The sequence below is a fragment of the Salmo trutta genome, chromosome 23 (assembly GCF_901001165.1).
Source record: "Salmo trutta chromosome 23, fSalTru1.1, whole genome shotgun sequence".
NCBI lineage: Eukaryota > Metazoa > Chordata > Actinopteri > Salmoniformes > Salmonidae > Salmo > Salmo trutta.
In genome coordinates this window covers 11,515,361-11,567,385 of record NC_042979.1, presented here as the reverse complement: position 1 = coordinate 11,567,385, position 52,025 = coordinate 11,515,361, and the positions used below count along the sequence as shown (strand labels likewise).

The 52,025-nt window shown below is 43.8% G+C and overlaps 3 protein-coding genes across 6 annotated transcripts; 1 reads left to right on the top strand and 2 right to left on the bottom strand.

Moving 5' to 3' along the window:
* The first annotated feature begins 463 nt into the window (after positions 1-463).
* Positions 464-14,313, top strand: LOC115159342 (interleukin-7 receptor subunit alpha-like). Of its 2 annotated transcripts, none has more exons than XM_029708938.1 (8): positions 464-670; positions 885-1,002; positions 1,193-1,344; positions 6,064-6,215; positions 6,399-6,558; positions 6,695-6,794; positions 10,216-10,297; positions 12,951-14,313. In XM_029708938.1, exons 1-8 carry the CDS (start codon positions 589-591, stop codon positions 13,368-13,370), a joined length of 1,266 nt encoding a protein of 421 aa, XP_029564798.1. In that variant the 5' UTR covers positions 464-588; the 3' UTR covers positions 13,371-14,313. The 2 variants fall into 2 exon arrangements, with proteins under 2 accessions (XP_029564798.1, XP_029564797.1); XM_029708937.1 differs by having other exon boundaries at positions 12,948-14,313.
* Positions 14,248-19,728, bottom strand: capslb (calcyphosine-like b). Of its 2 annotated transcripts, none has more exons than XM_029708939.1 (5): positions 19,644-19,728; positions 19,145-19,286; positions 18,586-18,763; positions 18,267-18,476; positions 14,248-14,998 (listed from the first exon to the last, which is right to left on the bottom strand). In XM_029708939.1, exons 2-5 carry the CDS (start codon positions 19,279-19,281, stop codon positions 14,897-14,899), a joined length of 627 nt encoding a protein of 208 aa, XP_029564799.1. In that variant the 5' UTR covers positions 19,282-19,286; positions 19,644-19,728; the 3' UTR covers positions 14,248-14,896. The 2 variants fall into 2 exon arrangements, with proteins under 2 accessions (XP_029564799.1, XP_029564800.1); XM_029708940.1 differs by having other exon boundaries at positions 19,145-19,289; positions 19,644-19,719.
* Positions 19,729-22,258: 2,530 nt separating this feature from the next.
* On the bottom strand, positions 22,259-44,307 carry lmbrd2b (LMBR1 domain containing 2b). 2 transcript variants are annotated; one of them, XM_029708936.1, is made up of 18 exons: positions 44,249-44,307; positions 32,375-32,581; positions 32,103-32,218; positions 31,325-31,423; positions 30,935-31,102; positions 30,525-30,735; positions 27,538-27,612; positions 27,238-27,351; positions 26,917-27,100; positions 24,984-25,165; positions 24,709-24,842; positions 24,306-24,411; positions 24,118-24,215; positions 23,815-23,918; positions 23,632-23,678; positions 23,411-23,525; positions 23,034-23,160; positions 22,259-22,881 (listed from the first exon to the last, which is right to left on the bottom strand). In XM_029708936.1, exons 2-18 carry the CDS (start codon positions 32,546-32,548, stop codon positions 22,818-22,820), a joined length of 2,118 nt encoding a protein of 705 aa, XP_029564796.1. In that variant the 5' UTR covers positions 32,549-32,581; positions 44,249-44,307; the 3' UTR covers positions 22,259-22,817. The 2 variants fall into 2 exon arrangements, with proteins under 2 accessions (XP_029564796.1, XP_029564795.1); XM_029708935.1 differs by having other exon boundaries at positions 44,168-44,292.
* Between the last annotated feature and the right edge of the window lie 7,718 nt (positions 44,308-52,025).

Below are 52,025 nucleotides of genomic sequence, written 5' to 3'. Positions count from 1 at the left end.
AAAACGTTCTCATATTGTAATGCTTGGAGCACTGAACAAATAGGCACCCAACACCTCCCCTTTTCTTAGAAAACGTTCTCACACAAACAACCATCTGGAATTCTAATACAGGAATGTGACCAGGCTAGATAAACCTACAAATATTAACCCCGGGATATCACTAAGAGTGATGTGCTTAGAATAAACAATGGTAATACAAATCTTGAAGTTAGGGTTAGCCCGTCAATAGCAGAAGAATATAACCCGGCAATTGGATGAGTATCCATACTACTCTCAGGGATATTACAGAATGTAGAATATAACCTGACAATTGCATAAACGTATCCGGCAAGGTATATGGACCCAAAAACCTTTTCTCTGCCCCCGCCCTCTCTCTCTCTCTCTCCCTCTTGCTCTCTCTCTCTGCCACTCCCTCTTCCTACCACTCTCTCTCTCGCTCTTTTCTGCTCTCTGTGATATTTATACTGACAGTTCATTGAGACAGCTGAGACATCACTTTTGAGTTCCTTGTGCGTGTGTGCCCTAGAGTCTAACACTGCTGTGTGAGGGGCCACTACATCTTACGTTGGTGTGACACCTTTGTGAAAAATGGAATACAGCCTGTGGATTGCCCTACTCCTTCTCCCGGATCTGGTGCACTCTCAAAGTGGAAGAGAATGGGCTGACAATGGTGAGCTACCTTTTCTCTTGAAGAGTTATTTTAATTCTCTTGAAGAATTTATTTACATTCACTGCAACATTTGTGTCCAAAAAAACAGTGCTGGTGCATCACTGACTGTTATTTCTCACTCCATACCAAAATGTATTTGACAAAATGTATCTGGATTCGCTGCTTGTGACCTCATCTAAATTGCTGAAATGATTTCCTTTCCTTTCCCTCCCAGAACCCAGAATACTCTGCACTTCTCATCTAAGTGTGTCGTCACCAAACACCCTAACCTGCCACCTTGATGATGACAACGGTGATGATGAAATAGAGGACGTAAAAGCCATGACTCTTTGGTAATGATCCTTCTAGAAGACCACTGAACATCAGCTATGTTAGTTAGGAGCTTGTACAATACATAGGACATCAATCATGGGTAGAAGAACTCCACACTTACTGCATATACAGATATCCAAATGTGTAAAATCCTCAGATGGACTAGGAAATGATTCCCTGAATCTGATTTTATGAATATTATGTTTACAGCTACACCAACAGCATTGGTAAGAAATGCTGTCTGACAGAGAAGGGGAATAATGTCACATTTACGAACCTGGCCGCTCTACCACCGTGTAATCTCACCATTCAATTAAAAGGAGGCAGCACATTTAGGAAAACAATCCTCTTGGCAAAAATAGGTAAGTTATCATAATTTCATACCTTCTCACCTTAAATTACACCTATTTGTCACATGCTTCGTTAAACAACAGGTGTAGAACAACAGTGAAATACTTACTTATGTGTAGTTTTCCAAAAATGCAGAGTAAAAAAAAAAATATTTTATAGAAAAATAATGACAAGAGGAATAAATACACAATGAGTAATGATAACTTGGCTATATACATGGGTACTAGTACCGAGTCCATGTGCAGGGGTACGAGGTAATTGAGGCAGATACTGTATGTTCATATACAGTACCCGTCAAAAGTTTGGACACACCTACTCATCAAGGGTTTATCTTTAGTTTTACTATTTTCTACACTGTAGAATAATAGTGAAGACATCAAAATCATTCTTGGCATTCTCTCAACCAGCTTCATGAGGTAGTCACCTGGAATGCATTTAAATTAACAGGTGCGCTGTGGCGGATGAATCAGAATTAGTTGGGTAACATAGATAGTTAAGCTGTTTTATTAGCATAATATGTTTATGTGAGATACTTGTCATTAGAAAGTATCCCTTTGGACTCTGCTGTCTTTTAGTTGCACTTTTCCCTTAGCTGGGGCTCAGTCACTTGGGGCCCAGAGAGGGGAGAGGTCAGGCTTGTCTTTTACATGTCCCTGAAGAGGACAGAATGGAACATTGTCTTCATATGTGAATGTGTCTTTACCTATTCTTAAACCATGTGAAGGGATGGCGTGATTAATGGGGAACCAATTATTTGTCTCCACAATGTCTGTGTGCAAGTCACTCCCCTCAGTGAGCTTGTCCAGGAGTGGGATCAAGAGGGGGTTTACTTGAGATGGGAGTATCTAGAGTTGACAATTGATATATGCCATTGGATGAGATGGTGTTTTTGTACTATGAAGTACCAGGAATGAGATTAGAACCTCGTCATTAGGGACCTAACTGAACGATAATTTATAGCGAATGTTATCTGGCTAAGGGATACTCCTTTCTAAAGTATAAGGTCCCTTTGTGAACAGTTCCTAAGATCTGTTGTTCATCATGTACGTTGAGAGGGGTGGATCTTGGGTATAAAAGATCTTTGTACTTTTGTGTAATCACTTTTTCAATGGTTCATTAGAGATAGCGCATCATTGAAAGTCAAAGGGCTTTTGCAAAAGCATCTTAATTATTAAAGATGTAGTTTACGTATAACTCTGACTGGTGTGTGAAGTTTGTAACTCTCCTCATTTGGTAATGCAGAAATTAGCCACCACAGCACCTTGTTAAAAGTTCATTTGTGGAATTTCTTCCCTTCTTATTAATGCTTTTGTGCCAATCAGTTGTGTTGTGACAAGGTAGGGGTGGAATACAGAAGATGGCCCTATTTGGTAAAAGACTAAGTCCATATTATGGTAAGAATAGCTCAAATAAGCATAGAGAAATGACAGTCCATCATTACTTTAAGACATGAAGGTCAGTCAATCAGGAAAATTTCAACAACTTTGAAGGTTTCTTCAAGTTCAGTCGCAAAAACCATCAAGCGCTATGATGAAACTGGCTCTCTTGAGGACCACCACAGAAAAGGAAGACCCAGAATTACCTCTGCTGCAGAGGATAAGTTCATTAGAGTTACCAGCCTCAGAAATTGCAGCACAAATAAATGCTTCACAGAGTTACAAAGTAACAGACATCTCAACATCAACTATTCAGAGGAGACTGCGTGAATCAAGCCTTCATGGTCAAATTGCTGCAAAGAAACCACTACTAAAGGACACCAATAAGAAGAAGAGACTTGCTTGGGCCAGGAAACACGAGCAATGGACATTAGACCGGTGGAAATCTGTCCTTTGGTCTGATGAGTTCAAATTTGAGATTTTTGGTTCCAACCACTGTGTCCTTGTGAGATGCAGAGTAGGTGAACGGATAATCTCTGCATGTGTAGTTCCCACCGTGAAGCATGGAGGAGGAGATGTGGTGTGGGGGTGCTTTGCTGGTGACACTGTCAGTGATATATTTAGAATTCAAGGCACACTTAACCAGCAAGGCTACCACAGCATTCTGCAGCGATACGCCATGCCATCTGTTTTGCGCTGAGTGGGACTATCATTTGTTTTTCAACAGGACAATGACCCAAAACACACAACCAGGGTGTGTGAGGGCTATTTGACCAAGAAGGAGAGTGATGGTGCTGTATCAGATGACCTAGCCTCCACAATCACCCGACCTCAACCCAATTGAGATGGTTTGGGATGAGTTTGACCGCAGAGTGAAGGAAAAGCAGCCAACAAGTGCTCAGCATATGTGGGAACTCCTTCAAGACTATTAGAAAAGCATTCCTCATGAAGCTGGTTGAGCAAATGCCAAGAGTGTACAAAGCTGTCATCAAGGCAAAGGGTGGCTACTTTGAAGAATCTGAAATATATTTTGATTTGTTTAACACTTTTTTGGTTACTACATGATTCCTTATTTGTTATTTCATAGTTTTGATATGTTCACTATTATTCTACAAAATAGAAAATATGTATAAATAAAGAAAAACCCTTGAATGAGCAGGTGTCCAAACTTTTGACTGGTATTGTAGGTAGGGATAAAGTGACTAGGCAACATAGATAATAAACAGATAATAAAACCAGCAGCGTATGTGATGAGTCAAAAGAGTTTGTGAAAAAAGGGTCAATGCAAGTAGTCCGGGTAGCTATTGGTTATCTTAATTTTTCTTTTTTTTTACCCCAATTTCAGGATATCCAATTGGTATTTACAGTCTTGTCCTATAGCTGCAACTCCCGTACGGACTCGGGAGAGGCGAAGGTCGAGAGCCATGCGTCCTCCAAAACACAACCCCACCAAGCTTCTTGACACACTGCTCGTTTAACCTGGAAGCCAGCCGCACCAATGTGTCGGAGGAAACACCGTACACCCGGCGACTGAAGTCAGTATGCATGTGCCCAGCCCGGTACAGAGCGATGGGACAAGGACATCCCGGCCAGCCAAACCCTCCCCTAACCCGGACGACGTGGGCCAATTGTGCACCACCTCATGGGTCTACCGATTGCAGCCGACTGCGACACAGCCTGGGATCGAACCCGGGTCTGTAGTGACGCTTCAAGCGCTGCAATACAGTGCCTTAGACCGCTGCGCCACTCAGGAGTCCTAGTGGTTATCTTTTTAACTAATTACTTAGCAGTCTTATGGCTTGGGGGTAGAAGCTATTCAGGGTCCTGTTGGTTCCAGACTTGGTGCATCGGTACCGTTTGCCATGCGGTAGTAGAGAGAACAGTCTATGACTTGGATGGCTGGAATATTTGACCATTTTTAAGGCCTACCTCTGACACCACCTGCTATAGAGGTCCTGGATGGCAGAGAGCTCGGCCTCAGGGATATACTGGGCCGTACGCACTACCCTCTGTAGCGCCTTGCGGTCAGATGCCAAGCAGTTGCCATACCAAGCGGTGATGCAGCCAGTCAAGATGCTCTCAATGGTGCAGCTGTAGAACTTCTTGAGGATCTGAGGGCCCATGCCAAATCTTTTCAGCTTCCTGAGTGGGAAGAGGCATTGTCGTGCCCTCTTCACGACTGTGTTGGTGTCTGTGGACCATGATAATTTCTTAGTGATGTGGACACCGAGGAACTTTAAGCTCTCGACCTGCTCCACGACTGCCCCATCGATGTGGATGGGGGCGTGCTCGACCCTCTGTTTCCTGTAATCCACGATCAGCATCTTTGTCTTGCTGACATTGAGGAAGAGGTTGTTGTCCTGGCACCACACTGCCAGGTCTCTGACCTCCTCCCTATAGGCTGTCTCATAGTCGTTGGTTATCAGGCCTATCACCACAGTCATGGGTAAACAGGGAGTACAGGAGGGGACTAAGCACACATGATGGGCCCCCGTGTTGAGGGTCAGCGAGGCGGATGTGTTGTTGCCTACCCTCACCACCTGGGGGCGGCATGTCAGGTAGTCAAGGATCCAGTTGCAGAGGGAGGTTTTTAATCCCAAGGTCCTTAGTTTAGTGATGAGTTTGGAGGGAATTATGGTGTTGAACGCTGAGCTGTAGTCAATAAACAGCATTCTCACATAGGTGTTCCTTTTGTCCAGCTGGGAAAGGGCAGTGTGGAATGCAATAGAGATTTATTTATTTTTATTTTTTTATTTTTTTTCAACTTTATTTAACCAGGTAGGCAAGTTGAGAACAAGTTCTCATTTACAATTGCGACCTGGCCAAGATAAAGCAAGCAATTTGACACATACAACAACACAGAGTTACACATGGCGTAAAACAAACATACAGTCAATAATATAGTAGAAAAATAAGTCTATATACAAAGTGAGCAAATGAGGTGAGATAAGGGAGGTAAAGGCAAAAAAGGCCAGATTGAGTCATATGTGGATCTGTTGGGGCGATATGCTGATTGGAGTGGGTCCAGAGTGTCTGGGGTGATGTTGTTGATGTGACCAAACTTTCAAAGCATTTCAAGGCCACAGATGTGAGCACTATGGGGCAATAGTCATTTAGGCAGGTTACCTTGGCGTTCTTGGGCACAGGGACTATGGTGGTCTGCTTGAAACTTGTAGGTATTACAGAGTGGGTCAGGGAGAGGTTGAAAATATAAGTGAAGACACTATGGTTGGAATGACAGTACCATGACACATTTTTAGATGACATCTTCATCAATTGATAGTCCTTAGTTGTCTCCTTCATCAATTGCCCTTAACACTTATCCTCTGTTTCTTGTTCATCTTTCTGGTTTAGTTAAACCCAGGAGTCCTTGGGTGGTGAATGTCACATTTCTGGGGAGCTCCAACCGGGCTCTTATTTACATTGGGAATCTATACCTAAACGATTACCTGAAACCCAGCAATCAACTGTTCCAATTTCGCATCTGGAGTGTCAAAAATACTCTGGTACAGTAGCCAAAAGCCTAATTTTATTGGATGTTTGGATGCAAATGCTAAACTATATGATATACATTTCTCTTTAATTCAGACATAATAACTATTTAGCAACACTGTAGTTACTCTGTATAGTACAGTATATTCTATGAACACAATTTCTTGTTCTTCTTTTACGGTGTACCCTGTTCATAGGTTCATAGCATAACCTATCAGCCTCTGATCATCGAGGGGGAAGAGTACCTCCATAAGAACACAGAGTATCACGTCAAGGTTCGAGCCAAGCCAAACGGGGGGTACTTTGATGGTAGTTGGAGTGAATGGAGTGCCCCTCTCAGTTTCAGAACAGACAAAGGTAAACAAAAAAAGACTTACGTGTCTAAAAAGTATAGTATGATATCGAGACTGTGCAGTTGGAAGTGATAGAGGGTAGAGGAAATGGGAGTCACATGCATCGTCTCTGCTCTCGTTCTCTCTCCACTCCCCTACAGAGACAAAGAAAGATGTCCAGATGCTGTCCTACTCACTCATCGTGGCCATTTTTGCTCTGATTCTGGTCACCTTGGCAGTTAGTATTTTCTGGAGAATACAGTGAGTATTAAATTGGTCTCCTTTTCATATTTTGTGTGTGTGTGTGTGTGTGTGCGCGTGACAAATCAAATCAAATTTGATTTGTCACATGCGCCGAATACAACAGGTGATGACCTTACAGTGAAATACTTACTTACAAGCCCTTAACCAACAATGCAGTTTTAAGAAAATACCTACAAAAAAGTAAGCGATAGGAATAACAAATAATTAAAGGGCAGCAGTAAATAACAATAGCGGGGCTATATACAGGGGGTACCGGTACAGAGTCAATGTGCGGGAGCACCGATGTAGAGGTAATTGAGGTAATATGTACATGTAGGTAGAGTTATTAAAGTGACTATGCATAGATAATAACAGAGAGTAGCAGCAGCGCAGAAAGAGGGGGAGATGCAAATAGTCTGGGTAGCCATTTGATTAGCCGCTTGTCGTGCGTTAGCAGAGTGAACAGTCTATGACTAAGGTGGCTGGAGTCTTTGACAATTTTTAGGGCCTTCCTCTGACACCGCCTGGTATAGAGGTCCTGGATGGCAGGAAGCTTGGCCCCGGTGATGTACTGGGCCGTACGCACTACCCTCTGTAGTGCCTTGCGGTCGGAGGCTGAGCAGTTGCCATACCAGGCAGTGATGCAACCCGTCAGGATGCTCTCGATGGTGCAGCTGTAAAACCTTTTGAGGATCTGAGGACCCATGCCAAATATTTTCAGTCTCCTGTGGGGGAATAGGTTTTGTTCTGCCATCTTCATGACTGTCTTGGTGTGCTTGGACCATGTTAGTTTGTTGGTGATGTGGACGCCAAGAAACTTGAAGCTCTCAACCTGCTCCACCACAGCCCTGTCGATGAGAATGGGGGCGTGCTCGGTCCTCCTTTTCCTATAGTCCACAATCATCTCCTTTGTCTTGATCACGTTGAGGGAGAGGTTGTTGTCCTTGCACCACACGGTCAGGTCTCTGACCTCCTCCGTATAGGCTGTCTCATCGTTGTCGATGATCAGGCCTACCACTGTTGTGTCATCGGCAAACTTGATGGTGTTGGCGTCGTGCCAGGCCGTGCAGTCATGAGTGAAATGGGAGTACAGGGGACTGAGCACGCACCCCTGAGGGGCCTCCGTGTTGAGGATCAGTGTGGCAGATGTGTTGTCACCTACCCTTACCAGCTGGGGGCGGCACGTCAGGATGTCCAGGAGCCAGTTGCAGAAGGAGGTGTTTAGTCCCAAGGTTCTTAGCTTAGTGATGAGCTTTGAGGGCACTATGGTGTTGAACGCTGAGCTGAAGTCAATGAATAGCATTCTCACATAGGTGTTCCTTTTATCCAGGTGTGAAAGGGCAGTGTGAAGTGCAATAGAGATTGCATCCTCTGTGGATCTGTTGGTGCGGTATGCAAATTGGAGTGGGCCTAGGGTTTCTAGGATCATGGTGTTGATGTGAGACATGACCAGCCTTTCAAAGCCTTTCATGGCTACAGACATGAGTGCTATGGGTCGGTAGTCATTTAGGCAGGTTACCTTAGTGTTCTTGGGCACAGGGACTATGGTGGTCTGCTTGAAACATGTTGGTATTACAGACTCAGACAGGGAGAGGTTGAAAATGTCAATGAAGACACTTGCCAGTTGGTCAGCGCATGCTCGGAGTACACGTCGTGGTAATCCGTCTGGCCCTGCGGCCTTGTAAATGTTGACCTGTTTAAAGGTCTTACTCACATCGGCTGCGGAGAGCGTGATCACACAGTCGTCTGGAACAGCTGATGCTCTCATGCATGTTTCAGTGTTACTTGCCTCGAAGCGAGCATAGAAGTTATTTAGCTCATCTGGTAGGCTTGTGTCACTGGGCAGCTCGTGGCTGTGCTTCCCTTTGTAGTCTGTAATAGCTTGCAAGCCATGCCACATCCGACGAGCATCGGAGCTGGTGTAGTACAATTCGATCTTAGTCCTGTACTGATGCTTTGCCTGTTTGATGGTTCGTCGGAGGGCATAGCGGGATTTTATATAAGCTTCCGGGCTAGAGTCCTGCTCCTTGAAAGCGACCCTTTAGCTCAGTGCAAATGTTGCCTGTAATCCATGGCTTCTGGTTGGGGTATGTTCGTACAGTCATTGTGGGGATGACGTCATCGATGCACTTACTGATAAAGCCTGTGACTGATGTGGTGTACTTCTCAATGCCATCCGAAGAATCCCGGAACATATTCCAGTCTGTGCTAGCAAAACAGTCCTGTAGTTTAGCATCTGCTTCATCTGACCACCTTTTTATAGAACGAGTCACTGGTGTTTCCTGCTTTAATTTTTGCTTGTAAACAGGAATCAGGAGGATAGAATTATGGTCAGATTTGCCAAATGGAGGGCGAAGGTGAGCTTTGTACGCGTCTATGTGTGTGGAGTGAAGGCGTTTTTTTCCCTGTAGTTTTCCCCCCTCTGGTTGCACATTTAACATGCTGATAGAAATTAGGTAAAACTGATTTAAGTTTCCCTGCGTTAAAGTCCCCGGCCACTAGGAGTGCCGCCTCTGGATGAGCGCTTTCCTGTTTGCTTATGGCGGTATACAGCTCATTGAGTGCGGTTTTAGTGTCAGCATTGTCTGTGGTGGTATGTAGACAGCTATGAAAATTACAGATGAAAACTCTCTAGGTAGATAGTGTGGTCTACAGCTAATCATGATACCTCAGGTGAGCAAAACCTTGAGACTTCCTTAGATATCGTGCACCAGCTGTTTGCATATATGCATAGACCCCCACCCCGTGTCTTACTAGAAGCTGCTGTTCTATGCTGCCGATAGAATGCATAACCCGCCAGCTGTATGTTATTAATGTCGTCATTCAGCCACGACTCGGTGAAACATAAGATATTACAGTTTTTAAAGTCATGTTGGTAGGACATATGTGCTTTCAGTTCGCCCCATTTATATTCCAGCGATTTAACGTTTGCTACCAGGACGAATGGCAAAGGCAGATCTTCACCTGATCCTCACAAGGCACCCTGATCTCTTTACGCAAAATCTTTGTTTCCTTCTCGAGCGAATGACGGGGATGAGGGTCCGTTAGAGTGTTTGTAGTATATCCTTCCCGTCCGACTCATTAAAGAAAAACTCTTAGTCCAATTCGAGGTGAGTAATCGCTGTTCTGATGTCCAGAAGCTCTTTTCGGTCATAAGAGATGGTAGCAGCAACATTATGTACAAAACAAGTTACGAACATGTGAAAAAACAAACAAAATAGCACGGTTGGTTAAGAACCGATAAGACGGCAGCCATCCACTCCGGCGTGTGTGTGTGTGTGTGTGTGTGTGTGTGTGTGTGTGTGTGTGTGTGTGTGTGTGTGTGTGTGTGTGTGTGTGTGTGTGTGTGTGTGTGTGTGTGTGTGTGTGTGTGTGTGTGTGCGCGCGCGCGCGCGCGCGCGCGCATGTCCTCCACTCTCATGTCTCTCTTTCCTCACAGAATACATTCTTTCATATGGCCAAGCATTCCACATCCCAAACACACACTTCTCCAGATCGTCCAGACCTACGAGCCAATGAAGGTACACACTATACACTGCATTCTAAAAGTATTCTGACCCATTGACTTTTTCCACATTTTGTTACGTTACAGCCTTATTAAAAAATATATATGTTTCCTCATCAATCTACACACAATACCCCATAATGACAAAGCATTCTGACATATTACATTTACATAAGTATTCAGACCCTTTACTCAGTACTTTGTTGAAGAACCTCTGGCAGTGATTACAGCCTCGAGTGTTGATGCTACAAGCTTGGCACACCTGTATTTGGGGAGTTTCTCCCATTCTTCTCTGCAGATCCTCTCAAGCTCTGTCAGTTTAGATGGGGAGCGTCGCTGCAAAGCTATTTTCAGGTCTCTCCAGAGATGTTCGATCGGGTTCACGACCGGGCTCTGTCTGGGCCACTCAAGGATATTCAGAGACTTGTCCTGAAGCCATTCCTGCGTTGTCTTGTCTGTGTGCATAGGGTCGTTGTCCTGTTGGAAGGTGAATCTTCGCCACAGTCTGAGGTCCTGAGTGCTCTGGAGCAGGTTTTCATCAAGGATCTCTCTTTAGTTTGCTCCCTTCATCTTTCCCTGCAGCTGAAAAACATTCACACAGCATGATGCTGCCACCACCATGCTTCACCGTAAGGATGGTGCCAGGTTTCCTCCAGACGTGACATTTGGCATTCAGGCCAAAGAGTTCGATCTTGGTTCCATCAGACCAGAGAATCTTGCTTCTCATAGTCAGAGTCCTTTAGGTGCCTTTTGGCAAACTCTAAGAGGGCAGCCATGTACATTTACTGAGGAGTGGCTTACGTCTGGCCACTCTACCATAAAGGCCTGATTGGTGGAGTGCTGCAGAGATGGTTGTCCTTCTGAAGGTTCTCCCATCTCCACAGATGGAGCTCTGTCATAGTGACCATCAGGTTATTGGTCACCTCACTGACCAAGGCCCTTCTCTCCGGGTTGCTTAGTTTGGCCGGGTGGCCAGCTCTACGAAGAGTCTTGGTGCTTCCAAACTTCTTCCGTTTAAGAATGATGGAGGCCACTGTGTTCTTGGGGACCTTCAATGCTGCAGAAAGTTTTTGGTACCCTTCCTCAGATCTGTTTATCGACACAATCCTGTCTTGGAGCTTGAGGGCCAATTCCTTCGACCTCATGGTTTGGTTTTTGCTCTGACATGCACTGTCAACTGTGGGACCTTATAGACAGGTGTGTACCTTTCCAAATCATGCCCAATCGATTGGAGTCCACCTGTGGTAAATTCAATCAATCATAGAAACATCTCAAGGATGATCAATGGAAACAGGATGCGCCTGAGCTCAATTTCAAGTCTTATAGCAAAGGGTCTGAATACTTGTATAAATAAGGTATATAAATAAATTAGCAACATTTTCTAAAAACCTGTTTTCTGTTTTTCATTATGGGGTATTGTGTGTAGATTGACGAGGGAAAAAAACATTACATCCATTTTAGAATAAGGCTGTAACGTAACAAAATGTGAAAAAGGGAAGGGGTCTGAATACTAGTGGATTTGGCTATTTCAGCCACACCCGTTGCTGACACGTGTATAAAATCCAGCACACCGCCATGCAATCCCCATAGACAAACATTGGCAGTAGAATGCCCTTACTGAAGAGCTCAGTGACTTTGACTTTCAACGTGGCATCGTCATGGGATGTCACCTTTTCAACAAGTCAGTTCGTCAAATTTCTGCCCTTCTAGAGCTGCCCCGGTCAACTGTAAGTGCTGTTATTGTGAAGTGGAAACGTTTAGTAGCAAGAATGGCTCAACCGCAAAGTGGGCCACACAAACTCATAGAATGGGATAGCCGAGTGCTAAAGCGCATAGTGCATAAAACTCGTCTGTATGTGTGGTTGCAAACTCTGGGTTTCCATGGCCAATCAGCCGCACACAAGCCTAAAATTACCACTCGCAATGCCAAGTGTTGGCTGGAGTGGTGTAAAGCTTGCCGCCATTGGAATCTGGAGCAGTGGAAACGTTCTCTGGAGTGATGAATCACGCTTCACCATATGGCAGTCTGACGGACGAATCTGGGTTTGACGGATGCCAGGAGAACGCTATCTTCCCGAATGCATAGTGCCAACTGTAAAGTTTGGTGGAGGAGGAATAATGGTCTGGGGCTGTTTTTATGGTTCGGGCTAGGCCCCTTAGTTCCAGTGAAGGGAAATCCTAATGCTACAGCATACAATAACATTCTAGACTATTCTGTGCTTCCAACTTTGTGGCAACAGTTTGGGAAAGGGCCTTTCCTATTGCAGCCTGACAATGCCCCCATGCATTAAGCAAGGTCCATTCAGAAATGGTTTGTTGAGATTGGTGTGGAAGAACTTGACTGGCCTGCACAGAGCCCTGACCTCAACCCTATCGAGCACCTTTGGAATGAATTGGAATCACCCAACATCAGTGCCCGACCTCAATAATACTCGTGGCTGAATGGAAGCAGGTCCCCACTGCAATGTTCCAACATCTAGTGGAAAGCCTTCCCAGAAGAGTGGAGGCTGTTATAGCAGCAGAGGGACCAACTCCATACTAATGCCCATGATTTTGGAATGAGATGTTATGTAGTGTAAGTCCTCTGATATGCACTAGATTGGGAACAATAAATGTCCATGAGTTAGGAGGATATTGGTTTATCCTGTCTCTTTCCTGTGACCCAGCAGGGCCAACCTCTGAGCTTTAACCCCGAGGTGTTCAGTGACCTCAAGATCCAGCTGGTGGAGCTGGACGAGGAGCAGCACGTTACTGCCCAACCCCCTGACTCTGACGCCCATCATCTCACTGCGGTCAAAGATCAATACCTCATTCAAGAGTGTGATGGGGATACGAAGTCCTGCCATAGCACCAGTAGTGGAGGTTCGGAGGCCATACTGTTGAGGTGCGAGTCCCCAGGAGAGCACCCCGACTTTGGGGCTGGGAGTAGTGGCTCCACCATGGGTATCCTGGACCTGAAGAGTGACACGGAGAGTGTGGAGACAGACGACAGTGATGGTAACATTGGTCCTGAGGGGCTAGTTGCTACCCAGCAAGGAGGCAAAGGTGAGGTGTATGTCACCATGTCTAGTTTCTATCAGATCCAGTGAGAGATGTAGAGAGAAAGAACTTATTCAAGATTATAGCTTCTTATTACATTCTTACGCTGAGCTCTGAGCGACTTTGTTAACGGCTGCTTTCATATGAAGTCTATTTGATCCACCGTGACTCAAACTGACTATCCACTGACTCCCAGTATCACAAGAGACTAGCAGAACTCAATGCACATGTTATTTACAAATGATAGGAGACAGAACAGGAATAATCCTCATTATGTTTCTTAGGTCTTGTTATTAATCTGTTGGTAGTTGCAAAAGACAAGGGAGAACTTGACTTGACTAACTTGAAATACAAAGCTGTCCCTCCTTTATATATTCTTTTTGCATTTGCACTTCTTCCCATTCTGTATATTATACTGAGGATAGTATACTGAGGACCACCGTGATATCCTGGCCTAATATTATTATAATACACACTGCTGCTTCTTATGGCCTTCACAAAGATACTCTTTACTTTACCATGACAACAGCTGCAAAGTAAACCTAGAATGTATCATTCCATTCCTCAGGGTTTGAACCCTTCTACACATTTATATACATAAACATGGAAATAAGGTTTGATTCATTTCTGTCTAATGTTTGTCACATTTTTTTTCTTATTTTTTGCACATACATGATTGTATTTCCTGCAGTTACCAGTACGTAGTTTTTTACTTTGAATGTATTATACTATTACTATATTATGAACTATCATGCATTCGTTTTCAATGCAGAACGCTTGATCATTTTGTTGAACACGTAATGTTAGACATAGCATTAGTTTTCAGCTTCACCGTATTACAGCTTTCTTTCTGTACATCTGGTATTTGTATATTTTACTCTGACAAATGTTGACAGCATTTCCTGTATAAAAATGACCGTTGTTGAATTTTGTGTTTAAAACATTTTATTAAAACAGATCAAATGTGTATGCATAATAAATAAATAAAAAGTATAACTTCTTCTGCTCTCATCCCCTGAAATGACTGTACTTTGATGTATCATTCATGTTGTATCTGCTCAACCAATCTGAATGTAAGGGGATCTCTATGGTTTTCCTGTGTCTTTATAAAGTTGTATTCCAACATTGACGCCTCAATCAGACCGACAGCGTCCTTGCGTTTTGGTACACCAGAAGTACATTCATTTACAAAGGAATTGCAGAGGCAGTTGCAGTGCGTTCTGTGTAATGCATAACATGGTATATACATGCTTTCAGTTTAGTTGCGTAGCTATGCAAAACGGTATGTAATGACGCTGTCGGTCTGATCGAGGCGTCAGACTGTGGACTACAGTTTTCTACAATACATAATATAGCTAGATGTAGTTAGTTAGCTTGTGGAGAGAGTGACTAACTGAAATACATATTTTAACATTGCACAAAATATGAACAAGTCATTCATAACCATTTGCATATCATTGGGAAATTATAAATATTCGTTTGTCAACATGATTTCCATAACGAAATATTAGTTTAAGAAAGCACCTTGACGAACTGTCCATTAAAAATCATTATCATAAATGTATCAACTTAAAGCTCATAATTTCCATGCAGTTTTCATCATGAGAATGAAATAGACATCACTATCGATGGAGGCGCTGACTCCGCAGTAGTAGTTGAGAAACTCCTCCTTGGTGACCTGCAGAAGGGGAGGAAGTGACAGACAGAGCTTACTGAACCAGCCTACACCATCAGTGTCAGATATAGACAGAAAACCCACATTGCACTGATAAGGAGGAGAACTGGAACACCAAAGCGGTGAAAGGGAAAGACTAGGTTGTGTGAGAGCTGAGGGTGTCACCCTTTTGCTACCCTCATTTGCATTGCCCCCTCACCCCCTTCTACGCTGCTGCTACTCTCTGTTATTATCTATGCATAGTCTCTTTAATAACTCTACCGACATTTACATATTACCTCGATACCCGTGCCCCCGCAAATTGACTCTGTACCGGTACCCCCTCTATATAGCCCTGCTATTGTTATTTACTGCTGCTCTTTAATTATTTGTTATTCTTATCTCTTACTCTTTTTTTAAGGTATTTTCTTAAAACTGCATTGTTGGTTAAGGGCTTGTAAGTAAGCATTTCACTGTAAGGTCTACACCTATTTTATTCCGTGCATGTGACAAATAACATTTGATTTGATCAATACATTCAGACATTTTCATCTAACGTCCAAATGCTTATTTAATCAGGCCACTAAAGGTGCATTATACACTGAACAAAAATATGAAAGCAACATGTAAAGTGTTGGTCCCATGTTTCATGAGCTGAAATAAAAAGAACCCAGAATCTTTCAGTAGGCACTAAAAAGCTTATTTCTCTCAAAATGTGTGCACAAATGTGTTTACATTCCTGTAAGTGAGAGTTTCTCCTTTGCCAAGATAATCCATCCACTGGCATATCAAGAAGCTGACTAAACAGCATGACCATTACACAGGTGCACCTTGTGCTGGGGACAATAAAAGGCCACTCTAAAATGTGCAGTTTTGTCACACAACAAAATGTCACAGAAATCTTAAGTTGAGGAGCATGCAATTGGCATGCTGACTGCACGAATGTCCACCAGAGCTGTTGCCAGAGAATTTAATGTTAATTTCTCTACCGTAAGCCACCTCCAACGTGGTTTTAGAGAATTTGGCAGTATGTCCAATTGGCCTCACAACCACAGACCACGTGTAACCACGCCAGCCCAGGACCTCCAAATCCGGCTTCACCTGCGGGATCTGTGGGTTTGCACAACCGAAGAATTTCTGTTGTCAGAAATCATCTCAGGGAAGCTCATCTGCATGCTCATCGTCCTCACCAGGGTAACCGTAACCGACTTCAGCGGGCAAATGTTCACCTTCGATGGCCACTGGCACGATGGAGAAGTGTGCTCTTCACATATGAATCCCAGTTTCAACTGTAACGAGCAGATGGCAAACAGCGTGCATGGCATTGTGTGGGCGAGCGTTTTGCTGATGTCAACGTTGTGAACAGAGTGCCCCATGGTGGAGGTGGGGATATGGTATGGCCAGGCATAAGCAACGGACAATAATTAATTTGCATTTTATCGATGGCAATTTCGATGCACAAAGATACCGTGACGAGATCCTGAGGTCCATTATCGTGCCATTCATCCGCTGCCATCACCTCATGTTTCAGCACGCTAATGCACGGCCCCATGTACATATTATACTGAACTACTGCATAGAGAAAGATAAGCTAAAGGAGACACCATGGTATCTTTCTCTATGCATTAGTTTAGTGGGGTGTAACGCTCTCTTTTTGCTTATATATTTCTCTATGCAATAGTTTAGTGGGGTGTAATGGTCTACTTTCAGTTTTTTAGTCCTGTCCTCAAGGTATTTACACTGCTCTTAGAATTTTGGGGGGCTTTAGGCCTATTTCTCAAAGGTGTCAGACTGTCAAAGCTATCAAATTGTTACAGGGCAACATGTACATGGTACAGTACTTAGTAGGGCAATTCTAGTAGAACTGGTAGTTGGTGTAGCTGTGTTTCTCACTGTCAGTCAGCAGATGTCAAGGTTTTGTTTTGTCTCTAGTTCTACGCTGAACCAAAATATAAACGTAACATGCAACAATTCCAAAGATTTTACTGAGTTACAGTTCATATAAGGAAATTCGTCAATTGGAGACACCATGGCATCTGCCGTCCATATCCCAGGGTTGAGTGCTCTTTAGTCTTTGCCCTAAACATCAAGAAGACGTTAGTTAAGTTTCCAGGCACTTTTCATCATGATAATAAAGTAGATACGCGTATCAAATGGGGGCACTGGCGCCTGCATAGGAATTCATGAACTCCTCGTGTGACCAAATGTGTTCCAGGAATAAGAAAGGATGATCAACAAGAACAAGTTGGTAGTTTATATGATAACAACCGTTTAAGATGGTTTCACAGATAAGCAGTAAATGTCAGGAGTCTAAGAAAAGTGTCTCATATGCATCCATTCACCCCAGCTGCCAAACTAACCTTGATTCAGATGACCATCCTACCCATGCTAGATTACGGAGACGTAATGTATAGATCCGCAGGTAAGGGTGCTCTCGAGCAGCTAGATGTTCTTTACCATTCAGCCATCAGATTGGCCACCAATCCTCCTTATAGGACACATCACTGCACTCTATACTCCTCTGTCAACTGGTCATCTCTGTATACCCGTCGCAAGACCCACTGGTTGATTGTTATTTATAAAACCCTCTTAGGCCTTACTCCCCCCTATCTGAGATACCTACTGCAGCCCTCATCCTTCACATACAACACCCGTTCTGCCAGTCACATTCTGTTAAAGGTCCCCAAAGCACACACATCTTTGGGTCGCTCGTCTTTTCAGTTTGCTGCAGCTAGCGACTGGAACGAGCTGCAACAAACACTCAAACTATACAGTTTTATCTCAATCTCTTCACTCAAAGACTCAATCATGGACACTCTTACTGACAGTTGTGGTTGCTTTGCGTGATGTATTGTTGTCTCTACCTTCTTGCCCTTTGTGCTGTTGTCTGTGCCCAATAATGTTTGTACCATGTTTTGTGCTGCTACCATGTTGTTGTCATGTGTTGCTGCCTTGCTATGTTGTTGTCTTAGGTCTCTCTTTATGTAGTGTTGTGGTGTCTCTCTTGTCGTGATGTGTGTTTTGTCCTAAATTATTATTATTATTTTTAATTGCAACCCCCGTCCCCGCAGGAGGCCTTTTGCCTTTTGGTAGGCCGTCATTGTAAATAAGAATTTGTTCTTAACTGATTTGTCTAGTTAAATAAAGGTTAAGTAAAAAAATATATGATCTCATTCATATCTGACGGAATAATGTACAGGCTGTTAGTTGAGCAGGATAGGTGTACACTACAGTAGAGGTGGATGATGGGAACACCATTATTACCTCTACCCAACATTGTTATCAGTATTACCTGTCCGTCCTTGTCGTAAGGAGAGTCGAAGCTGTCCAGGAATTTGCGGAATACTTGCTCCTCTGTCCATTCCCCGTTTTGATATTTGGGGTGGTACTTGACATTGTAAACCCCTCTTAGATCTTCAATAGTGATCACCCCATCATTAGTCTTATCCAGCTTCCTAAAGGCCTGCATGATCACCTCCTTCCTGGCATTGGACATCGGAGGCTGCAAGCAGAAATAATGCACAAAGTTTACAAATGGCATACTGTAAGTGCGATCACATTTCAACAGTTATCATGTACTTCAGAGGCTTACCCCTACCACGGATATTTACCCTGAGAGTGAGGAGAAATTCATCAAAGTCGATGGATCCACTGTTGTCCCGGTCAAAACGCTGAAACATTGCCATGGCTTCCTCTTTCTCGATGAGGACACCGTAGTCATTAAGGCCCTTCATAAACTCCTTCATATCTAACGTACGGTTATTGTCATCATCCATTATCTTGAATGTTCTGACAGATAATTAAACAATTGAAGAAGAAAAAAGATAAATACTTGGCTGTTGAACAAAATTAGACAGTATTTCGTGGAGTTCACATTACTGAAACAATCCTTGCATTTTATAAACCAACCAAGAGAGGTCCTTAGACTAATTCAGACTACTTTACAGGCTTGACTAGTAACATATTTGATACAGTTGGCCCCTGAACAAGGCAGTTAACCCACTGTTCCTAGGCCGTCATTGAAAATAAGAATTTGTTCTTAACTGACTTGCCTAGTTAAATAAAGGTCAAATAAAAAAATATATATTTGATGTTGACCTCCTGGGCAACAGTTGATATGGAACCATTTACTCTGCCCATCACATACAAGTATACTGTCCTTTCTCTCACCTGCTCAGACACTTGATGCCAGAAGAGCCTCTTGCAAGACACTGCAACCTCAAGCTTTCCACGGGGTCTGTGCACACAGACAGCTGTTTTTTAGCGTTCACTGCCATCTCCCGATCATGTCGTGACGTCCCCGCCATGATACCTGCTGCCAGGAAATGCATTTGCATAACTGATTTCCAAGCATACAGTTCGATTCGAAATAGATAACATTCAATTATCAATATTGTCTAGTACAGTATTTGAGAGACGGTGACAATGATAAATGAAACGTACAGCTATGTGACAAAAAGGGCGTAGTGGGGAAACGAACAGGTAGGTTGAAGTTGTCATCTGGCGCTTGCTAGCTGAACGGTCAAACTAGCCTAGCAAGTCGTTCGCATTATGACCGTGTTTGCAATAAAGTCTGACTGTATACATTTAGATATTTAGCTTCCTAAATACTAAATACAAGTTATTTAGAATTTGTTTGCTACTTTATCTGTAGATGCGAGCAACTTACCGTGAAAGTTAATATTGCAACCTGTAAGTGTAAAACAACATCAGCAGCGGCCCCTCTTCCAAGCCCACACCCCTACGCGTTTCCATAGCAATGTGGGCTTGCCTTATCCTCTTGCCTGAGTACTTTTTTCCACCACTGCTTACGAAGATCATTACCTTTTTATTATTGAAAAGAAAGGTTACTCAAGTGCACCATAGGTGCCCCTTGTCCTGTCTGTAAATTGCCAGTCCTCTCCAAAAATTACGATATGATAGGAATACATCAATTTTAAGATGTTTTATTTCGTTCCACAACACTTGTCTAAATACTACATAAAAAAAAAACACAGAGGACCAACACCAACCAGGGTTTAATAAATTATAACATTCCAGCATCAGAGTACATGTGCAAAGAAAATGAAATATACCAAAATCATCAGTGTGAGGTTACCCATCTCACTAACACTACAGTATACTGTATAATTCATTTCTTACTTTTTACAGAGATTTTAAGAAGATGAAGTTAGATGGGCATCTAAACAAATGCAGTTCAAATCATTTACAATAAATAGCATGTTGTACATGTGTTGACCTTTTCTGTCTGCTATATTAAAAGAACAATATAAAACAAAACAAAAAAAGCAAACAAAATATACAACAGTGCATCATTAACAAAGACATGGAGAGAGACCTTTCTGGTTAAATCTAAAATATTATTTACAGCAGATTACATTCAATTATAATTCAACATGATTTTAGGATAATTGTCCATCTCCTTCAAATATGAATATCATGCATTTAACCTGCATGCTATTGAGTGTGTGTGTTATATCTGAATTACTCAATCCAACTAAGCTCATACAGTAGTTTGTCCATGTTGACACATTGCAGGGTCCCAAAAGTAGGACTGCACATTGAAAGATGTTTGGGAATGTACAGTATTTCAGAGATGTAATGGCCTGTTGCTTTGCTGTACCTGCCAGCAAGACCTCTTGATCAAAGTAAGAATAAATATTTAAAATGTAAGACATTTGAAGGTCACTTTTTTTTGATTGAGCCAAGTAATTAAAACCAAAAATTGAATAATAAAAATTGGAAAATGTGCATTTGCCATCTTCGTAATGCAGTCGAATAAACACAAATAAAACAATAAATGGCACAATGATACCCCAAAAAGACTTCAGTAGATTCTTTAACACCTAAAATTCTAAATAGTTAACTAAATGTCAAGTGGTCAATGACACAATATTGCAAATTATTTTTTTTAAACAGGCCTTTCAACAGAATTTAAACAAATAAATTCTCAAACACAAAAGTTTAAGGTCATTCTGACATTAGGAATAGAAAAGAGAGTATACATAACAATACATAACAGCTGTATCAGTTGACCTCCATCAATTGCAACAACATCTCTAGCGTTATGGGCCGAATTCCAACTTGAGTTCCGATTTGCACAAATCTGACATCAATTCCCTTGCACAAAACATGTGAGTTAAGAACACACATCTCAAGTTAGTATTCAGCTCTATGGGCAGTGTAAACACCATGTGTTTTAACTCAGTGTGGGCTGGATCACATAGATTATACAACAAATAGAGGACTGTCTACTGTACACTTGGTTTCTATGGTAGCAGCTTCAGAAACAGTCCCAAGCAACTGTCCATCCTTCCATAAACCAGAACCATAAATCATAGAATTCTACAAGACTGACAAGTGACAACACAAGACTAATTCATTGAAACATTGATCATTTGTTCCACTATTTCTATTTTGCTGGCACAGTTAAATAAGTAGGTAGTTAGGAACTTTTCGGAGATAAATACAAACGCATTAAAATATATATATATATACACACACACTGCCGTTCAAAAGTTTGGGGTCACTTAGAAATGTGCTTTTCTTTAAAAAAACAATGACATTTTTTGTCCATTAAAATAACATCAAATTGATCAGAAATACAGTGTAGACATTGTTAATGTTGTAAATGACTATTGTAGCTGGAAACGGCAGATTTTTTATGGAATATCTACATAGCTGTAAAGAGGCCCATTATCAGCAACCATCACTCCTGTGTTCCAATGGCATGTTGTGTTAGCTAATCCAAGTTTATCATTTTAAAAGGCTAATTGAACATTAGAAAACCCCTTTGCAATTATGTTAGTACAGCTGAAAACTGTTTTCCTGATTAAAGAAGCAATACAACTGGCCTTCTTTAGACTAGTTGAGTATCTGGAGCAGCAGCATTTGTGAGTTCAATTACAGGCTCAAAATGGCCAGAAACAAAGCTCTTTCTTCTGAAACTCGTCAGTCTATTCTTGTTCTGAGAAATGAAGGCTATTCCATGTGCTAACATAATTGCAAAAGGGTTTTCTAATGTTCAATTAGCCTTCTAAAATGATAAACTTGGATTAGCTAAGACAACGTGCCATTGGAACACAGGAGTGATGGTTGCTGATAATGGGCCTCTGTACGCCTATGTAGATATTCCATAAAAAAAATCAGTCGTTTCCAACTACAATAGTCATTTACAACACTAACAATGTCTACACTGTATTTCTGATCAATTTGATGTTATTTTAATGGACAAAAAATGTGCTTTTCTTTCAAAAACAAGGACATTTCTAAGTGACCCCAAACTTTTGCACGGTAGTGTATATAATGTCTCCCCCCTCCACAATATCCTTCATTAGTGGTACTTATCTTCTCAAAATAATTAACAATTTGCTCAACCCGTCAACCAGATTTTTGAGGGAAGACACTTCAAACATCTGTTTTAAAGATCCCAGTGGGTATCAAACGAACAGAGAACCTTTAATTGAAATTCATGCACATAAGTAACAAATGAAATAACAAAACGGATTAACAAATGATAAGCCCAAATAGGGTACAGGTTCATGCATTCATGACATGATGCACACTGGCTGGCACTGGGGAGGACAGCCATCTACCTAATGGGGAAGTGTATATTAACAGCCACTGGAGTGTTCTGACAGGCGACAAGCTATTGGAAACGAGGGGTAGCAGATACATCAGGCCAACCGTGTAGTGTGAGATAGAGGTCATGTGCTACATTCACAGAGGTTGAGAGAGCGGCTCTCCTTCGTATGGTCTTCCCTGAAAAGTGGAAGAGTGGAGGATGAAAATGAATGTGTGTTTCTAGCTTTCCTGTTCCTTCGACTTCCCCTCTCTACTTCTCTCAAACGTCATCAAAGATTCTGCTCCGTGACGAGGACATGGACAGGTACCTGCCTGGTACATGTCTGCAACATGGAGAGGCACAGTGAGCATACTGTATATGTTTAACAACACACACACGCCTGTGTTATTTGCTTACAGGTATCGACCACAGCAGAGCAGAAAATTATACTAAAACACTTAATTAGATAAGAGTGGGCACCGGAGGACGTATTACCTGGTGGAGCCTGCTTCAAGAGGGTCGTCTGAAAGTGTCTCTGCATTGAAGTCCAAAGGCTCTGCGTCCTGGAGAAGTTCTATAGAGTCTCTCTCTGTTCCTCTGCCAGTCCGAGAGTACTTGGCCTCTGTTGGAGAAAAAAACAACAATCAATACCATTTCACTGCCTTCCGTAGTTCAATTCAGATATATGTTAGAAGGGATTTATAAAGAAGATGTGGCGTTGATATCCTTAGTGGCATTATGATAAGCCATGACTCTACAATAGGAAACGAACCAGTGATTAATTGTTTAACAAAGCAATGAGTAAAATCTAGCCAAACTGTAGAAAAACAAGCGCAACGTAATGCAAGTAGGCTTTGCGATCATTTACTCACGTCTAGTGTTAGGGACAGTATCAGAGTAGTTGGTCTCTGTCATTTCTGCTGCTTCATTTCTAATCCTGTTCCTGGCGGTGTCTTCCCGCGTGTTACCATAGCGCTCTTTCCACTCCTAGAACACAGGCCTGACGTTATCATCTGGATCTGTTTCTTTGCAAAAAAATAAACTGCCAACGCACACAATAAAGGGGCATGGGAAATAAAAACTAGGCACTCGCCCTTCGTCGGTTCTCTCCATCCTCAATCCTTTGGAGCTTTCTTTTCTCTGTCAGAAACAGAGAAATCACTAAGTACCGTTGTTTTAGTCGACAACCACACACACACACACACACACACACACAGAGAGAAAACCAAAGCTTTTTTCCCCCTGTCAAAAGGTTTCAATTCAAGTGGTGCCAAACCTCGCCGAATGAGCTCCTTGCCCTCATCGATCAGGTCAGAGGTCATTTCATTGTCTCCCACAAACTGCTGAAAGCCCAGGAGGTTCAGACAGCGGGTGCCCAGGCTAAAGGGTTCATACAGAAACAGTGATGGTCTATCATAAACCAATACTTGTTCTTGCACAGTATGTATGTGCACTGATAGTCCTTCTGGGTCATTGGAGGAGTACTCCTTGTAGAACAGTTGATATCATCATGTATCCTAATATTATTGATATACAAATGCAATTGAATTGCAAGATCTAAACAGCAGACTGGACTCACCTGAAGTAGGTAGCGATGCAGAGCAGCAATATGAGCATGGGGTAATAGATGTAGAAGCCATTAGCTATGAACGATAGGACCCTCATAGAACCCATGATCTGCAGAGGAGTGACATATCATCAACATGAGGAAAAGAACACATCAAGGAATACGTTCGATCACTGTCAGAAGGACGTGCTGTGTCTTACAGAGGTGTAGGCCGTCTGCTCCTTCTGTTGGTGGGAGATAGCAGAGTCCATGTGGATCAGACCCAGGAAGTTCAGACACAGAGGAGGGGTCAGACGGCAGAACAGCCTAAAGAGCAACAAGACTACATTAGACATTTAACATTAAATCATGTTACATAAACATATACCAGGTGAAAAGTAAGGGATGGTATGGTCATTTTCAGTGTAGCTGTCCACATACAGTATAGCTCTGTGCACACATGCACCAAAACCAGAAACACACACCACTTTCTGAATGTCAATTTCCTCCATTTCTACCTTATACTGTCTATGATTTCCAGAGATGTTCTCCCTCTTTGATACTTAGCGATCCAATCAGACCTAAATTCATCCTCTCACTGCTCTCTGCAGTCCAGTCACTTACATGCCACTGAACTGCAGGCTGTATGCGTCAGTCTGGTGGTGTGAGGCCAGGTAGTAGTAGTTGAACACTCTGATCCGGAACACAGTGGAGTAAACACAGGTGCACAGGAAGAAGATGGTGATGAAGCACGCCATCTAGTGGACAAAACAATAACCTTCATGTGAGAGACCGACAAGCTCCAACTGAATTATGAATACACAACAGGATGTTGATATTATCAGATACACCAATTAGTACAATAGTACACCAGTAACTGCTTTCCGTTGGCGTCTCACCTCAATGTACAAGTAGTTATAGTCTCTCTCAGCGAGCTGGATGAAGACAGCGAAGAGTGAGAGGACGGGTCGGGTGCTGAAGAAGGTGCACTCAGACCACACCACGGCCACAGAAAACAGAGACAGCACCACAGCCAGCAGCCGGTAGAACCAATGTCTCAGCAGGCACTCCCAGTACCACTCTGGAGAAGAACAACATACAAACACACAAGGATCTTAGACGTTCAGAAAAATCCCAAATGAGAAGCGGAATGGGAGACTAGACAGGGTAAGACCCATTAGGGAGTCCTGCACCCGACCCTGTGAAGAGCATACTGTAGGTGAGTGAAGTCAGTCAGTTGTAAAGTTGATCCAGAGGGTACGGACATATTCAATCTCTCCCTATCCCAGTCTGCTGTCCCCACATGCTTCAAGATGTCCACCACTGTTGCTGTACCCAAGAAAGCAAAAGGTCACTGAACTAAATGGCCCCGTAGCACTCACTTCTGTCATCATGAAGTGCTTTGAGAGACTAGTCAAGGATAATATCACCTACCTGCCACCCTAGACCCACAGCAATTTGCTTACCGCCCCAATAGATCCGCAGACGATGCAATCGCCATCGCACTGCCCGATCCCATCTGGACAAGAGGAATAGCTATGTAAGAATGCTGTTCATTGACTATAGCTCAGCATTCAACACCATAATACCCTCCAAGCTCATCATTAGGCTTGAGGCCCTGGGTCAAAACCCCACCTTGTGCAACTAGGTCCTGGCCTTCCTGACGGGCCACCCCCAGGTGGTGAAGGGCACCTCCACTTCTTTTGGTCTCGGCACTGGGGCCCCGCGGGGATGCGTGCTCGGCCCCCTGCTGTACTCCCATGACTGCGTGGCCACTCGCGCCTCCAGCTCGGTCATCAAGTTTGCGGCCAACACGGCAGTGGTGGGCCTGATTGCCAACAGTGACGGGGTGGCCTGCAGGGGGGAAGTGGGGGCCCTGGGGGTGTGGTGCCGGGAAGATGGCCTCTCACCCAACGTCAACAAAACAAAGGAGTTGATCGTGGACTTCAGGAAGCAGCGGAGGGGGCGCCCCCCTGTCCGCATCGACGGGACCACAGTGGAGAAGGTGGAGGGCTTCAAGTTCCTCTGCGTAAACATCACTGACAGACTGAGGTGGTCCACCCGCGCGGACAGTCTGGGCACAGCAGGGGGCGCAGCAGCGCCTCTTCAACCTCAGGAGGCTGAGGGGATTTGGCTTTGCGCCTAAAACCCTCACAAACTTTTGCAGATGCACAGTTGAGGGCGTCCTGTTGAGCTGTGTCGCCGCCTGGTGCTCTCCAGAGGGTGGTGGGGTCTGCCCAGGGCATCACCGGGGGCGGGCTGCCTGCTCTCCAGGACACCTGCAGCGCCGATGTCACAGCAGGGCCAAGGGGATAATCGGCGACGGCAGCCACCCGGGGCCACTGCCTGTTCACCCCGCTGTCGTCTGGAGGGCGGGGTCAGTACAGGTGCATTGAAGCTAGGAACGAGAGGCTGAGGGACAGGGGCCATCGGACTGTTGAATGGCCATCGCTGGCACACTGGAGGCTGCTGCCCTATATACATAGACTTTAAAATCGCTGGCCGCTTTAATAGTGGAACACTAGTCACTTTGATGATGTTTACATATTTTGCATTGCTCATCTCATATGTGTATGCTGTGTTCTTTCCTGTTCCTGTTCCTTTCCTGTTCTGCTGTATCTTGGTCGGTGCTGCTCTGACATTGCTCGCCCAAATATTTGTATGTTCTTGGTTCCATTCCTTTACTTTAGATTTGAGTGTGTTGTGAAATTGTTGATATTACTTGTTAGATATTACTGCACTGTCGGAGCTAGAAACACAAGCATTTCGCTACACCCGCAATAACATCTGCTAAACACGTGTATGTGACCAATACAATTTGATGTGACCCACCTACGGTAGGAGTGTAAAAGTATCGGCTGAGCCAGCTAGTTGGTTCTGTGGAGGGGAAGCTGCGGACAAACTGGTGGGCTGAGCTGGTCTCATTCTTTGCCACGTCCTCCAGGTGCATAGCCTGCTGCAGGAGGATCAGCCACTGGACACGGGTCCTGTTGTGCCTCTGCACTGCGTAAATTACCTGACCATTCACAAAAGAACCACATTAGTCTCATTTAAACACAATTGAATCTAATAGAGCTACTGGATATATCAGTAAAATAAACACAATTAAAAATACTTTAGTGAAAACCCTTCTAATATATTTCTTCATTTTACTTGTTTGTGAAGCTTCACCAGGCTCTTCTCTCTGGGATAGGTGTTCTGTTTGTCATCAAAGTCCTCATAGTCATCCATGTTTCGGCCCATCTTCTCCTGGTAGTCCACAGGGCACTAAGGGAGAAAACTCTTGTGTTAGGATTAACAAACGGCGCCCGTCTTTCTCAGGTCACGTCACATTCCTCACTTGTTTAATCCTCACTTTAAGCACACGGAGTGGAGATTGTGGTGGGGCTCCATCTATTCTTCACTAAGAACGTGCAAATAGTTTCTTTCCTCGTGAAGCTCCTTTAATCTTACCTTTCTAAGAATTGTATCGATGTACTTCCTCAGTGGGTGGTTGTACTTGATGGATTCTTGGACCTTTCGCACTTCCTAAAACAGATGCACAACAAATGTGGGCAAAAAAAGAAGAAAAAAAAGACCAATAAACTCTCGGGGAGCCGAGAGCACCATGTTGACTCAAAACAAAATGTACTTTTTTAAATTACTCTGCCATTTTTTAAGTCATGCCATGTCCCCACCTGTCCTTGACTTTCCTAAATAAGTCTATAAAATCAAACATAATGAGTTATAAGCAGTTTCAAGAGGACATGACATTTTTCCCCCCTGGCCCTTATTCATCACAAGTTATTCACTGGCAGTCAGACCGTGTAGCTGATGGCCCATCGAAAACTACACTGTTCACCGGACGTGCTACCTTGTCCCGAACCTGCTGTTTTCGACTCTCCAACTGACATTTACTCCTGAGGTGCTGACCTGTTGCACCCTCTACAACCACTGTGATGATGATGATGATGATGATGATGATGATTATTCATTATTATTATTAGACCATGCTGGTCATCTATGAACGTTTGAACATCTTGGCCATGTACTGTTATAATCCCCACCCGGCACAGCCAGAAGAGGACTGACCACCCCTCAGAGCCTGGTTCCTCTCTAGGTCTCTCCCTAGGTTCCTGCCTTTCTAGAGAGTTTTTCCTAGCCACCGTGCTTCTACATCTGCTTTGCTTGCTGTTTGGGGTTTTAGGCTGGGTTTCTGTACAGCACTTTGCGACATCGGCTGATGTAAAAAGGGCTTTATAAATACATTTGATTGATTGATTGATGCACAGCGTGGCTTTTAAATTGACACAGAGGCAGGTAAGCAGAGCGCCAAAAAGTGACTTTTTCAAATGTCTATATAGTAACAGAAAGAGCATATTCTGCAGTTCCCAAATTACCTATCATTGCCAAAACAACCCTTGAGCTCTATAAAAAAATCTATAACTTTTTGACAGAATTACCAAGATTCCACGTAAACTCTTAAAACTCACAGTAATATACACTGCTCCAAAAAATAAAGGGAACACTTAAACAACACATCCTAGATCTGAATGAAAGAAATAATCTTATTAAATACTTTTTTCTTTACATAGTTGAATGTGCTGACAACAAAATCACACAAAAATAATCAATGGAAATCCAATTTATCAACCCATGGAGGTCTGGATTTGGACTCACACTCAAAATTAAAGTGGAAAACCACACTACAGGCTGATCCAACTTTGATGTAATGTCCTTAAAACAAGTCAAAATGAGGCTCAGTAGTGTGTGTGGCCTCCACGGGCCTGTATGACCTCCCTACAACGCCTGGGCATGCTCCTGATGAGGTGGCGGATGGTCTCCTGAGGGATCTCCTCCCAGACCTGGACTAAAGCATCCGCCAACTCCTGGACAGTCTGTGGTGCAACGTGGCGTTGGTGGATGGAGCGAGACATGATGTCCCAGATGTGCTCAATTGGATTCAGGTCTGGGGAACGGACAGGCCAGTCCATAGCATCAATGCCTTCCTCTTGCAGGAACTGCTGACACACTCCAGCCACATGAGGTCTAGCATTGTCTTGCATTAGGAGGAACCCAGGGCCAACCGCACCAGCATATGGTCTCACAAGGGGCCTGAGGATCTCATCTCGATACCTAATGGCAGTCAGGCTACCTCTGGCGAGCACATGGAGGGCTGTGCGGCCCCCCAAAGAAATGCCACCCCACACCATGACTGACCCACCGCCAAACCGGTCATGCTGGAGGATGTTGCAGGCAGCAGAGCGTTCTCCACGGCGTCTCCAGACTCTGTCACGTGCTCAGTGTGAACCTGCTTTCATCTGTGAAGAGCACAGGGCGCCAGTGGCGAATTTGCCAATCTTGGTGTTCTCTGGCAAATGCCAAACGTCCCTCATGGAGTCTGTTTCTGACCATTTGAGCAGACACATGCACATTTGTGGCCTGCTGGAGGTCATTTTGCAGGGCTCTGGCAGTGCTCCTCCTGCTCCTCCTTGCACAAAGGCGGAGGTAGCGGTCCTGCTGCTGGGTTGTTGCCCTCCTACGGCCTCCTCCACGTCTCCTGATGTACTGGCCTGTCTCCTGGTAGCGCCTCCATGCTCTGGACACTACGCTGACAGACACAGCAAACCTTCTTTCCACAGCTCGTATTGATGTGCCATCCTGGATGAGCTGCACTACCTGAGCCACTTGTGTGGGTTGTAGACTCCGTCTCATGCTACCACTAGAGTGAAAGCACCGCCAGCATTCAAAAGTGACCAAAACATCAGCCAGGAAGCATAGGAACTGAGAAGTGGTCTGTGGTCTCTCCACCTGCAGAACCACTCCTTTATTGGGGGTGTCTTGCTTATTGCCTATAATTTCCACCTGTTGTCTATTCCATTTGCACAACAGCATGTGAAATTTATTGTCAATCAGTGTTGCTTCCTAAGTGGACAGTTTGATTTCACAGAAGTGTGATTGACTTGGAGTTACATTGTGTTGTTTAAGTGTTCCCTTTATTTTTTGGAGCAGTATATTTAAATTCAAAATGCTATTCTGTTCTTTTTCAATGCTTTTAAAAAAAATTCAAAATGTTCCTTAAGACCTGCCCGTAATGAATGAATGATATTTGTGATGATGTTTATTTAAAATGGTTTTTAACACAAATTGTGGCGTTTTTGTGGTTTTACCTTTGTATGGTCTACAGTTGAAAATGCTATTGTGTTCTTTCAAAATAAATGTTCTTTCCTATTATGATGTTATAAACGCAACCAAATGATATTTTTTGCGATAGCATACTGTATATAAAATGTATTTATTAGACCGTTAGAATGTTGACATTCAAAAGACGAGTCTTTGGCCCGAAGGGGGGTCTAACGAGGCCAGGCTTTTCTAGTGTTAAACACAATTGAACTCAGTTTCTAAGAAACAGAGCACACTAAAGTTTCCATTTCATAGTGAGAGCAGGAAGTTTTCCCTACCTCCATGACATCCTCTAGGTTCTCCTGTGCATCAGCCTTCTCCGTCATCAGCTTGGCTGCCTTGAAGTAGGTCTTGATGAGCAGGTGTCCCCGCCGCGAGGCGTTCCAATAGGAGCGCGGAATCTCCACCAGGCCGTAACCCAGCAACAGCACCAGCAGGAACAGACCCCAGGTGTTGGCTGCAGTGATGCCTATTGTCTGCAGCTCATACCTGAGAGAAGCAGGGAGACAGACCAAACCAGATTTACGTAAGATGAAGACAAACATGGTTCCTCCTAATTACCCTTCTATGTTTGCAAAAGGGGTTGTGTAGAATACAAATGAGGTGAAATACGGAATGTTAAACGTTGTTTTTGTAGTCAACAGCACACTTTCCAAACCACAATTTGTCCATGTTGCTGTGCACTCACCAGGAGAGGTGCCACTGAGGGTGAACGGCCACGTAGATAAGCAGTGAGCCGAAGATGAGCAGGTATGTTCCGTAATAAATGGCATTCTCTATCAGTGCAGTCTTTATTTTCCCAGTGATGGAAAAGCCCCCTGAGCGTGCATAGGACTGCATGAAGGGCAGCAGCAGCCTGCAAGAACATCAACATCTGGAGTAAGGCAGGTGTACTAGAATATGTGAATTAAGAAAACATCTCTATAGGGACAGATGTGGGTGATTGGCTTAGTGAAGAAAGACTGGTCAGTCAAACTAAATGAACTCGGGCAGACGATTTCTGTCCCAAGTCCTTGTCAGTGTAGTGTTTCCAGTACAACTACATACAACAGCATGCAAATTCTGCTCTAAACCTCACCAGGTGAGACACTGAGAGGTCCAGTAAACAACTCTCCAGAACACAGGCATGATTCCATCTGGAATGTAGCTCCATGGCTTGTAACACACCTTTAGAACACTGTCAAGGAAAACACAAAGTGTTAATATGTAAGCAAACTTGGGGACATAAAGCCTACGCTATACTGATTATACACCGAGTATGCCCTGAGTTGATTATACACTGAGTTAATGTTTTGTACACTCCGTGTATACTGTGCTAGTGTGCTGGTGACCTGTTCAAGACGAATCAAAACATTGAAACTGGAGCAAAGTACATGAACATTGATCTTCATATTTAAACCATGGAACTCCAATGTTTGCCTTGTATAAACTATTAGGGTAACATGTCAGACTGGGGGGAAAAAAACACTTTACATAACGATGAGCAAAACTAAAAAGGACCCGATGTACTCGACATGTCACGGTAGGAAGAGGCTGGACTTTTATAAAGTGAAATTAGATTACGTCTAGCTGTTGGAAATAACCGTGTGTGACAACAGATATACAAAACCTGCCTTGTAATCTGATTTAGACGAGCCTCTGCAAAATCTCTCTGGTTTGAGAAGACCGCTGAAACACAGTGTCATGTTTGAAATTACAGCAGTGGTTACTGCTTTCTGGCTGGGCCCCTCGTCGTTGGTAACCAGGGTATGCTGGCGTTTTGTTCAACCAAATCCTGACCTATCATGTCATTACCCTGAATGCTGAACCAAATCCTATTACACACGAACATTTGATGACACCCTAGGCACTCTAACCTTTTAGTGGCAGTGGCCATAGTTGAGTTTCCTGATGTTTGATTGGATAGCAGTGGGGTCACAGGTAGTACGGCAGGATGTTCTTCATGATCAATCTTACACTGCTTGTAGATTGTCTGAAAGGTCAAAACACACAGGAAGACATCAGAGAGGTATGCAAACACACAGACACCAAAGTTACTGGTCACCATTTCGATCCAAGTTTTTTGTCAAAGGTAATGGATAAGATGGGGCTTCAGTGTGTGGTGAATGTGTTCAGTAATCGTACTAACCGTGCTGATGTCCAGAGGAAGAATGAAGACGATGAGGAAACACAGGTACCAAGCCAGCAAGGTGCCAAACAGCACCATCCTCTGCTGCTTACGGAAGTCTGCATAGCGATGCAGCAGGAACAGAGCCAGGAAGAACACCACCACTATCTCAATGCCCAGCGCAGCCCCACTCATCCTGCCTCTCTTACCGCTCTCTCAACGGCAAGACTGAAAAGAGAGAAAGTTTTAGAATCAATCCCTAGAAGTTATATAGACTAGAGGCTGTGAAAGAGAAATGCCATATTCACTACCTAATATAATATTAATTCATTTAAAAATGTGCTTTTGAATCCCCGGATTCTTTTAACGAGGTGGTGGTGCTGCTGCGTACAGCCAGGGGAGGGGGGACTGTAACCACAATTTCCAGCAATCTAGCGCAAACAATTGCCTTATATGATAACATATGTTACGTCCACAAGGTGGCGCAGCGCCTCTCTAACGTTCCTTTGGAGAGAACCCTGGCTTTTCTTACACCCAAAGCACAAAAGAAATTCATCAAAAATTAAATTCTAATAATAAAAACAATCCAAAACACAGAACATAGTAAGCAGACATCAATCAAAGCTATATACAGGTGTTGTCAGATCCAGTGGACAGTAGAACAGAATTAACGGAAGTCCTTGAAAGCTTTTCTGAACAGCTCTGAGCTGTGCCTTAAACGAGGCCAGAGACTCTGCAGCCCTGACAGTCACTAGAAGTCTGTTCCACAGCCGTGTCACCCATAGTTTTTAGTCTGCTGTAGGGCTGCTGAAGGGAGATAGACCTGGAGGAGTGAAGGTGTGTGTGGGGCAGGAGGGTAGAATGAGGACAGACAGATCCAGACAGTAACTCAACTAGCCCATGTGGGCTAACATGTTTTAGATTGGTAAGTTAGACTAGCGGCCAGATAATTAAACTTGTAGTAATCATGGTGGAATTACCGACCGGTGGGGCCCCCATTGATTTTCTTAGCAAACATTTCTCTCCACCCTACGGCAAAATGAGTAGAATTGCATGAACGGAGTAAGAAAAATGCAAAATCTTCTCTCCGCCCCAAGGCAAAATGTGTAGAATTGCAGAAAACTTACTTTAAAACTGCTACATTTTCTCTACTCCCCATGGCAAAATGTGTAGAATTGCAGGAAATTAACTCTAAAACTTCTCTCTGTTGTCAAGAGGGGGGCCACTAAATTGTTTTGCTTGGAAGATGGGGGAGGTGAGCTCTTAAAGCCGACTGGAAGGGCTCAAGTAGGTTGTGAGTGGCCAGATGGTGTCGAGGAGCGTACTCAGGAAGGGCTGGTTGGAGATAGGCCTGTAGTTCTGGATGTTGTCAGGGTCAGATCCTAATAAAATGGGGATCTTAAGAAAAAAATAAAGCTCCAGCCTTTTTAAGTACTGGTTTGACTGAGGCAAGGTTGAGCTGAGGAGGGACACATCCAGTGATGAGGGATTGTTGATGATTTCTGCAAAGGAAGGCTCCAGAGCAGGTAAGCAGGTCTTGACCAGGGAGGTGGGGAATAAGTGGTGGGCCTCCTGGCCTCATTGTCCTAACCAGCTTGGTTACATCAGCTGCAGTAGTAACTGTGGTGAAGGTGGAAAACCTTGACTCAGGAAGCGTAGATCAACTAAGGGGGTGGAGAGGACAGGATGGTGATGAAGTTTTCAATTTTGCTTTGGAAGAAGCACAGGTATTGATTGCAGCGTACTGAGGAGAGCAGGGTTTGGGATTTTAAGACTCCTAAACTGAATGGAGCATAGGCCTCTAAAGTGCGACCAATGTGGTTGCATATGCGACCAAATATTTTGCTCTGCGACCAGGAGTATTATTTTGGGAGCACTGTGCGACAGTGGAGGTTCCTCAGGAGGAAATTGTAAAGATGGTAAAACATTTAAAAAGTAATTATTTTAGATAAAGCTATACTGAATATAATCACGTTACCAAACAATTGGTTAAAACACTATTTTGCAAAGGTCTACAGTAAACTCAACAGCACTGTAGGGTAGCACCATGGTGTAGCCGGAGGACAGCTAGCTTCCGTCCTACTCTGGGTACATTGACCTCAATACAAAACATAGGAGGCTCATGGTTCTCACCCCTCCCATAGACATGCACAGTAATTATGACAACTTCCGGAGGACATCCTCCATCCTATCAGAGCTCTTGCAGCATGAACTGACATTTTGTCCACCCAATCAAAGTTTTAGAGAAATAATCTAGTACTGAAAGCATAAGCTACAGCTAGCTAGCACTGCAGTGTATAAAATGTGGTGAGTAGTTGACTCAAGAGTGAGAAAGACAATAGGTTTCTTAGTAATAGTATTTATTACTCAATGAAGAAGCAAGAGAGAAATATAGAGAGATTGTCATTTTTTTTCACTTTCAGTTTCACTTAGCTAGCAAATACAGCTAGCTAGTTTAGCCTACTGAAACACCCTGCTCAAACAGAGCAATGCTATATTAGCTAGCTGGCTATGACTTTCCAACACAACACTGGAACTCTTCCAAGTCAAGGTAAGCTTTTGGTATTACTAATTTATTGCCACCGGGGCCCGCCAGTATAACTGCTTACTGACTGTACACTAACATTACTGCATGATTGTAGCAGGTTTACTAATACGTTAGTTCTATTAGCTATGCTGACAATGATGTTACTTTAGCTAATATGGTGACAACGATGTAGGCTGTGTGTAGAGGTTTGGCTTGGAAAGGTTTTTTCGCCTGGTCATACAGCTGATGTGCTGTGCATTGAAGTCCACAAGCGAAGGGACAAGGTGAGAGGAGGAGAGCGCATAAAAGGAATACTACGTGGTTGCTATGAAAGTGAACTTAGTTCACTTTCAAAAAAAATATTAAAACAGAAGCAAATGGGGATAAACATACCTGAATGTGTCCAATAGAAACTCTCGTTTGCAACGGTTGGACTAATGATTACACCCTATATCAGCTAGATGCAGGCAAGAGTGTGCAAGGCAGTATTAAATGTCACTGTCTGTCGCCTCAAATTTCTCTCTCAACCTGTGTGCACCTACGTTGTAAACTTTCATTCATAGGCTAGGTTGTAGCAACCTCATGATGGCTATATATAGTCACAGCTGTGTACATTCCCCCTCAAGCAAACACCAAGACGGCCCTCAAGAAACTTCACTGGACTCATATTACTCCAGTGCTAGCCTCTCTACACTGGCTTCCTGTTAAGGCAAGGGCTGAATTCAAGGTTTTACTGCTAACCTACAAAGCATTACATGGGCTTGCTCCTACCAATCTTTCCGATTTGGTCCTGCCGTACATACCTACACGTACGCTACGGTAACAAGATGCAGGCCTCCTTACTGTCCCTAGAATTTCGAAGCAAACAGCTGGAGGCAGGGCTTTCTCCTATAGAGCATAATTTTTATTGAATGGTCTGCCAATCCATGTGAGAGACGTAGACTCGGTCTCAACCTTTAAGTCTTTATTGAAGACTCATCTCTTCAGTAGGTCCTATGATTGAGTGTAGTCTGGCCCAGGAGTGTGAAGGTGAACGGAAAGGCACTGGAGCAACGAACCGCCCTTGCGGTCTCTGCCTGGCCGGCTCCCCTCTCCACTGGAATTCTCTGTCTCTAACCCTATTACAGGGGCTGAGTCACTGGCTTACTGGTGTTCTTCCATGCCGTCCCTAGGAGGGGTGCGTCACTTGAGTGGGTTGAGTCACTGACGTGATCTTCCTGTCCGGGTTTGCGCCCCCCCCTTGGGTTGTGCCGTGGCGGAGATCTTCGTGGGCTATACTCGGCCTTGTCTCAGGATGGTAAGTTGGTGGTCGAAGATATCCCTCTAGTGGTGTGGGGGCTGTGCTTTGGCAAAGTGGGTGGGGTTATATCCTGCCTGTTTGGCCCTGTCCGGGGGTATTGTCGGACGGGGCCTCCTGTCTCCCGACCCCTCCTGTCTCAACCTCCAGTTTTTATGCTGCAGTAGTTTGTGTGTCGGGGGGCTAGGGTCAGTCTGTTATATCTGGAGTATTTCTCCTGTCTTATCCAGTGTCGTGTGTGAATTTAAGTATGCTCTCTCTCTCTCAGAGGACCTGAGCCCTAGGACCATGCCTCAGGACTACCTGGCCTGATGACTGCTTGCTGTCCCCAGTCCACCTGGCCGTGCTGCTGCTCCAGTTTCAACTGTTCTGCCTGCGGCTACGGAACCCTGACCTGAGAAACCTATGATAGTACAGGGAGTACTTCTCAAGGTTCCTCTAATCTCGGGGGAATAGAACGGACAGCGCTGGGTAGTGATTAACAGTGGTGAGAACTCTGGGGAAGGATACAACTCACCTACTGTTCGTGTGTATGTATGTGCGTAGGATATCTACTGTTTGTGTAGATGTATGTGCGTAAGGAAGAAGCAAGTTATAAAATTAATGTCTTTGTATAATGGACTTCAGAACGTTCTCGTGAATAAACTGTACAAACCTTTTGCATAAGCTGAGTCTTTGCCTAATTATTATTAAACCAGTGTCTAACAAACCTTGGGGATTAGTCAAAGCTAATTAGTTATTATCATTGGGATTGAAAATTCTCATGACAATGTGCCAGTGACGAGATCATGCGGACTGGAATATGTTCCGGTCAGCCTCAGAGCAACATAGACCTAAACGCTGACTCGGAGTGAGTTTATAAAGAAGTGCATTGGAGATGTTGTACCCACTGTGACTATTAAAACCTACCCTAACCAGAAACCATGGATGGATGGCGGCATTCGTGCAAAACTGAAAGTGCGATCCACCGCATTTAACCATGGAAAGATGTCTGAAAATACGGCTGAATATAAACAGTGTAGTTATTCCCTCTGCAAGGCAATCAAACAAGCGAAATGCCGATACAGGGACAAGGTGGAGTCGCAATTCAACGGCTCAGACACGAGACGTTTGTGGCAGGGTCTACAGGAAATCACGGACTACAAAAACAGCCACGTCACGGACACCGACGTCACGCTTCCAGACAAACTAAACACCTTCATTGCCCGCTTTGAGGATAATACAGTGCCACCGTCGTGGCTTGCTAACATTGACTACAGCTCAGCATTCAACACAGCTCAGCATTCAACACCATAGTACCCTCCAAGCTCATCATCAAGCTGGAGGCCCTGGGTCTCAACCCCACCCTGTGCAATTGGGTCCTGGACTTTGACAGGCCGCCCCCAGGTGGTGAAGGTAGGAAACAACATCTCCATTTCACTGACCCTCAACACTGGGGCCCCACATGGGTGAGTGCTCAGCCCTCTCCTGTAGTCCCTGTTCACCCACGACTGCGTGGCCATGCACGCCTCCAACTCAATCATCAAGTTTGCAGACGACACAACAGTAGTGGGCTTGATTACCAACAACAACGACACAGCCTACCGGGACGAGGTGAGGGCACTCGGAGTGTGGTGTCAGGACAACAAACTCTCACTCAACGTCAACAAAACAAAGGAGATGATCATGGACTTCAGGAAACAGCAGAGGGAGCACCCCCCTATCCACATCGAAGGGACAGCAGTGGGAAAACGAAGGTGGAAAGTTAAGTTCCTCGGTGTACACATCACAGACAAACTGAAATGGTCCACCTACACAGACAGTGTGATGAAGTAGACGCAACAGCGCCTCTTCAACCTCAGGAGGCTGAAGAAATGTTGCTCGTCTCCCAAAACCCTGAAACTGTTACAGATGCACAATCAAGAGCATCCTGTCGGGCTGCATCACAGCCTGGTACGACAACTGCACCTCCCTCAACCGCAAGGCTCTCCAGAGGGTGGTGCGGTCTACACAACACATCACCGGGGGCAAACTACCTGCCCTCCATGACACCTACAGTACCCGATGTCACAGGAGGCCAAAAAGATCATCAAGGACAACAACCACCCAAGCCACTGCCTGTTCACACCGCAATCATCCAGAAGGCGAGGTCAGTACAGGTACATCAAAGCTGGGACCGAGAGATAGAAGCTGTTTTTCAATCTCAAGGACATCAGACTGCTAAGCCATCACTAACTCAGAGAGGCTGCTGCCTACATTGAGACCCAATCACTGGACACTTAAATAAATGGATCACTAATAACTTTAAATAATGCCACTTTAATAATGTTTACAGTGGCAAGAAAAAGTATGTGAACCCTTTGGAATTACCTGGATTTCTGCATAAAATTTGATCTGATCGTCAGTCACAACAATGGACAAACACAGTGTGCTTAACCTGTTGGGGCTAGGGGGCAGTATTTACACGGCCGGATAAAAAACGTACCCGATTTAATCTGGTTACTAATCCTACCCAGTAACTAGAATATGCATATACTTATTATATATGGATAGAAAACACCCTAAAGTTTCTAAAACTGTTTGAATGGTGTCTGTGAGTATAACAGAACTCATTTGGCAGGCAAAAACCTGAGAGATTCCTTTACAGGAAGTGGCCTGTCTGACCATTTATTTGCTTTCTTTGACATCTCTTCCAAAAACAAAGGATCTCTGTTACGTGACACTTCCCACGGCTCCAATGGGCTATCAGAGCCCGGGAAAAACCTGAATGACGTAATTCAAAGCCCTGGCTGAAACACACGAGCGCTTTTGCTAAGTGGTCTATCAGAGGACAAAGGGCTTAGGCTCGAGCACTGCCCGCCCCCGCCTTTCTGTTTTTCCCTCTATTTACAGATACGCAGATTCCCGGTCGGAATATTATCGCTTTTCTACGAGATAAATTGCATAAAAATTGATTATAAACAGCGGTTGACATGCTTCGAAGTACGGTAATGGAATATTTAGACATTTTTTGTCACGAAATGCGCCATGCGCGCGACCGTGATTTACCATTCTGATAGTGTCTAGAACGCACGAACAAAACGTCGCTGATGGAACATAACGATGGATTATTTGGGACCAAACCAACATTTGTTATTGAAGTAGAAGTCCTGGGAGTGCATTCTGACGAAGAACAGGAAAGGTAAGACCATTTTTCTTATAGTAAATATGATTTTGGTGAAGGCTAAACTTGCCGGGTGTCTAAATAGCTAGCCCGTGATGGCTGGGCTATGTACTTAGAATATTGCAAAATGTGCTTCATCCGAAAAGCTATTTTAAAATCGGACATATCGAGTGCATAGAGGAGTTCTGTATCTATAATTCTTAAAATAATTGTTATGCTTTTTGTGAACGTTTATCGTGAGTAATTTAGTAAATTGTTAGTAAATTCCCCGGAAGTTTGCGGGGGGTATGCTTTTTCTGAACGTCACATGCTAATGTAAAAAGCTGTTTTTTGATATAAATATGAACTTGATTGAACAGACATGCATGTATTATATAACATAATGTCCTAGGTGTGTCATCTGATGAAGATCATCAAAGGTTAGTGCTGCATTTAGCTGTCTTCTGGGTTTTTGTGACATTATATGCTAGCTTGAAAAATGGGTGTCTGATTATTTCTGGCTGGGTACTCTGCTGACATAATCTAATGTTTTGCTTTCGTTGTAAAGCCTTTTTGAAATCGGACAGTGTGGTTAGATTAACGAGAGTCTTGTCTTTAAATAGCTGTAAAATAGTCATATGTTTGAGAAATTGAAGTAATAGCATTTCAAAGGTTTTGAAAATCGCGCCACAGGATTCAACTGGCTGTTACGTAGGTGGGGCGATTTAGGAAGCCAATAGGAAGCCAATTCTAGATTTAACTTTGGATTGGAGATGTTTGATGTGAGTCTGGAAGGAGAGTTTACAGTCTAACCAGACACCTAGGTAGTTGTCCACATATTCTAAGTCAGAACCGTCCAGAGTAGTGATGCTGGACGGGCGGGCAGGTGCAGGCAGCGATCGGTTGAAGAGCATGCATTTAGTTTTACTTGTATTGAAGAGCAGTTGGATGCCACGGAAGGAGAGTTGTGTGGCATTGAAGCTCGTCTGGAGGGTAGTTAACATAGTGCCCAAAGAAGGGCCAGAAGTATACAGAATGGTGTCGTCTGCGTAGAGGTGGATCAGAGACTCACCAGCAGCAAGAGCGACATCATTGATGTATACAGAGAAAAGAGTCGGCCCAAGAATTGAACCCTGTGGCACCCCCATAGAGACTGCCAGAGGCCCGGACAACAGGCCCTCCGATATGACACACTGAACTCTATCAGAGAAGTAGTTGGTGAACCAGGCGAGGCAATCATTTGAGAAACCAAGGCTGTTGAGTCTGCCGATGAGGATGTGGTGATTGACAGAGTCGAAAGCCTTATATGCAACGCAGAACAAGCTAGTTAATCTAGTAATATCATCAACCATGTGTAGTTAACTAGTGATTATGTGAAGATTAATTGTTTTTTTTACAAGATAAGTTTAATGCTAGCTAGCAACTTACCTTGGCTCCTTGCAGCCACAAGGTCCTTTTGATTCTGCACTCGCACAACAGGTGGTCCTCGCGGATTGCAATGTAAGCGGCCATAATTGGCATCCAAAAAGGCCGATTACTGATTGTTATGAAAACTTGAAATCTGCCCCAATTAATCAGCCATGCCGATTAATCGGTCAACCTCTATCTGAGAGAGTCTTTAGGTGCCTTTTGGCAAACTCCAAGTGGGCTGTCATGTGCCTTTTACTGAGGTGTGGTGGAGTGCTGCAGAGATGGTTGTCCTTAGAAGGTTCTCCCATCTCCACAGAGGAACTCTAGAGCTCTGTCAGAGTGACCATCGGGTTCTTAGTCAACTCCCTGACCAAGGCCCTTCCCCCGGATTGCTCAGTTTGGCAGGACGGCCAGCTCTAGGAAGAGCCTTGGTGGTTCCAAACTTCTTCCATTTAAGATGGAGGCCAATGTGTTCTTGGAGACCTTCATTGACATTTTTTGGTACCCTTCTATGGACAATTTCTTCGACCTCATGGCTTGGTTTTTGCTCTGACATGCACTGTCAACTGTGGGACCTTTGACAGGTGTGTGCCTTTCCAAATCTTGTCCAATCAATTGAATTTACCACAGGTGGACTCCAATCAAGTTGTAGAATGATCTCAAGGATGATCAATGGGAACAGGATGCCCCTGAGCTCAATTTCGAGTCTCATAGCAAAGGGTCTGAATACTTACGTAAATACGGTATTTCTGTTTTTTATTTGTAATAAATTTGCAAACATTTCTAAAAACCTGTTTTCGCTTTGTCTTTATGGGATAGTGTGTAGATTGCTGAGGACATTTTGTTATTTAATCAATTTTAGAATAAGGCTGTAATGTAACAAAATGTGGAAAAAGTCAAGGGGTCTGAATACTTTCCAAATGCACTGTATATCGTTGTGTGCCCGATGCCGCCCGTCATCTCTGATTCTCGGCTCAGCGCACAATATCAGGTGCGCATATAGGCTATTTAGTGTGGTCTCAATCAAATGATCCATAGAAAGAATCCCTATGGAATGCTTTCTACACCTTGTAGACTGCATGTCCTGAGGAATTGAGGATGTTCTGAGTGCGGGCGAGTGGGGGGGGGGGGTAACTGAATATTAGGAAGTTGTTCCTCATGTTTAGTATACCCGGTGTATAGCATATGTTCAGTTGAGAAGGAGAGCGCTGACATGAAGTGGAGGATCAGAGCTAAACTTATATAGCTTGCTACTACTATATTTAATTTGATTAAAAACAATGTTTCTTGCACATTATGTATTTATCACAGTTATTCACCACACAATAAGCCAGATTTGAGTAACTTACATTGTGGTGCTGAAACTTGAAGCAGCAGCCGCGCGTCACAATCAATCGCTAACGGACAGCAGGCTAATTCGAGTAGGCATAATTCGTTTCAACGGCATTCATTTTAATTAGACTTTGCTAACAACAAGAGGGCTTTGTGTTGGAGCCTATTATGAGGTAGGCCTACCTGTTTGACAGACTATATTAGGCTATAGGCTGCTATATGCATAGATTTGTCGGTCAGTTACTCCACCCACCATGCACTCTTTAAATTCCCTACCTCCATATCAGGGCTGTTAAGTTAAAACCAAGACTTGAATTGAGAAAGTATGCCATAGGACTACCTTTAATTAAAGAAAATGGCAAAAGGCATAGGCCTACCCCTTGTTAGCTTAAGATTTTGAAGAAAATAAAATGGATCCGTTTTAATTGATCCATAACATTGCTTTGGTCCGCGATGCTTTATGCTAGAAACAAGCTGTAAAATACCCGGGAAAGTGACTCCGATGCATACGGGGATGTCATTGTTTTGTTTCTTTAACATTGAGAATCTTAACTATAACCTTCTATAACAGAGAAGACAAAAGATGTCATTTGCTTGGGAAGTAATCTAATTCCGTCATGATCAATTGATTAAGCTATTCACTTTCTGCACATTTAAACCCAGCCAGCTTTTAGCGAAACACTTGTGACCTCGTTAAGCAACAGAAGAAGAGTAGCCTGCAGTTAAAGCTGACATTTTTCTGTGTTGGTGGACATAACTTTTGAAAGTACCAGGCTCAGATTCCTAATGTCTCAGATTTTTATTTTTGTAATTTTTACCCCCTTTTTCGTGATTACGATCTTATCTCATCGCTGCAACCCCAACGGGCTCGGGAGAGGCGAAGGTCGAGGCATGCGTCCTCCGAAACGTGACCCGCCAAACCGCGCTTCTTAATACCCGCTGGCTTAACCCGGAAGCCAGCTCCACCAATGTGTCGGAGGAAACATTGTTCAACTGACGATCGAGGTCAGCCTGCAGGCGCCAGGCCCGCCACAAGTAGTCCCTAGAGCTCAGTGAACCAAGTAAAGTCCCCCCCCGGTCAAACCCTCCCCTAACCTGGACGACGCTGGGCCAATAGTGCGCCGCCCTATGGGACTCTCGGTCATGACACAGTCTGGGATCGAACCCCAGGCTGTAGTGACGCCGCAACACTGTTCTAATTTGCTAATATGTAAAATGTAAAAAAAATAATATCTGACCTGCAAATACGATGATAGATTCATGCAATGCTTTTACTATAAAGGATATGTTTCCACCCATTCTGTGGTCTGCGAACCCAAAACCTTCTGGCACGCAGCCCTGTGTACCATCAAAATCCACGTAATGCTTACAGCAACAGTTTCTAAAGATGCATATCTAAGGATCTGGTCTGTCCAAGACCTGACGGTGAACATGTTTTCTGCTAACCAATTTGTTTTAACTATTATTTTGGGTATATAGGGGAAGGTCACTTTCAAGCATTCAGGGAGGGTTTAGGTAAAATGTAGGGAGGGCCATCCTTTAATTTCTGAGAGGTCCGATTTTCTCCATGCAACCCTTATTATAAAGAATGGTCACTCCCTAATCGCTAGAAAAATGTAACCCGTGTATGCAAACATAAAATCCCTCAAATGAGCAGACAGCGCCGCCTTGCTTGCTAACTAGCTAATTCTACACGTTGGCCGTGTTCGAGAGCATCAAAACCGTGATGTATGATGGGTAAATTGTGACTGACTGACTGATCTACAAATAATATTGAGTAGTTATTTAGGATGCAAGGTGAAGTGTAGATCAGTCAGTCTCGACCTGACTTAATGTCGGCTGCAATGTCGAACGCGCCCAACGTCTTAGCTGGTATGTCAGCTCACATTACAATTAATAACAAAACAAACAAAGATGCTTTCACACTTGTTAAACAACATAAAATCTAACTTGTCAAATCAAATTAACATCAACTACCTTATAGATGTATTTATCGCATTTGGGCCGCGATGAAATTAATAGCAAACGACCTATCAAAAATGCTCAATTATAGCTAGCATTAGCTAACCTCGACTCGCGAACAAGCGGTCTTTGTTGCTAACTACATACGCTAAAATAGTATCTTACCTTCGTTTTTGTTTCGAATATACGGTTAGAATTATAGCCAAAATCCCAGCTATGATATTGTAAAATACAACCACCGTTTACCATGTAAGAACTAGCGTCACATCCTTGGTTCTTCCTGGTCTGCGTTATGGCAGCTGAGGATGATGGGAAGTGTATGCGTTTCTAACATGTTTTGTGTCAAAGTACCTTTGAGCTAAAACACCATGGACTACATATACAGGAACCAATAATAAAGTCAGAGAGAGCCACGTCTTTCAAAATGACAACGCAGACAAAAATAAAGAAAAGTTGGAAAGAAGGAAACATTAAAATCACTCAAAATCAGTATGACTATGTTCTTATTCCAGATCAGAATCACTTTAATTCGGTTAATACATTTACACATACCCAGAATTTTTATTGGTGATATGGTACTGCTAGCAGTAGACAACATATAGAGACAGAAACAGAGAGGAATTTACACAGCTCTCTATGTTCACTTATTATTTTTGTATATAATATATGTAAACTTTGTGTAAATTCCTCTGTCTGTTTCTGTCTCTATATGTTGTCTGGGATGGTACAGTAGAGAGGAGCCTGGAGATAAATGGTGGGGGGAAGGGTGGGCGGTGTTGGTAGTATATTGGGGGGGGTTGTGGTGACCTGAGAGTTGAGGGTCTTTTGTGATTCGAAACTGCAATAGAACTGGTTAGTTTTTTTTGACAGTAGGGAGTCGCCTGCTATATGGGGGCTTTGTGTTTGTAATTGGTGAACTTTTGAAGCCCTCTCCAGACAGATGAGCAATCGCTAGCGGATAATTGTTGCTCCAGTCTGTCCTTGTACTGTCATTTGGCCTCCTTAAAGCAGCAATCGGGTGGCAGGTAGCTTAGTGATTAGAGCGTTGGACCAGTAACTGAAAGGTTCCTAGATTGAATCCCCGAGCTGACAAGGTAAAAATCTGTTGTTCTGCCCCTGAACAAGGCATTTAACCCCCTGTTCCTAGGCCATCATTGTAAATAAGAATTTGTTCTTAACTGACTTGCCTAGTTAAATAAAGGTTAAATAAAAAATTTAAATAAAATCAGCAGTTGAAACAATAACAAAGTGTGTTCCCCACCACTGTTTTGTCTAAAAAAGCTGAGGGATGGGGCTCGAGAAATGTTTCAACTCTCAAATTTATAGAAAGAGCTATAATGCATAGTTGTAAACATGTTTTGAGACAATATTGTTTGTTTACATTTACTTTGTTTATAAACATTGGAGTAAAACAAGCATATATTTATGGTTCTGATGGGTTACGACAGTTGAACTTAGCTCAGCTATGTTCTTCAAGAATCAATGGGTATATAGAATATATATACAAAAGTATGTGGACACCCCTTCAAATTAGTGGATTCGACTATTTCAGCCACACCCATTGCTGACAGGTGTATAAAATTGAGCACACAGCCATGCAATCTCCATTGAAAAACATTTGCACTAGAATGGCCCGTAATGAAGAGCTCAGTGACTTTCAACGTGACACCGTCATAGGATGCCACCTTTCCAACAAGTCTGTTCGTCACATTTCTGCCCTGCTAGAGCTTCCCTGATCAACTGTAAGTGCTGTTATTGTGAAGTGGAAACATCTAGGAGCAACAACGGCTCAGCTGGGAAGTAGTAGGCCACACAAGCCCACAGAACGGAACGAATGAGTGCTGAAGCGCGTAGAGCGCAAAAATCGTCTGTCCTCAGTTGCAACAAACTGCCACTGGAAGCAATATCAGCACAATAACTGTTCGTCAGGAGCTTCGTGAAATGGGTTTCCATGGCTGAGCAGCCGCACACAAGCCTAAGTTCACTATGCGCAATGCCAAGCGTCGGCTGGAGTGGTGCAAAGCTCGTCGCCATTGGACTCGAGAGCAGTGAAAACATGTTCTCTGGCTTTATGAACCACGCATCACTATCTGGCAGTCAGACGGACGAATCTGGATTTTGCAGATTCAAGGAGAACGCCACCTGCTCAAATGCATAGTGCCAACTGTAAAGTTTGGTGGAGGAGGAATAATGGTCTGGGGCTGTTTTTCATGGTTTGGGCTAGGCCCCTTAGTTCCAGTGAAGGGAAATCTTAACGCTTCCTGTTTCTTCATGACAATGCCCCCGAGGTCCATACAGCAATGGTTTGTCGTGATCGGTGTGGAAGGACTTGACTGGCAGGCCGACTGAATTGGAAGGCCGACTGCCCGACCTCACTAATGCTCTTGTGGCTGAATGGAAGCAAGTCCCCTCAGCAATGTTCCAACATCTAGTGGAAAGCGTTCCCAAAATAGTGTAGGCTGTTATAGCAGCAAAGAGGGGACCAACTCCGTATTAATGCACATGATTTTGGAATGAGATGTTTGATGACCAAACATAGCCCTTACGCATCCCAGGGTCGCCTCTACCCTGTTGACATTGAGTCTGGTGTTTTGTGGGTACTATTTAATAAAGCTGTCAGTTGAGGACTTGTGAGGCATCTCACAACACACCTCCGGGCTGTGTAAGGGCTATTTGACCAAGAAGGAGAGTGATGGAGTGCTTCATCAGATGACCTGGCCACCACAATCAACCGACCTCAACCCAATTGAGATGGTTTGAGATGAGTTGGACCGCAGAGTGAAGGAAAAGCAGCCAACAAGTGCTCAGCATATGTGGGAACTCTTTCAAGCTTGTTGGAAAAGCATTCCAGGTGAAGCTGGGAGTGTGCAAAGCTGTCATCAAGGCAAAGGGTAGCTACTTTGAAGAATCTAAAATATTTGTTTAACACGTTTTTGGTTACTACATGATTCTTTAAGCTGCCAGTTGAGGACTTGTGAGGCATCTGTTTCTCAAACTAGATACTCTAATGTACTTGTCCTCTTGCTCAGTTGTGCACCTGGGCCTCCCACTCCTCTTTCTATTCTGGTTAGTGCCAGTTTGCGCTGTTCTGTGAAGGGAGTAGTACACAGCGTTGTACGAGATCTTCAGTTTCTTTGCAATTTCTCGCATGGAATAGCCTTCATTTTTCAGAATAAGAATAGACTGACGAGTTTCAGAAGAAAGTCGTTTGTTTCTGGCCATTTTGAGCCTGTAATTGAACCCACAAATGCTGATGCTCCAGATACTCAACTAGTCTAAAGAAGGGCAGTTTTATTTCTTCTGTAAATCAGCACAACAGTTTTCAGCTCTGCTAACATAATAAAAAAATGGTTTTCTAATGATCAATTAGCCTTTTAAAATGATAAACTTGGATTAGCTAACACAACGTGCCATTGGAACACAGGAGTGATGGTTTCTGATAATGGGCCTCTGTACGCCTATGTTTCCAGCTACAATAGTAATTTACAACATTATCAATGTCTACACTGTATTGCTGATCAATTTGATATTATTTTAATGGACACAAAATGTGATTTTCTTTCAAAAACAAGGACATTTCTAAGTGACCCCAAACTTTGAAACGGTAGTGCATATATACACTGCTCAAAAAAATAAAGGGAACACTAAAATTACACATCCTAGATCTGAATGAATGAAATAATCTTATTAAATACTTTTTTCTTTACATAGTTGAATGTGCTGACAACAAAATCACACAAAAATAATCAATGGAAATCCAATTTATCAACCCATGGAGGTCTGGATTTGGAGTCACACTCAAAATTAAAGTGGAAAACCACACTACAGGCTGATCCAACTTTGATGTAATGTCCTTAAAACAAGTCAAAATGAGGTCAGAACTCATGGATACCATTTTTTATGTCTCTGTGTCCAGTATGAAGGAAGTTAGAGGTAGTTTCACGAGCCAATGCTAACTAGTGTTAGCGCAATAACTGGAAGTCTATGGGTATCTACGCAATGACTGGAAGTCTATGAGTATCTGCTAGCATGCTAGTAGATACCCATAGACTTCCAGTCATTGCGCGCTAACGCTACTTAGCATTGGCTCTGCAAACTACATCTAACTTCCTTCATTTTTTTTTATTTTGGAAAAGTTTTATTACATTTCCTTTAAAAACAGCTCATTTATATTTGTACATTTATACACATAAAAACAGCATAAAAGCATAAAAACAGCATTTGAATATTACATTTAAATTTGTAAAGTACATGTTGCTTATTTAAAAACAGTAGAAACAACTATGAATAAAAGTACTTTTTCTTATAAACATCCAATCTGTAAAAGCCATTTAAAATGTGTACAGATGATTTAACAAAAGTAAAACATTTTTAAGACATGAAAACATGAATAAAAGGAACTTTGTTAAAAAGCTGTCTTCAGTCCTTTATACTGGAATGGGGTGACTCCTCCTCCTGCTCTTCTGAAACAATAAATGTCCTGTCCTTCGGGGCCCAGAGGAGATCCCTCACCTAGGCGCCACAGTGCTTTCAAGCCATGGCCACCGGGACCTTGGGTATAGTGGGGGACCTTTCGCCTGGGGTTGAGGCCCCCCTTCTTCTGTACCACCCCAGGGCTTCTGTGGCTACCATGGCCTCTGCCTGGGGGGTGGTCTCTACTCGTTCTGCTACCAGCAGGTTGCGGGAGGACCACAGTGCATCCTTCAGACACGTGAGGGTGGGCCAGAGCTTAGTGAAGGCCTTTGGTGGAATAGGCCTTCGGGCCACCCCATACAGCACGAGCTGGGGCATTAGGTCTTCCACCGCTGGCAGACACGGGGAGATCAGGGGGCCTGCCTCCTTCCACAGGTCCCTGGTGGCTCTGCACTCCCAGATCAAGTGCCTCACCGACTCATCTTGGCCGCAGCCTGGTCGGGGGCACGCGGATGTCCTTGCCATGCCCCGGGAGTGCATAACGGCCCTGACCGGGAGGATCTCGTGGGCAGCCATCTAGGACAGGTCCCGGTGTCGATTTAGCAGAGCAGGATGGGCCATGTTGCGCCAAATCGCCTATAGCAAGTCCGCGCACTGGACACACTGGTTCCTGCTCCTGCACAAGGGAGAGAAGAGAGTGGTGTTTAATTAAAACCGTAACTGCCTCCATACCAGTCAGTCCTGTTCAGGGTCATATCGACAGATAAAAGGTCGGTGCATAAAATGTTGACGTCGTCCATGTAAAAAATGCACTTGGCGGTCATCCCCCCACTCCCTGGGATACCCACCCCACTGATCCGTTGGTCCCTTCGCAAGACCTGTGCCAGTGGTTTGATGCAGGCCATAAACAGAAGAGGAGATAATGGACAGCCCTGACGGACGCCGCAGTGTACTCCCACTGCTTTTGACAAATGCCCATTTACAAGGATTTTGCTGGTGATATCCCCATACAGCAGTCCCACCCAAGCTAAGAACCTGTCCGGGAAGCCCATTTTTGCAGTACCTTGAAGAGGTACTGGTGCGAGACCCGATCAAAAGCTTTTTCGAAATCTAAATTTAGGACTACAAGCCGCATGTTTTTGTCTCTCGCATAACAGATGGCATCTCTGATCAGTACCAGGCTGTCTGTGATCTTCCTTCCGGAATGGCACAGGTTTGGTCCGGGTGGATCACCTCCCCTAAAACAGAAGACATTCTGAGTGTTAAAACCTTAGTAAAAAGTTTACAATCAAAATTTAAAAGGGTAATCGATCTCCTGTTTCTAAGGTCGTTTTTCTTATATAAAAGTGTCACGATACCTACTTTAAACCTGTCCGTTAGTCTGTCACAGTCAGAAGTTCGTCGGCTAAAACATCCCAGAAAGTCAGGTAAAACTCCAAAGGGAGGCCGTCCTCCCCCGGTGACTTACCCCTCTTAAAATGTCTCAGTCTTTTGTCAATTTCTGTCATCGTCAGGTCTTTTGTTAGGTCGTCTGTGTTGGCTAAGGTCCTGTCAATATATGTTAAAACGTCCCCCATTGTTTCCTCACACACATCTTTTACTCCAAACAGTTCCCCATAAAAATCCTCGACAACTTATTTTATTCCTTCTGTATATGTTTTTAAAACAACATCTATGTTTTTTAAAATCTGTCATTGTCCTATCCTTACTAACAATTTTCTTTAAAAAAGTACCTCGTGCACTTCTCCCCTTCTTCTAATTCCCTTTCCTTACTTCTTGAAATAACCCCCTTACTTCTCTGTTCTGCTAAAATGCCATTTCCTTTTTTACTTTAATTTCATGGTTAAAATCAAAGCCCTGTTGACCTAGATTAAAATACCTTTCCAGTCGCCTCTGCAGTCCCACCATGGTTCTATCTTTTTCTTAACTTTTCTTCTTTCCTATCTCTCTAAAGAAGGTCCTCCTCCATACCTTCACCATTTCCCACCACTGTGCTCGTGTGTCAAAGAAGTCCTGTAGCGTCTGCCACTGGCTGAACTGCTCCCTGTACTGACTAACTACTCTATCATCTTCTAAATGGGAGCAGTTCGGTTTCCAGGGCCCTCTTCCCACAGTCACACCCGAAGTTAGTGAAAAGGTGCACGTCAGCATTACGTGATCTGAGAAGAAAGCAGGGGTTATTATAGCATCAGTTGGGGTACAGTCACGGGTAAACAGATAGTAGTGAGAGAGGCTCTGGTGCCGTCACCACTGGTCCAGGTGAAGCCCTCTCTTGGATGCAGGGTTTTAAAACAGTCAGTCAGTTTAAAATCCCTGCACAACCCTTGCAATAAAACACTTGACCTATCTACCTTAAAATCCTCTCCCGCCCCTCTCCTATCTGCTCTACTTAAAAAACAGTTAAAATCCACACCCACAACTAGAGGATCCCTCCCTAGCATGTGGGACTGCAGGTCTTCTAAAACTGCGCACCGGTCATGTTTATTGTTAAAACCATACACATTTAGCACATTAAAATCCCTTCTCATAAAAGTGCAATTGGCTAAAAGATTACACCCACCAACCACCACCGTGCTTCCCCTCACCACCACCTGTGGGGTCTTGATTAAAATGGCAACACTGTCATTTTTGTTAAAATTGGAACCACTCCAAATGGAGGGCCCGTGCTGCCACTTATCCTCCCGTTTACTGTAAGAGGATAAAAAGGGTAGATCACGCTCCTGTAATAAAAACACATCTGAATTAAACCTTTCTAAAAAGGATAAAACCGACTGTGCCTGTGTCTCTGTTTTTACACTCCTTACATTAATAGTGGTGATGTTAATAGCCATAAAAGGGGTGAGTAAAAACAGTGCTAAAAGAAAAGAAGGCATTTTGAACAGTTAAAAGGGGTTACTTTCCGGGTACTTTCTCTCTCTCCCTCCGGGGTAAAGGGGGTGGCAGGGAGAGGAGGTTAAAACGGGACTTAAAAAGGAGATTTGGCTGGGGGAGTTGGTGGGGAAGGTTCTAGATTCTTCCTCTCCCATTCCAACTTGCCCTTTTTTCCCTCACCCTGTTCGGGGTCGGAGAGCTTCTCAGCATTTATTTTTCGTGGGGGAAGGTGTTCCTCCAGAATCTCCCCCCCAGCCTGTGCTGCTGACATGATGGAGGCCCACTCCCTTTAAAACCAAACACCAGTGAAAAGGGGGGAGGGGAAGTGGAAAAGGGGGCAGGGGAAGGAAAAAGGGGAGTGGGAAGGGAGAGGGGGTTGGGAGGAAGGGGGAGAAGTGTAGGCAACCGAGGAAGCTAGCAGGCTCAGCTAGGCAATGCTAACAGGGCCTACCAGCACCACGGGACACACAACAAACTATCTAGCGCAACACCAAACTAATCTGATCGACAATGGGAAGGGACACTAGGAGGGGAATTTCAACTATCCACAAAGGGGAAGAGCACAAAGGGGAAAGACAAAAGTACACCACAAACCAAATAAAGGCTAGGAGGCCACACCAGCAGGTCATGCTAAGCTAACCAGCTAGCAGGCCTGTCAGCCAAGAGGCCTCACAACAAAAACAAACAAAACACACAAACCAAAAGGAGGGACAAACTAGGGGGACAAACTAGGGGGTAA

What these genes read in the sequence shown, in the direction of transcription:
- LOC115159342 (XM_029708937.1), top strand. Translation starts at nt 589, where the DNA reads ATGGAATACAGCCTGTGGATTGCCCTACTCCTTCTCCCGGATCTGGTG. An exon ending in AAGAGAATGGGCTGACAATG is followed by an intron (nt 671 to 884) that starts GTGAGCTACCTT and finishes TTTCCCTCCCAG; the next exon opens with AACCCAGAATACTCTGCACT. An exon ending in CAGTTTCAGAACAGACAAAG is followed by an intron (nt 6,559 to 6,694) that starts GTAAACAAAAAA and finishes ACTCCCCTACAG; the next exon opens with AGACAAAGAAAGATGTCCAG.
- capslb (XM_029708939.1), bottom strand. Translation starts at nt 19,281, where the DNA reads ATGGCGGGGACGTCACGACATGATCGGGAGATGGCAGTGAACGCTAAA. An exon ending in GGCATCAAGTGTCTGAGCAG is followed by an intron (nt 18,764 to 19,144) that starts GTGAGAGAAAGG and finishes ATTATCTGTCAG; the next exon opens with AACATTCAAGATAATGGATG. An exon ending in AATTTCTCCTCACTCTCAGG is followed by an intron (nt 18,477 to 18,585) that starts GTAAATATCCGT and finishes TTCTGCTTGCAG; the next exon opens with CCTCCGATGTCCAATGCCAG.
- lmbrd2b (XM_029708936.1), bottom strand. Translation starts at nt 32,548, where the DNA reads ATGAGTGGGGCTGCGCTGGGCATTGAGATAGTGGTGGTGTTCTTCCTG. An exon ending in ATGGCCACTGCCACTAAAAG is followed by an intron (nt 31,424 to 32,102) that starts GTTAGAGTGCCT and finishes TTTCCTTGACAG; the next exon opens with TGTTCTAAAGGTGTGTTACA. An exon ending in ATGGAGAGAACCGACGAAGG is followed by an intron (nt 23,526 to 23,631) that starts GCGAGTGCCTAG and finishes CCTGTGTTCTAG; the next exon opens with GAGTGGAAAGAGCGCTATGG.